The following is a 72089-nucleotide window of genomic DNA, read 5'->3' as shown; positions in this document are numbered from 1 at the left end:
CTTTGCTTTGAGTGGAAAACGCACCGCAAGATATCTCTCTCCTGACATTACAACAGTAAGCCATGTGCTTGTTGAAATGAAATATGTTATCAAACACGGTGCAAAAAAGTAGAAATATGTCATAAATAAATTAACTGGTTCAGGTAACAAGGTAAAAGCAGACACGAGTAAACAAAATAATAGATTAGATGCTGACAGGAATATTAATCCTAAATTTGACGATCTTTCCATTACTTTTCCAGACTTCCGCATATGCAATGATATGAACACAAACAAGTTCAAAGCATTTCCAAGGGAGCCGATTATAGACATTAATGGTGCGCCAACTTCCATGAAATAAAAATTAATAACTGTCTGAAGCTCATAGTATAAATCATTGTTGTTGTACGCTGCAGTTGAGTTGAGCTGAGAAATGTTAGATGATTGAAACATATCTGAAAACAAAAATATAAATCGTTATTTTATCGTTTATAAACTATAAAGAATAAGCCAGAAAAAACATTCACTCTTCCGGAGCATCAATACTTCATGTTTCTTCTGTATTTATTTTTCTTACCTGCATAAAAATATCTGATCCTTAAAATGAGTATACATGTCTGATTTTGTTTATATACATACATGTTAATAACATCTTTATTTTGTCCAATCATATTGCCATATTGATACATGTGATATTTAAGATCATGTGTCAATGACATTTTTTTTCACCCAGCCCATGTATAGGAGTGAGACAGAGAAGACGTCAATTCCAGTAAAATTGGAATTTAATTGTCAATGATTGAATAAAGTATAAGAGTAAGAATGAACATGATGACGGAAAACACATTGAACAGTTTATCTAATAAAACGTGTTTCTTATTTATAGCCTTATAAGTACCATAATTTGTAAAGACTATTAAAAAGACTAAGCAATGTAAGGGAAACAATGTAAACCAATGTTTTTGATATACATATTACCGTTTAATCAAGGTAGGATACTTAAAAATATCTGTATAAAAAGTAGATAGTTCATATAGTTCGTATTCCTCCAATTAGAAATAGCCTAAACTATTGATGAATGACGTCTTTTTTTGAAGATACTTGAAAAAGACTATGATAGACCTAGCGTTGAAGAGATTTTGATAAAATATCGAGGTAACACAAGCTTTATGACAAAAAATATATATATATGCTCGATATGCAAGTATAAACTTCTCAGAAACATCACCGATCAAAATGAGAAATTTCTTCTCAATAGGGAACGATGTATCTTTCCTTTGGTCGTAACATATCGAATGTACATGAAGTTCAAAATGAGACATTTAGATATATGAAAGGGCATCTGTTGCTGTTTATAAAATGTGCATATCTCCCCTGGTAAATTGAAGCGTTATACAAGGCAAAAATGTTATATGTCGTCAGAACCGCCATTGCTCTTCTGAATTCTGATGTATATTTCTTCAGTACCAACATTGTTCTAATTAGTTGCTTTTCTAGGTTTTGATGATCATTCATTTGGTATTCATTGCTCTTTAGGTTTCTGATGATCATTCATTTGGTACCTTCATTGCTCTTTAGGTATCTGATAATCATTCATTTGGTACCTTCATTGCTCTTTAGGTTTCTGATCTTCATTCATTTGGTACCTTCATTGCTCTTTAGGTTTCTGATAATCATTCATTTGGTACCTTCATTGCTCTTTAGGTTTCTGACGTTCATTCATTTGGTACCTTCATTGCTCTTTAGGTGTCTGATAATCATTCATTTGGTACCTTCATTGCTTTTTAGGTTTCTGATAATCATTCATTTGGTACCTTCATTGCTCTTTTGGTTTCTGACGTTCATTCATTTGGTACCTTCATTGCTCTTTAGATTTCTGATGTTCATTCATTTGGTACCTTCATTGCTCTTTAGATTTCTGATGGTCCTTCATTTGGTACCTTCATTGCTCTTTAGGTTCCTGATAATCATTCATTTGGTACCTTCATTGCTCTTTAGGTTTCTGATCTTCATTCATTTGGTACCTTCATTGCTCTTTAGGTTCCTGATAATCATTCATTTGGTACCTTCATTGCTCTTTAGGTTTCTGACGTTCATTCATTTGGTACCTTCATTGCTCTTTAGATTTCTGATGGTCCTTCATTTGGTACCTTCATTGCTCTTTAGGTTCCTGATAATCATTCATTTGGTACCTTCATTGCTCTTTAGGTTTCTGATCTTCATTCATTTGGTACCTTCATTGCTCTTTAGGTTTCTGATAATCATTCATTTGGTACCTTCATTGCTCTTTAGGTTTCTGATAATCATTCATTTGGTACCTTCATTGCTCTTTAGGTTTCTGATAATCATTCATTTGGTACCTTCATTGCTCTTTAGGTTTCTGACGTTCATTCATTTGGTACCTTCATTGCTCTTTAGATTTCTGATGTTCATTCATTTGGTACCTTCATTGCTCTTTAGATTTCTGATGGTCCTTCATTTGGTACCTTCATAGCTCTTTAGGTTCCTGATAATCATGCATTTGGTACCTTCATTGGTCTTTAGGTTTCTGACGTACATTAATTTTGTACATTCATTGCTCTTTAGGTGTCTGATAATCATTCATTTGGTACCTTCATTGCTTTTTAGGTTTCTGATAATCATTCATTTGGTACCTTCATTGCTCTTTAGGTTTCTGATCTTCATTCATTTGGTACCTTCATTGCTCTTTAGGTTTCTGATAATCATTCATTTGGTACCTTCATTGCTCTTTAGGTTTCTGACGTTCATTCATTTGGTACCTTCATTGCTCTTTAGGTGTCTGATAATCATTCATTTGGTACCTTCATTGCTTTTTAGGTTTCTGATAATCATTCATTTGGTACCTTCATTGCTCTTTTGGTTTCTGACGTTCATTCATTTGGTACCTTCATTGCTCTTTAGATTTCTGATGTTCATTCATTTGGTACCTTCATTGCTCTTTAGATTTCTGATGGTCCTTCATTTGGTACCTTCATTGCTCTTTAGGTTCCTGATAATCATTCATTTGGTACCTTCATTGCTCTTTAGGTTTCTGATCTTCATTCATTTGGTACCTTCATTGCTCTTTAGGTTCCTGATAATCATTCATTTGGTACCTTCATTGCTCTTTAGGTTTCTGACGTTCATTCATTTGGTACCTTCATTGCTCTTTAGATTTCTGATGGTCCTTCATTTGGTACCTTCATTGCTCTTTAGGTTCCTGATAATCATTCATTTGGTACCTTCATTGCTCTTTAGGTTTCTGATCTTCATTCATTTGGTACCTTCATTGCTCTTTAGGTTTCTGATAATCATTCATTTGGTACCTTCATTGCTCTTTAGGTTTCTGATAATCATTCATTTGGTACCTTCATTGCTCTTTAGGTTTCTGATAATCATTCATTTGGTACCTTCATTGCTCTTTAGGTTTCTGACGTTCATTCATTTGGTACCTTCATTGCTCTTTAGATTTCTGATGTTCATTCATTTGGTACCTTCATTGCTCTTTAGATTTCTGATGGTCCTTCATTTGGTACCTTCATAGCTCTTTAGGTTCCTGATAATCATGCATTTGGTACCTTCATTGGTCTTTAGGTTTCTGACTTACATTAATTTTGTACATTCATTGCTCTTTAGGTTTCTGATCTTCATTCATTTGGTACCTTCATTGCTCTTTAGGTTCCTGATAATTATTCATTTGGTACCTTCATTGCTCTTTAAGTTTCTGATCTTCATTCATTTGGTACCTTCATTGCTCTTTAGGTTTCTGATAATCATTCATTTGGTACCTTCATTGCTCTTTAGGTTTCTGACGTTCATTCATTTGGTACCTTCATTTCTCTGATGGGTTATGATGTTGATAAATTCTGCACAACTATTGGTCTGTTGGGTTCTGATGATCATTCTTTCGGGACCACCATTGCTCTTCTGGATTCCGATGTGCATTTATATGGTACCACCACTGCTCTTCTTGGTTCTGATGTTCACTTCGTCAGTACAACCATTACTCTTCAGGGTTCTGATGTTGATAATTTCGTTACCAGCATTGCTCTGTTTGATTCTGATGTTTATTTCTTGAGTACCACCATTGCTCCTCTGGGTTCTGATGTTGATAACTTGATATCACCATTGTTCTACTGGATTCTTATGTTCACTCCGTCGGTACCTCCATTGCTCTGCGGGTTTCTAACGTATATTTCTTCGGTACCACCATTGCTCTCCTGTGAACTGATATGCTGATTACTTCTGTGCAACCTTTGCTCTGCTGTGCACTGATGTTGATTACTTCAGTACCACCATTGCTCTCCTATGAACTGATATGCTGATAACTTCTGTGCAACCTTTGCTCTCCTGGGCACTGATGTTGATTACTTCGGTACCACCATAGTTCTGCTGTGAACTGAAATGCTGATTACTTCTGTGCAACCTTTGCTCTGCTGGGCACTGATGTTGATTACTTCGGTACCACCATAGCTCTGCTGTGAACTGAAATGCTGATTACTTCTGTGCAACCTTTGCTCTGCTGGGCACTGATGTTGATTACTTCGGTACCACCATTGCTCTCCTATGAACTGATATGCTGATTACTTCTGTGCAACCTTTGCTCTGCTGGACATTGATGTTGATTTCTTCGGTTCCGCCATTGCTCTGCTGTGATATGAAATGCTGATTACTTCTGTGCATTTTTTTTCTCTGCCGGGCACTGATGTTGATTTCTTCGGTACCGCCATTGGTCTGATGGGTTCTGATTTTGATAACTTCTGTACAACCTTTGCTCTGCTGTGTTCTGATGTTGATTTCTTCGGTACCACCATTGCTCTGCTGGGTTCTGATGTTGATTTCTTCTGTACAACCTTTGCTGTGAAGGGTTTTGATGTTGATTTCTTCTGTACAACCTTTTCTCTGAAGGGTTTTGATGAGACTGTCATCAAAGTGAGAGGGTTGGCGCTTTAAAACCAGGTTTAATCCACCATTTTCTACATTTGAAAATGCCTGTACCAAGTCAGGAATAAGACAGTTCTTGTCCATTCGTTTTTGATGCGTTTTGTTATTTGATTTTGCCATGTGATTATGGACTTTCCGAATTGATTTTCCTCTAAGTTCAGTATTGTTGTGATCTTACTTTTTGATGTTGATTTCTTCTGTACAACCTTTGCTCTGAAGGGTTCTGATGTTAACTCCTTTGGTATCACCATAGCTTTTCAGTGTTCAGATGTTCACCCCGTTGGTATTTCAATTGCTCTTCAGGGTTCTGATCCTGCTTTTGCTCTACAAAATAAAATTGACAAGATATAACTTTTGTAGTATTTTTTCGATTTGATTGTTTATAAACGTAGAGAAATCTTTAGCGGATCTGTTTGTAAAATGTGTAACAACGTAGTTAGTTTGCGTAATAGTCATATTGGTATCAGACGAACGTTTACCATAGGGTTGATCTGACCGCGCCAAGGTATCAACGCTGTGATTTAATGATACATTGTTTACTATAACTTATAAGATCATTGACATAACATGTGATAATTAATGATACCAGACCATATGATAAGCGCTGAAATAGAATCAAAACAATTAGAATGACAATCATAAATATTGCTATTGAAAATCAAAGCCGGTTTATGTTCTTTCGATGTGATAATTACAGTATAAAGGTGATTTTTCCTAGCCTTATAAAACACAAGAATACTATTGTATAGAAATAAGCACACCAATCATATATACCAGACTTAAAATGTTACACTCCTTAGAGCGACACTAGATTGAGACAAAACTCTGTTTGTTATTAGTTATCAAAGGTACCAGGATTATAAATGTCATTTCTGGAATACAGTTCTTTGTCTTCTATTTCGATCTTTGCCATGTTTTCCGTCTCGAAATTTCTTTCCCGGTAATTCCTCATTTTTATTAAAATGGAATTTCCAAATTAATTGTGCTCTACCTCCTGATAATTCGGTTTCCCAATATTTCTGATCAATGAATCAATTGAAAGTCGTAATTCTTTAAATTTGTATATCATGCATGGGACTAAACCTACCAAACGTTTCAATATCATAACTTCACATTCGTATTTCAAACTGAGATTTTGTACATACTGATACTTATATAAGAATCGTCTCCGTCTTGATCGATCGATAAATAATGATGTCCATGTCCCAGGTGTGCCGAATATATAATCAGAAAACATTACATTGCTGTTCTATTCCAGATCCAATTTCAGACCCATGTATGTGAACCTGTTATAAAGAACTGTTGTCAATATTGCTCTCTCTCTCTTTGTCTATCAACTTGTATTATTTTCACTTCATTTGAGAAAACTTCATTATCAATTATTAAAGAGTAGTTCATGACTATATTTAATAAAGGCCTTTTGTGCATCTGGAGTAAAGAGAAAAGGTTCTTTTGATAGGTCCTTTTTAACATTTTGATGTCTATGTCATACTAAACATTGTATTGAAAGATGAGGAAAAAACCGTAAAACCACGCTGTACTTTCATTTGCCGAGATAATAAAACTGGTTCAATTCTGTCTGATTTTCCAATACAAATAAAAATAAGTATATAACGCTGTTATAACTCTGTTATTTTTAAGGTACATCTTATCTATTCGAAAGTTTCATCTACGGCATATTTTTATTTTTAAAAACTATTACATCAGAATTGACAGCTTCTGATTTTCATTGGAATTGTATCAAATTAAGATAGCTTGTTGTCACTTGAACTTGATTTCATAGTTGACTCCGTATGTGCTATTTTTGGGACGAACTGCGTTGTGTACTTCTTAACGGGCTTTCCGTAATTCGCATTTCATTTAAAGCTCACTTTGTTGCAGATATTACTTCCACGAACAGAAGGATTCTAGAGGCATTGTTTATGTTTTGGTTCTATAGACTTTTCCCCTTTGTTGTCAAAATTTATTGTTTCCATATTTTGGCTTAAAAGAAGTTTCAGATCATAAAAACATTCACTCTATGTTTTAAATTGTGCATGTTGTTGCTTTGATTCAACTATAAAGTGAATTTCTCTCTAGTTTCATTTATGCAATGGTTTCTTGATACATGTTGATATCTTTTTCACATTTTCCAGTCTACGTTTAACCATTTTATTTATTTCTCATTTTTTTTTTGCTGAAATTTCGAGACAAAGGTGAACTGGTTGGAAACATTTAGAGGCTCAATTTCTAATCCATCATTTTCTACACAAGGGAATGCCTGTACCAAGTCAGGAATATGACAGTTGTTTTCCCATTCGTCTGATGTGTTTGAACTTTTGATTTTGCAATTTGTTATTGGGTTTTCCGGATGGAATTTTCCTTTTTTTTCTGATCAAGATACAACGCACAGTATTTTCTTTTCCACTCTCCTGTGTGGAAATAATCTAGCTATGATTTAGATATTTTATTATGCGTATAAAAAGTTCCTTTGTTAATTCAAATTCATTGTTGGTAATGAATTGTGTCAAATATATACGTCTCTTTATTGAGATTTATTCTACCAGTGGTGTTAACCAGATGTGGATTCTCAAAAATTCGAAAGATCTACTGCTTAATCTTCGATCACAATTTTTGCAATTTTGCAGCAACATAAAGACTTTTGATTTTTCTACTCTTTACACTACTATTGCCTATGCTCAGATGAAAGATCGACTTCACCATCTCATTAAACAGAGCCTTTTCTATAAAAATGGGAATCGCAGATACAAATTTCCTGTCTTGGGTTACAATATTCATATTTTATGAAGAACCATACTGTATGTATTTACCAGAAAATATACTGAAGATGATATTATCAAAATGCTGGATTTTTTTTTATCGACAATATATTTGTTGAGTTTGGAGAATTTATATTTCAACAGACAGTCAATATTTAATAGGTACTAATAGTTCACCCCTACTGGTCGATTTGTTTTTGTACTCGTATGAAGTATAATTCATTCAGAATCAAAAAGAAAAAGCACCTTGCTAAATTCTTTAATTTTACTTTCCGATATATTGAGGATATCATTGAGTAACCCATATTTCAGCCAATACTCACATCTCATATATCCCAGTGAACTTGAAATTAAGGATACTACTGATACTAGAAGGACTGCTTCAAACATTTATCTGCTCCTCGATATTGACACAGAGGGACGACTTCACACGAAAATCTATGATAAACGGGACGATTTCAACTTCCCAATTATCAATTTCCCATTTCTCAGCAGTAAAATACCCTCTGCCCCTTCGTATGGTGTTAACATATCTCAATTGATACGTTATGCTCGTGCATGTTCACACTATACGGACTTTATATACAGGAGTGTGCTCTTAGCGCAGAAACTGCTCCAAAAAAATTGTAAGGATGACAAATTCAAAATGACACTCCGTAAATTTTACGGACACCTTCACGAATTGGTTGATCCATACGATGTGTCTTTGTCCAAAGTAACTAAGGACATTTTTACCACATGTTAGATAGACTGTGGTTCGTTATTACGTCGTCTGATCTTTTAACTACCGAACGTGACTTATTCCCGATTGTGACTGTTTTGCTTAGTGTGAATTCGCATTGCTATAAGACGTGCCACGTTACTTTTCTATCCAAAATTCATGTATTTAGTTTTGATGTTATATTTGTTATTCTCACCGGATTTTGTCAAATGTCTCATCGTTTGAAGTTGTAAATCTTATTTTTTCTGTTGTATTCGTATGTTAAGAAACACCGACATAGCTAGATAATACAATTAATTATCTAATAACTACCACAGTTTGATATTAATTAGTATTGTAATTTGCTTTATTATAAATAAATGTTATATCAGTATTACGAATCTTATCTTGAATTCTATCCTATTTTTGGGGAAAATATTTAGAAATTCAAATGTGACGTCACTTTGTTCGTTGATGGCTTTGGCTAACTCGGCTGTGAATTTTTATGGCGGGTTTAGGTTTTTTAATTTATGTATCCGATTTTATTCTGTAGTTAATCACCACTTCGGTTTTATCATGTATATCAATTAAATAGTGATTTTATAAAAAAATAATGTTTGCAAAAGTATGAATTATTCCTACGATTATTCTAAATAGTAAGGATGTTCTTATCACAGGCAGAAAACCCTAACCGTTTTAGGCACAACTTTTTGGAACTGTTGGTCCTCAATGCTCCAACTTTGTACTTGTTTTGGCTTTCGAACTTTTTAAATATGTGCGTCACTGGTTATAGTCTTGTGTGGACGAAACGCGTCTGTCGTATTAAATTTTAAACCTGATACCCTTTGTTAGTCATGATTCGTTTGTTTCCCTGTCCCATGATCAATGTTCACCCATTTATTTGCATTGTAGTCCTGCTATGTAACATGGCCAAAAAAGCGGGAGGTTTGGCATTCAAAAAACCAGGTTCGTCCAACTTTTTTTCTTTAAATGTCCTGTACCAAGTCAGAAAAATTGCCATTGTTATATTGTTCGTTTCTGTGAGTATTACATTTCAATGTTGTGTAACTGTTATTTGTAGTTCTGTACTTATATTTGATGTTTCCCTCAGACCCGGATTTGTTTTTATCTCAATCGATTTATGAATTTCGAACAGCGGTATACTAATGATATTTGAAGTGTTAATTTTGTCGTTAATTGATGTTGCCACTGATAATATTTGAAGTGTTAAGTTTGTCGTTAATTGATGTTGCCACTACCTGATGAGTGTTACTGACAATGCGGCTAATGTTAGGTGTCTAATATGAATATTACTAATATACGTGTATACATAAGATTTCATATCTCATAATCACTTGTTTTCAACAGGTCATTCACTTGACCCATAGATCTAGGTGAGCTGAAAATATTTTTTGACGGAAACCATTCACGCATAATAATAAGAATTATTGTCTTTGGACAACACATTCAAGCGTTTGTTACCATCTTGTTTGAAAACGATAATAAGACAGAATAAAATCATGGAAAGTTTTAACATCAAAAATGATCATCAAAACGTGGACTTAAAAATGCAAAAGAATTGAGACTTTCAATCGACTCTTAAGTATCATTTTAGCATTTTTGCCTACAACCTGCCTTTTAAGTGTGTACTCGATGAATTGTCTTGCTGTTTCAGAAGAGGGGCGAACGATACCAAAGGGACAGTCAAACTCATAGATCAAAAATAAACTGATAATACCATGGCTAAAAAAAAAAAGACAAACAGACAAATAATAGAACACAAAATACAACAGAAATATAAAGACTAAGCAACAAAACCCCAGGGGAATCAGGGATCGTGATTGCTTTAATGTTGAAAGCCTCTCAAACAAAGGTTTTACTACAGGTATAACTTAATCAAAGAGCAGAATGCTCTGAGGGATACGATTGCCATATAGTTTTCATTGACACATGTATAGCAGTTCTGCCAACTTTTCATTTAGCAAATTCGTGAGATTTGGCCAAAATAGAAAAGATCAAAGAGGAAAAAAATGATCCAAGGATACTGCTGCAAAAAAGCATGAACATGTGTGAGAATCAAGCATTTTTGGCAGCCCTGGCCTTGATAGTCCAAATAATTATGTCGTCTTGAAAGGCTATTATATTTTTTTTTCTTTGAAGCCTTACTTCGACGTCGAAGTAAGGCTTCAAAGAAAAAAATTATAATAGCCTTCCAAGACGTCATAATTATTTGGACTATGGCCTTGAAGGCATAAAACTTTTGCTCAGTGCTTGGAGCACAAAAATCATGCTTGAAACAAGAAATCAAGCAATTTCATTGGTTGATTTTCGAGTACGAGTACAAAAAACTGACTCGAAAGTTTTATGACCGCAAGGCCTGGTACAGCTGGATAGTATTATTTTCAAAACTAATTCAACTGCACATGCATGTAGGTAATATAAATCTGAATAGTCACTCAACTTTAAAAATAGCTAATCCCGGTTACAAGTGTACGAGCAATGTACTTATTGTGTTTTATTTGTGTGCTATCAATTCCAAGTTTACTTTCCACAGCAGTCACTGAGAGAGAGAGAGAAGGTATTTCACTTCATAGTTCGAAATTACTCTGATGTCCGATGGCTGATTTGCCAGACAAGCTTGGACCGTGGGGGACTTTTATGCTAGTATACTTAAATTACAAACTTAAATAGTCCCAGTCCCATATATCATATCAAGTATTATTGGATGCCGAATTGACTTTTAAATAGGTGCCGATTTGACTTTTTCTATGGGTGCCGATTTGACCCCTCGGGACTATTCACTTCGTATCTTATCACCGTTAATTCTAGGAGGAACCCCATTTCCCAGTCCAATATATTATATCAAATATTATTGGATGCCGAATTGACTTTTAAATACGTGCCGATTTGACTAGATGCCGATTTAACTAGGTGCCGATTTGACTTGTACCCAGTAATCTCGGACTATTCACTTCGTATCTTATCACCGTTAATTCTAGGAGGAACCCCATTTCTAACTCTTTAATTATTAATTTCCTTTGGGTCAGTGGGCATGAATCCTTCCGTACACACTCCTCTGTTTAAATTGAGATCGTTCTTAATTTAATACGATGTTTATCGACATCTAACGAGTTAATTTTTTCTTGACGATTTTGACGGGAAATACTTCTGAAAGGGAGACAACTCGAAACGATAATATGGAAGACTCCATTTCGGCTAAAGGGGTGTTATAGGTAAAACGTCATTGATTTTAATTTAAATGATATGCATATGATTTTAAATTATGCAACAACAATATTAAACCCTCAATAGCAGGCAGACATAGAAAGAATCCAATGAGTTTCAAATTAATTAATATAAATAAGCGGGGAATCCAGAACAACCACTCAATCTGATACCCCTTGAAATCAAGAAAACTATACGCATGCGCATTAATACATAAACAAACCCGCGACTTGCGATTTGGAACAAGAACGTTTATTTAATTTGATATGATGAATCAATGAGTCTAAATTTCTTTATGAGAGTACAGTATCAGTTTCATAACGGTAAAATATAGAAAACTCCACTTCAGTTCTTATATGACAGAAATAGAATTATCGGAATTCAAAGAACTCTCGCATTTATCAAAACTGGGGAATTCCCTCTGACGTGTTTCTAAATTTATAAAAACACTAAATATAAATACTGCTTAAGTCTGATTTTCCGTGTTGTTAAAAACACGCATATAAGTCAAGGGAAAAATCACACATGAAGATTATGAGAAGAACATTACAGGAAAGTTGTTTATGTTCAATCCTTTTGCTTGTTTTTACCTTTTAAAGCAAGACAATCATAAGAATCTGAGATGTTGCTGAATGTTTAGAATAAAACGGTTGACGTGAGGGAATGAGCCCTGAGTCAACGGTAAAAGTCTACAGATTGCTTAAAAGCAATCGTATCCCAAAAAGTAAAATAGCAAAAATATCGAACTTCAAGGAAAATTCAAAATGGAAAGTCCTTTATCAATTGGTCAAATCTGACTTGGTATAAACATTTCATCATAAAGAAAATGGTCGATTGAACCAGGGTTTATAGCTAGTTAAACCTCTCAAATTGTATGACAGTCGCATATACTTCATTATTTTTAAATGTATAAATCTGAATTTAAAAAAATAAATCCAAGAGTATTGGAACATTTTTTAACCATCTCAGTATTTCTGTCTATAGCCTTAAAAACGTGTATTCGTTTCTCCTTCTTGCTGTTTCATAGACTGTGGTTGTATTTAATATAGTTAAAAGTCTCTCAAATCAATGTTCTACTATAGTGTTACACGAACTTATCATTATAAATGATTCATGAAAATCAAGTCATGGTCATATACACCTTGCTGGATGTATCTGGGAAACGGGAAAAACTAAAATAACAAGACAGTAGGCTAATAAACCACGAAAATATGGTTAAGGTCAGATGAAACCTGGAAGACGGCCATAACATCTACTAATCATTCCATATAACCATTAAAGTTGACCTATTCATTTAGTTATATTATCTGAACCAGATGCTCCGCAGGGCGCAGCTTTATATGACCGCAGAGGTTGAACCCTGAACGGTTGGGGCAAGTATGGACACAACATTCAAGCTGGATTCAGCTCTAAATTTGGATTGTGATTAAATAGTTGACACAGCATAGGTTTCTGACACAGAATGAATGTGGTCTAATGAACTTAAAATACTTTTTTTTCCTTTGAGCAATTCACTATGCTGTTGAATATTAATCCTCTCAAAAAAATGTTTGAAGAAATTTTCTTTTTATTTATGAAATCTGAAATGAGAAAAATTTAACCCCCCCCCCCCCCATTTTTTTTCACATCCCCTTTCCCTTTTTCCAAAACTGATCTCAATTCAAATTTCTAATGGAGTTTGCAACAATAACTACTCATTTAAATACATCATAAAATATTAAAATGTAACAAAAGGTGCTTGTTATCACTGAATGGTAAAGATTGTTTTAATTTATCAGTTGGTAGTAAAAGTGAATATACATTGTATATTGTATAAAACAATGATTTAAGTTGATTCAACTACTATTCTGGACAAAGAAAGATAACTCCAATCAATTGAAAATTTCTTGCTATTGCACAATATTGTGCAATTAGATATTTCTTGCTATTGTGCAATACTGTGCAATTGAAAATATTTGCTATTGCACAATATTGCGCAATTGAAAATTTCTTGCTATTGCACAATACTGTGCAATTGAAGATTTCTTGCTATTGCTGAATACTGTGCAATTGAAAATTTCTTGCTATTGCACAATACTTAATATAATAATTTTGGATCCTGATTTGAACCAACTTGAAAACTTGGCCCATAATCAAAAATCTAAGTACATGTATCAAAAAAGCTCAAGAATTCAATTTTTGTTAAAATCAAACTTAGTTTAATTTTGGACCCTTTGGACTTTAATGTAGACCAATTTGAAAACGGGACTAAAAATTAAGAATCTACATACACAGTAAGATTTGGCATATCAAAGAACCCCAATTATTCAATTTTTGATGAAATCAAACAAAGTTTAATTTGGACCCGATTCGGACCAACTTGAAAACTGGACCAATAATCAAAACTCTAAGTACATTTTTAGATTCAGCATATCAAAGAACCCCAAGGATTCAATTTTTGTCAAAATCAAACTAAGTTTAATTTTGGACCCTTTGGACCTTAATGTAGACCAATTTGAAAACGGGACCAAAAATTAAGAATCTACATACACAGTTAGATTCAGTAATCAAAGAACCCCAATTATTCCATTTTTGATGAAATCAAACTAAGTTCAATTTTGGACCCTTTGGGCCCCTTATTCCTAAACTGTTGGGACCAAAACTCCCAAAATCAAACCCATCCTTCCTTTAGTGTTCATAAACCTTGTGTTTAAATTTCATAGATTTCTATTTACTTAAACTAAAGTTATGGTGCGAAAACCAAGAATAATGCTTACTTGGGCCCCTTTTTAGCCCCTAATTCCTAAACTGTTCAGACCTCAACTCCCAAAATCAATACCAACCTTCCTTTTGTGGTCATAAACCTTGTGTTTAAATTTCAATGATTTCTATTTACTTAAACTAAAGTTATTGTGCGAAAACCAAGAATAATGCTTATTTGGGCCCTTTTTTGGCCCCTAATTCCTAAACTGTTAGAACCAAAACTCCCAAAATCAATCCCAACCTTCCTTTTGTGGTCATAAACCTTGTGTCAAAATTTCATAGATTTCTATTTACTTAAACTTAAGTTATTGTGCGAAAACCAAGAAAATGCTTATTTGGGCCCTTTTTGGCCCCTTATTCTTAAAATGTTGGAATCAAAACTCCCAAAATCAATCCCAACCTTCCTTTTGTGGTCATAAACCTTGTGTTAAAATTTCATAGATTTCTATTCACTTTTACTAAAGTTAGAGTGCGAAAACTAAAAGTATTCGGACGACGACGACGACGCCAACGTGATAGCAATATATGACAAAAAATTAAAATTTTTGCGGTCGTATAAAAACTGACTCAACAAAATAAAACTCAAATTCCATCACTGATCCATAAAATAAGGTAAAGGTTATGGGAACGCTTTCTGGATGACATGTAGACATGTAGAACTTTTAATAGTTCTATACATCAAATAAAGTTGTTCTTTCACTCACAATATTATATATAGGTAAAACTATGTTTTAAGCATTCCTTATACCATTAAAATAATGTCAAAGACATGAAACGCGCGTCTGGCGTACTAAATTATAATCCTGGTACCTTTGATAACTATATACCACACAGTAACTTCATAATATGAGGCATCTATAAACAAGATATGGGGTATTCATGTCTTTTATCCTCAGACTTATAGAGCCTTATATAAAAGAGGGACGAAAGACACCAAAGAGACAGTCAAACTCATAAATCTAATTTAAACTGACAACGCCATGGCTAAAATGAAAAAAAAAACATACTAGTTTATAGCTGAATACGTATGTGTTTGTCTCGCATTCTGTAACAATAGATGGACAGAAACTGTAAACATTGGAACCATGTTAAAAGATTAAAGAAATACATTCTCAGCTGTATTGAGTATCAACAAATGTTTCCAACTGAATACTTCTATTGTCGTATTGGAGAGTAATGCTATTGCTGTAGTAATTATCATGAACTTTTGATAGCCCACTGATCAAGTAAACTCAAAATGTAGTTCACTTTTTCCAATTTTTTAATTTTGTTGGTGGTCTTTATCTGCATGTTTTTATCATAAGTATTTTTATTTTCGATCTATGAGTTTTAATTTCCCTCTTGTATCTTTTGTCCCTCTTTAATAATACCTCTTTCAAACAAAGTGTAAAGTTCTCTGACAACAAGAGCACTGTTTATTAAAGCTACTAAATCATTAAACGCCAAAGGAAAATTTCAAAATATCCCAAGATTTAAGATGAATTATTCCTTCCATTTGACATTTACTTATACTTTATTTCCATCAGTAATTATTTGCCTGGCTTACATATATGAACATCCTGTGAAACAGATATTAGTGAAATTAGAAGAACAGCTTCAAATATTGTGGCCAGGAGCATCACTGAAGAGACATGTATTGTCCAAATGCGCATCTGGTGCAAGAAAATTGGTACCGTTAAATTTATTAAAACAAAATTTGAGAACTTAGTTTAACAAACTTGTATAATATAAAATAAAATATTATGCATGAAAAAGGTAACAGATAATAAGAATCAGTGAAACTTAAAACTTGATTTAAATCAGTATTTAACATGGTATTAATAAAATTGAACAATCGAAATAACAAGACATAAAACGTAAGGTCAGTTGTTGTGGTCAACACTCTTGATCTCTTGAGTCAATTTCTTAGTCACAAGTATGAAACATCAGTTTGTTAACAGTATATAAATGGTATTAACAAATAATATGTTTCATTTAAAGGTTACATGACATTCAATAAGGTTATAGTTAAACTTATATGTTGAAGGCCGTACATTGACCTATAATGGTTTACTTTTTTTTTAAATTGTTATTTGGATGGCACTCACACCACATCTTCCTATATCTATGTATATAATTTTTTATACATAGTTTGATTTTCATGACATTCAGTAGTACTAGTACTTACTTCACATGATATATTGTTTTCTTGACTTTTGAGATGATATAGATTTAGAATCATTTCTCAATCAGCTAGAAGTGAAGTGTATCATATATTCATACAAGAGGTCTAACTACATCAATTCGAACACAGATATAAATGTCTTGTTAATTAGTCACCTCTTGTGGCATTTGGGTTTTCTTTGTCCTTTCTAGGAACATAATCCTGAGTGCTGTTTAGCACCTCCCACTAAGGAATGTCCCATTAATAAGTTGTATACTAAATACCAATGCATGCTGCTTTTAGCATTCAGTTTATCAATGAGGGTTGAGCAGTAAAAATACTTATATTTGCTTAATAATATTTAAGGAGCTCAAGTCGAATTGGTGTGTTGTCAAACCTTAAGTATATTGTTGATACTTAGTATGTACATAGACTACTGGTTTATACATGGATGAGATAAATAACTAAAGCATCTGAGGCATAATGTCTGAGGAGATTCAGTATAACCAACAGAAAATCAAATACATGAACAATATTTCAACAAATTATAAATGAACCACTAATATATCTACAATCCAAGCATTAGAATCAGTCAAACCTTGAACACATGGATAGTTAAACATATGCAGTACCAGTTCTGAGATTTTGTATAAAAGCTGTCAAGTGAACATATGCAATATCACACCTTGTTTTTACATGCAGCAACGTTTGCATCGGATATGACTATAAACCCATAAGATTGCTGTGGGAATGTGAATGTTCCATTAACTATTTCAGGAATGTCTGTGACTTGTGACATGGTTAAATCAGGACTCACTTTTAATGTTTTCCCATTCAAGGCAACAGTCCTGAAAATAGAACAAAGATACATTTAATGATAAGGTTTATATAGTACTTTTCTGATAGACTTATGGAAAAAATATTCACATTATAACCATACAAAGTTTCACAAATTGATCATGTCAAAACATAAACCCAAGACTGTCTACAAATAGTAATTGCAAAAATCTATACTGAAAAAATAAAATAAAAAAAATAAAAGCTTCAGCCAAAAATGTGCAAATCTCTACCAAATTTTGACAAAGTATAAAAAATAATTATAGAATAACCAATCTAAGAATTCAAATAGAGAAAAATATTCAATGAGTGACCGAACAACACATTAATTCACGAATGCGCATATCAGTGTTTTTCTGTCACAAGTTTAATATTTTTCGATATTTGAATTCTTTAATTAGTTATTCTTTTTATTACATTGGCAAATAACCACGTTTATTTCCCATGTGAAATTATCAGTTTTATTTAGATTTCAAAAAAGAGTAGGCTAATGCCGCAACAAGGCAGCACTCGCACCTGCAAAGTGGAAAGGGATTAATATAAGTTGCAAAACTTGTTTCCCAATCCACTATAAATAAATATGTTTAAACTATCAGTTCTATTTAACTGGGAAATCAATGTAATTCATTCCAATATAATAAGTCCTTTTATCAGTGAATTGGAAAGTGAAAATAAACATTTTTTTTTTACTCTGGATACTATTTGGGTCATCAAGACCAAAGATCACTATTTTTTGCTTCAATACCATGAATTTCACAATGTAAAAGGAGAGTTCCAAAGTCCCCTGTGTTGCACTTATTTGAACTGTCCAAGGGTAATGTATAAATTTATTTTTTCAACTTTTCATAATTACATTATATATATGTATTATTATAATATGTTATTCTGATTGGCTACACTGCAATATCGCCTTCTTCCTTAATCAGTTACATTACACAATAAAATGTATCATTCATGATGACACGAGGTCCCAGAATAAAGTGCACAGGTAAATTAAATGAAAAATTGATAAAAATCGTGTTTTCATAATCCTACCTAAAAAATGTAATAATAAGTAGTGAATGCTTCTTTTTGAAACTCCATAGGGTTGTAAAAGCGTTGACCGTGCGCACATTTTTAGAACGAAGCGCTTCATACATAATGTACTTCGGTCAAAGCTTTTACACCCCAATAAAGTTACAAAAAGAAGCATTCAATTCTTAAATAAACATCTTGTACAAGAAAGAAAAGACATGAGATTACTTATAATGTTTTTTCTATCTATTTCTATTTCAAAGTGCACATCTCTGATAATAAACAGCTGCAGCAAGAGTAGATGCTATGCTTTAATTTTTCTTAAAGAATAAAATTAAATTTTTTAAAGGCCTTCAATTATAATCAAATAAAATGTCTTTATAGAAAATCATGCCTGAGGATAGACTGTTTGGAAACATGAACAGTTTATTATGTTCACCAATACCAATGTTGAGAAACCAACGAATTGTTACTCTATACCTGAATGTGGCTACTGCAAATATATATCTTACAACTTTTGTTTCCTTCACAATAACAATTATGTAAAGTTTCCACTTGATCATTCCATACAAACTCAAGTTATAGTACAATACAGGTAAAATTTACTAAAATTCTAAGTTTGATTTTCTCCTTTTAGTTGTTCTTACTTGACACCAAGTACCTGAATGTCCTACCAACCAGTTATAAAATTATACAATTCTGTGTCAAAAGTTGAGTATATGAAAAAGTATGTTACCAACATACCGTTATGAAAAATGACCAAAAGTATACCTTAATTAACAATTTATTCAGAGAAAACTGAAACAAAAATAATATATAACCTTTCTAGCTTCATCATTCCCATGGCTATCACACAGTTAACACTTCCCACTGTTGTTACAGTGCTTATCCAGTGACCTTTGGGGTATCACAATAGCAATGGCTAAAACAGTATACCAAATTGCAGTTTGATTTTTTCTCCCACAAACTGATCAACTGGTAAAATCTTTTAGCAGATTGCAAGTGAAATGTTGTTAGTATGAAGTGAGTGCTGTAAAATCAAAAGTAATACATACTTGCAGTCCAGATCCAGTCAGATGATATTTTTGTCATTCTTTCACCACGCAATAATGACTTACTATAGTATGAGTCACTGAATAAGAAGGTATAATTTTGACATGGAAACTTCTATCATAAATAGATTTTATAAATAAATAGTTGAAACTATTGTTTTGTAGATGTATATTTTATAGCTTTGTCTTCTAAGACAAAGTTATTGTGTAATTATGATTCGTATAATATTTTCTATACAAATTACTGATCTGCTGGCATTAAAGGGAAATAATTTTTATTGAGTTATTGTACACTAAAAAGTTAATCAATGATACCAGGCTTATGATTTTACCTACAAAATAATCATCAATACGTCTTGAATAAAAAAATTGAATTGCCAAATTAGGAGGAAGTTGAAGGGCATTTAGGACACAAATTACAAAGGTTTTGCCAAATACTGCTTATAAGTTATCTTGTGCTCCATTGTCGAGAATCCTTAGTACCAAATTGAACAATGCAAAGTTTTGCAAAACAGCTGTTAATCTATAATTTTACCATATCAATAAAAATGCATGTCAAAATAAAATTACTGACTACTGGACTGGTGATACTTTCTTAATTTACAGGGGAATTTGTATGATTTATAGAACTTTGAACATGTTCAATAATAGGTTTTTATCAGTTTTTTTTCAAAATTTTAATCATCTTAAAAATAAATTTCATTGTTCTTTTCAAAACAGAGGATAAAAGTTTAATAATCATAGAACGTATGTTACAAACAAATTAAATGAGGAAAGTTTGATATTTGTCAGACAAAAATTGTGACAAAATTTTCACTGATTTTCAGTAATGTAAATTATTTCCCTTTAATGGTAGCAGATAAGTAATTGCTTTAGAAAAAAAAATCCAAATTACAAATATGCACTAACTTGTTGTTGGAAAACGGAGCTATAAATTATAGACTTACAAAACAATGTTTTGAACTATTTATTTATAAAATCTATTTATGATAGAAGTTTCCTTGTCAATATTAGACCTTCTTATTCAGTGACTCATACTATAGTAAGTCATTATTGTGTTTGAAAAGAATTACAAAGATATCAACTAACTGTTTTTGGACGGTAAGTATTACTTTTGATTTTACAACACTCACTTCATACTAACAACATTTCACTTGCAATCTGTTAAAATATTTTACCAGTTGATCAGTTAGTTGGAGAAGAAATCTAACTGCAATTTGGTAAACTGTTTGAGCCATTGCTATTGTGAAACCCCAAAGGTCACTGGATAAGCACAGTAATAATTAATCAATATTTATTTTCTTCAATAACAAACATTAAATTTATATGTCAAATAATTTTACATTACATATATCAAATAACTAATTTTACATAATATTACTTAAAGATTTTTAAAAATAAATAAAATATATCAAATTTTAATTTTAACACATTGTAAATAACAAATGTTAAATGGACTGTATTCATTAGTCTAAGCCTTGATAGCAATATTTCCCTAAATCCTGTTTTTTCATCAGTGTACATTTATTTGCTTTCTATGTAATATTGTTATTCCCTTTAAAGATTAGTATTTAGTGGAGTAATTTGTTTCAATAGGTTGTCATGCAGCAACGTTTCCATACATAATTCAGACTGCCTAACAGAAAATTGCTTCTAAGCCAAGTGTAAATTCTGATGTTCATATGAACCTATTTCTAAGATTCAATTTGACTTCAGCAATCAAAAAATGAAATCATTGCAGAATAATTTTCCTATTTGTAAAATTGTAAAATTGAATGAGACTCAAATGACAAACCACATACCTGTGTATTAATTTAAAAGATGGGCCGAGGACAATAGGTAGATCTTGACATTCTGAACATTTTGATGATGGTTTTTAAGATGAAAGACAATACTTACATCTTATCCTTATATTCTAATTTAGCCATTGAAGCCATGATGATTTACATGCATAAGAAAACAATAGTACTTTTCTGTAGATAACAATAGCAGACTACAGTATAAACATGTTCTTCTATTTTAAAAATCAGATTAATCTGCCATGATATGCCATGATATTCTTGGCAAATTTAATTGTATCGAGACATTATATGATGACAATATAAAATAAACTGCTGTGCCATGAGAGCATGATACCCCGTCACTTTTTTAAAAAATAGGTTCAATAACTTCTCAATGTCATCAGAAATTCATGAAAAACTAATGGGAGGTTATCTTAATTGATATAAACCAGTCACCAAAGTTTCATGATAACTGCTCAAAGCATTGTTGGAATCTGTTTTTGAGTTAATGTCTGACATGTTGACTACAAACTGACAGACAGACGGAAGATTGACGGTATACCATTATACGTCCCGTAAACAGGCATATAAATAGAAGATGTGGTATGATTGCAAATGAGACAACTCTCCACAAGAGACCAAATGACACATAAATTAACATCTATAGGTTACTGTACTGCCTTCAATAATGACCAAAGCCCATACAGCATATTCAGCTATAAAAGGCCCCGAAATGACAAATGTAAAAAAATTCAAATGAGAAATCTAAGGGCCTAATTTCTGTTAAAAAAAATGAACGAAAAACAAATATGTAACACAAGTTTATTCCATTTGTTACTTACTGTGATTTCAATCCCTCTTTACCAACAGGTTCTAACATATAGAGGTAAAGTTTGATATCTGGTATAAACTGTGGGAATGTAACTGTTGTAGGTTCTGTCCTCAGGTTCATACCATATAATGTTATGCTACCAGGCTTGTAATTAGTTCTATAAAATATAGGAATTACAAAGTAGTGTACTTCAGCGTATATCATCAGAAATATGAATAAACAAGATGTGGCAAAATGACATGAATGGCCCAACTCCCCAAAAAGCACCAACTTTAAACCATTTTTTTTAACATTTTGAAAGTCAAGACAAAAATCAGCAGAGCTGGACCAATGGTAAACTTGATCTGTAACTCCTCATAGTAGATTTTCTACAAATCAGCTCAATATGTTGCGGTATTTATAAAACAAAATCTGTATAACTGGTCATGAATGACAGAAATGTGCATATGGTACCAAAATAAGTCTGCAGGGCTAATATAATTTAACCTCAGTATAAAGTGTTAGTTTTTATTATTGTTTAAGGTTGTACTTTACAGTGACCTATATTGGGTAACATCCATTTCATCTGAACTCCGGTTGATAGCTTTCTCACTGGCAATCATAACACATCTTTCCTTATTTTAAAACTTCAACTGTTTTAATAGTTTTTCTTTGAAAAAGTTGGGAGAAACTCAAACTGACTTTTGTAGCATTAGGGTGGCTAATTAAGTCTTTGTAAAAGGATTTAAAACATAAATCAGTAATGTTATAAAAACCTATTTTTGTGAATACTGACCTTTTGGTGTTAGTACAGTGGGCATACATTCTTACATTTCCAGACTTATCATCAATGGTGACATTCAATACAGATTTACCAACTAGTATTTTAAACAGGTATGATGACCATAAGTCCTGAAATATTAATTTCGTAAAATAAATAAACAATACAAATATCATTATTTTATTGACACAAAGACATTAACAATAATTGCCAATTGCCCATATTTCAGTACATTATTATAATGAATACAGCATTACACAATAAAATGACATAGTCAGGAAGTTAAAATTTCTATAATCTACCATCTAGACAATTACGTATTGACCTAGTCACTTTCAGGACTTTTAAAGAGTTGCTATTAATGCATCGTTTCTTATCTCCATGTTCTCCTGCTCCCCATATTTAAGTGATGACCTTGCCCACCCACCAGGTTTTCCTCCATTCAGAGTTCATGTTTTTTTTTTAAAAGTGTATCATTTTTGCAGTGTTCAAATTTTATGACTTCTTAGGCCAACATAAAAATAAGAAGATGTGGTTTTATTCTCAATGAGACAACTTTCTCAACCAAAAGACAAATAACATAAAATGTACACAGCAACTCATCATCAACTTACAGCAATCAACATTGAGTAAACCTATACTGCATAGCAAGCCATAAAAGGTCTGACATGACAAATAATGAAACAGCTAATGAGAAAATGAATTGCCTGATTTACAAAATATTTATATACAAACCAACAACCCAACAAAAAAAACACAAATGATATGCAGCAACAAACCACCGATTTACAAGCTTAGGACATGCAGAAGAAACTTACGGAAGAAACATACAGTAACAAGCTTTTTTGAAAGTTTTTGTATCTTTATTGTCAGTGTGTCAGTGTTTCTGATCATCTTAAAACAGAATGTTAACAGCATTATATTTAAATCATGAAATTAGCGAAAATAAACTTCTAACTAAAATTTCTCAATTAATTATGGCAAATATTTCACCTTGAGCAATAGCGAGGGGTAAAATATCGGCTTTGAGGGACATCCCGTGGTAAAATCACGATATATTCAAGCCCCCATGAATTATTTCTATTCTAAAAGGACAAATACAGCAATTATTTTGGATCGAAGAGCTCTAGGTGAAGGCATTATTTGCTGTTCCCATAAATAAACGCACTATTAAATTGACGTAAAAGAAAGGAATAAACTGAATAAGTGACATGCTTTAACTATTTACAATAGTTATTTAGATAGGTTTGGATGAATCTAAATACTTATATGTCTTATAAGTATACAACAAATGGCTTATATAACACATTTTATCATCCTTTGTTTACGTTTCCTTGTTTATGATGGTTTTCGGTTTCACAATCATGTATTTTCCCGTAAAATGCTTATATTCTGACGTCATAGATTTGACGACGAGTAGCTCATTCATAAAAAATCATTTGACGTGGGAGTACGATCGGAATAGCCCAAACAATATATTCATATTTTACCCAGGTGTGTACTCATGTTAGAATGTACATTATCCTCTCTGGTTTTACCATGGGGCATTTATAAATCTATGATATATATAGGTAACAAAGTAAAGTCTGCATTCAACATAGCAGATATGTGCACAATACAATTCACCATGTATAAATCAGAGATAGACCTTTATAGAATATCTAGCAGTGATATTAGAAAACTTGATGGCAGGGTGGCAAACTATGATATTTGTAATTGTTATTGAACATTTAAATATCAAAACTGTTAATTTAAGCACATTTTTTTTTTAAATAATGTGCAAATTAAGCTCAATATAGATCATCAAGGTTATTTCTTTTTAGAAAAGTGGCAGGTTTTTATACTTGTTCAAGGGAATACCAATATAAATTACACAAGAATTGATTTGTGTTAATGAAAGCAAACCATAGTTTAAATATATTTTCATAAATAATTTTATTGTTATTACTAATACATAGATGAATAAGAATGTATCCATAGTACAGGGATGCCCCACTCGCACTATCATTTTTTTTCAGTTGACCGTGAAATATCTCTTATTTGGCATTAAAATTAGAAAGATTATATGATAGGGAACATGTGTACTAAGTTTCAAGTTGTTCGGACTTCAACTTCATCATAAACTACCTTGACCAAAAACTTTAACCTTAAGCGGGACAGACGGACGGACAGACAGACGGAACACGAACGAACGAATGCACGCACAGACCAGAAAACATAATGCCCCTCTTCTATTGTAGGTGGTGCATAAACAAATTCTGTATGTTTTAAAAAATTCCAATATCAAAATAAGGAGATTGAGTACATTTATGAGTCACCAGATAACCAAGACAATAACACCAGTATTAACCTGTTTCAAGATGTTCAGCATGAACTCTATTCCAGTACAGTTCTGTTAGTATTGATGATAATTATTCACACCTTTTGACAGCAGCTGATGTTATATATAAATACAAAGTTTTATAAGTGTTGATGAACAAAAGAATGAAAAATAAATCAAATTGTGGTTTTGTCTCAATAATCTTGTTTTATTTCTATTTCATTAATTGGAATCACAGTTTACCTAATAAACATCACACCAACATTAAACTGAAACAATATAGCTATTTTAAATAACATCAGTGACAACATATCAAAATTGGAAGAGCACTGTTTGAACTGTTTATAAGGTATTGCAAGGAAACCACTTCTTTGAGTTGACTGCTCCTGTCCCCCACCCACTATCTATTAGCAAATTGGTTACTGTTTCAGTACAAAGCCACATAAATGGTTAAATATCGTCATATAAACTGCAGATCTGGTTTGACTACTTACAATTTCTCTGATCTAAAGTTTCTGCAAATTTTAAGAGTATATGACAATTAATGAAGGCTTTATCCTTTCTACCAGAATTCACATGAAATATTTTCTACCCATATATGTATAATCTAAAGAGGCAACCACCTGTTTAGATCCTTAAAGATATGTCACTATAATACATTGATATAAGCTACTATTAATTCAGAAATTATTGTGTGCATTTATTATTTCGATTCTGTCAATTTAGACTTAAATGTGATTTTTATCTTTGCCAAATTGAGAAAAATCTTGTTGAATTCATATAAAACAAGAGGCTGTCACAACGACAGCAAACCGGATTTATTAACATTTATTTGTGTCCTGGCAATATCACAAGAACCATAACTGATGATCGGTGAAAGTGAAAATCATCAATATCAAATTTGACCTGCATTTTGTCATCAGTATCAACATATTAAAATTTGAAAGAGCTTAGGTTGAATGGTTCATGAGTAAATGCAACAACATGAATGGAAACGCCATTTTTCAATCTTTCAAGAACCATAACTCCTGAACAGTAAAAGTCAAAATCGACATTATTAAACTTGACCTCCATTTTGTCATCAGTAACAACATATTAAAATTTGAAAAGCTTTGGTTGAACAGTTCATGAGTAAATGCACGGACATGACTGGAAACACCATTTTTCAATCTTTCAAGAACCATAACTCCTGAACGGTAAAAGTCAAAATCGTCATTCTTGAACTTGACCTCCATTTTATCATCAGTAACAACATATTAAAATTTGGGAAGCTTTGATTGAACAGTTCATTCGTAAATGCACGGACACAACTGGAAACGCCATTTTTCAATCTTTCAAGAACCATAACTCCTGAACGGTAAAAGTCAAAATCCTCATTCTTGAACTTGACCTCCATTTTGTCATCAGTATCAACATATTAAAATTTGGGAAGCTTTGGTTGAACAGTTCATGCGCAAATGCACGGACACGACTGGAAACACCATTTTTCAATCTTTCAAGAACCATAACTCCTGAACGGTAAAAGTCAAAATCGTCATTCTTGAACTTGACCTTCATTTTGTTGTCAGTAACAACATATTAAAATTTTAAAAGCTTTGGATGAACGGTTCATGAGTAAATGCACGGACAACATTTGGTTGCCGCCCGCCCGACCGACCGCCGTACATCCCCAAATCAATAACCGACATTTTTGCCACAAAAATCCGGTTAAAAATTCAAAATGCAAGTTAAAATTATTGTGATTATGTACTGTAAATTCAGAAATTATTGCGTGCATTTATTATTGCGATTTTGTTATACTTACAGGATTAGGGTCTAGTGTCTTTGAATCAATCAAACCATTGTTATACTTACAGGATTAGGGTCTAGTGTCTTTGGATCAATCAAACCATTGTTATACTTACAGGATTAGGGTCTAGTGTCTTTGAATCAATCAAACCATTGTTATACTTACAGGATTAGGGTCTAGTGTCTTTGGATCAATCAAACCATAATTATTTCCATAAAAATCTTGTCGTATAACAACTTCTATTCCTAAGGAAGCTGACACACCTAATTTATCCAACCACCTGCAGGAAAAGATTCAATAAAACTGATTCAGTAAAATATAAATAAGTACTATAAATTCAGAAATTATTTCATGCATTTATTATTGATATCTTTAAGACAAAAATAAGAGATTATTTATTGGTATTTCAGTATAGTCTGCATATATATTACAGATCAAATTTATTCATTCATTGTGGGTTAATTTGTGTTACTACGTCTTTTTATTGAGTAAAGCCATTCCAATTGATATTTTATAGTGTGTCTTTCTATGTTGTGATGTTATACTATTATTTCAGAACAGGGAGAAGGTTCGATACCATTAAAATGTTTAATCCCGCTCCAATTGTTTGCACCTGTCCTAAGTCAGGAATCTTATGTTCAGTAGTTGTCATCTATTTATATGGTTCATAAGTGTTTCAGATATCAGAATGCAAGTTCTTACTATTGCAATATATACTAACCTAATTGCACTATTCACATTGGTAAAAACATTAGATACTTTTTAATTCACATTTAATCATCATACATATCTATTGTTTTCATTTGAATTTTTCCACTTTGGGAATAAAGATCTATAAAAACATACTGTACTGTAGATTCAGTTATTTTCTTGGGTACCAATTTTTGAAGATTGATTAACGATTGATATTTTAACGAACGCAATCTTTGTATTACTGGTAAATTATTAAAAGGGATATCGTTACCATAAATTACTTAAAACCTTTACTAAATTTTTCCATAGATATAAAGATTTGGTTTTGAAGTTTGGTTGTACCTGTAGAAAACTTATTTCAAACGGGATAGCACATTCTCATTTTTACGGAAATGTTGTTAACCGTGCGGGGAAATTTAGAAATGATCCATGTAAACTTGTCGCTCCTTTAAATAAACTTATTCTAAAAAGTTACCTATTCAACACTGTAATAAGATCATTGAATATTGTTTTTATTGGTATAAATATTGATTTTGTTATCAGTAAATTAAAAGCTTACTAAATATTACTAGTATGTTATATACATATATACATTCATGGATCTACAATCTGTCGATACCTGTAACTTGGCATTGCACAAGGTCATGTTTTTCTCTGGCTGTTTATGACGTCTTTACACTAAATCCATTGGATGTTGGATGTGTACGGATTGATAGTTTAGTCTTAGATGCATGATTTTTTTATTAGTTGTTAGTGGCTTTGAACTAGCTGTCAGATAACTGCGAATACTCTCAGATCTGTTCATTGTGTCTTTTTGTGTTGGGATGTATAAGTACCCGGCCACGTCCACTTGTATTTTTGTCCATCTGATGAGCTAAGCCTTTTTCAACTTATTTTTATAGTTCGTTCTTATGTTGTACTGTTATACCACTGTCCCAGGTTAGGGGAGTGTTGGGATCCCGCTAACATGTTTAACCCCGCCACATTATTTATGTATGTGTTTGTCCCAAGTCAGGAGCCTGTAATTCAGTGGTTGACATTTGTTTATGTGTTACATATTCGTTTTTTTCGTTCATTTTTTTTTATATAAATAAGGCCGTTAGTTTTCTAGTTTGAATTGTTTTACATTGTCTTATAGGGGCCTTTTATAGCTGACTATGCGGTATGGGCTTTGCTCATTGTTGAAGGCAGTACGGTGACCTATAATTGTTAATGTCTGTGTCATTTTGGTCTCTTGTGGACAGATGTCTCATTGGCAATCATACCACATCTTATTTTTTATAACACTTGCATTTTTGTGGAAATCAACTTTTATGGGGTTGCCAAAATCTGCATACAAGCCTATAGAAAATTTCTTATTCTTTAAAATATTTTAGGTAATGGTTCATCTGTACTACATGTAAAGTCCACGAAAATTGGAATCCTACGTATAATGATCAATCCTTAATATTTGATTTGCCTTCTCAAAGGTTCTAATGTTGACCTAATTTTTCTTGACATGTACTCACATTAAATCGTCTGTCATTTTAAACAGCAAGCCATTGTCAAAAGACAACTTATTTTTTCAGTCTTCAAAACAGCAGCTCTTTTTTGCCCAAAACATAAGCTTATTGTACCAAACCAGTATCTTAATTAAAAGATTAATTTATCTTGTCACTCAAAAAAGTTAATCCTTGTCCCAAGGCTGAGCTTATTTGTCCTAACCAGAACTTACATAAAACCAGCCACATATCTGTCACTCAAACCAGCAGCTCCTCCTCCCCAGGCTGAGCTTGTTTCTCCTAACCAGACTTTGCCATACTTTGGATATGGTGCTAATCCTTGAGCCAACTTTATCTGATGTTTTAGACTGTCTAAGAGTTTAGGATCCATGAACTTAGCAACAGTCATGTCTGGACCATGTCCATAGTAACTGTTGTGAAGAGAAACAAAATATGAGGTGATGAAATTTATTATACATGTATGTAACTTCCTGTTTTTGCATAAAGAGTAGTGATGCCTTCAACCCTTACAAAGAGCTCAATTTTAATGTAATATTTCAAGATTTTATCTACTAGTACTTGTTTAAGCAAAAATCTATAATCATGTCTATAATGCTGCATGCATACCGGTATATCTAATAACTAAGATGTCAGTTCATATCAACAAAATATTGACTACAATAAAATAATTATCACATCATGAAATGCTAATTTCTGGCTGTGACGCCTTCCTGTGTTACAGGAAGCGTAACAGCAAAAATTTTAAATAGCCTTTTCAAGATGCCATAATCATTTGGACCAACTGGAAGCATGGCAGAATTATATTGGCAGGCACTATAATTCATTAGCACTGATTTATAACCCAAGGAGTGCTGTAGAAAAGAAGACTGTCTAATTAGTATACAATCATCAATTTGTGACTATCTTGATGCTGCCACATTACATTGACCAGATAAAACTCATATGAATTTGCCAATTATGACCTATGATTTGTCCTGTATCTTTTTAATTTGAGACAAAGACATATAAAATCTTATTGAATAGTTAAACCACTGTATTATATGTAATCTTGCATGGTTTCTTTTTTTTAAATAAAAAAATGATTATAAAATTGAGGAAGATATCATCTCTGTTGTAGCTGGGATCAATAGATCTGTTGAAGCCTGGAAGTATTGACTTAAAAATCCTTTGCTATTACTAAAGTCAGAACTAATTTTTGCAACTTAACCTCATTCATGAAGTCATTGTTTTTCTTTTTCAGAAGTGTTATGAGTATCTACTAATATAGGAATACACCCACACATACATACATATGTACATACATCAATATGTTTGATCCCATCTTAGGCGTACATGTAATTCTCCTATTTGAGTGTTAATTGTTAAGTGTGAAACTCAAGGAAAACATAGAACAAACAAAACTTTGAATGGTGGAAAGCAGCCATAGTACTTTTAATCAAGTACAACATACATGACATATAGCATGTAATTTATATATATTGATAAGATAGTGGATCCTTTAAGGTAACACATGAAAGTTTTAAACAACCTCGACTGGCTATATACAGCCTTTGCACGGTCGGATTTTAAGGTACATTTATGGTAAACTGCCATCTTCGATTGTACAATCGCAGTTCTTATCGGTCTAGTTATTTGCCAAAATCTGCAAATTTGGAGAAAGATTTGCAATTTAATGATTAGACTGTTAATTTATATAAAGAAAACTTGCTGATTTATTGTATTATACAAAATATTTAAACAAATATCAATTTTTGTTTGTTTTGAGAATCATTTTTTTTCAAATGAGCAATTTTAGAAGAGATAACTCTTTTAGCAAAAAATTATACTGGACTAAGAGGGAAATTTTAAATTTTTACCTGTAGCAAGAAAACAAGTTCATAAAACATATAATAAACCTATCTTCTCACAATTTATTTCAAAATTCTATTTCATAGATTTTTTTTTTATGCACACAAATGTATTTTTTCATGAACAATCTAACCATATCATGCAAATGTAGGCAATTTTCAACATCTCATAGCTTGTAAAATAGCATGGTGACCCATTACTTTTTATTATATTTAAAAAAAACCCATAGTAAAATCTTTATTTTAGCAAATTTCAAGAGAATTCTGTCTCAAAAAATATATATATACTTATGATCTACCTTAACATATTCTAAAATTGTATGAATTTAACAACGTAATTACATTTTTTAATGTTATTTTTATTGGTACACATGTATACATAATGAGTTTTTTTATCCTTAAATCAAAACCATACTAAATATAATGGTCATAAAAATATGCACATTCATGGTTCTTCACTAAATCAATATCTGTATCTTGGCATTGCTAATGACATCTTACATTTAAACCATTGGACAACAACAAATGGAAGTTTTTAACGACCTTGACTGGCTAAACAGCCCTTGCACGGTAAGTATTCATTGGATGTTGGATGTGTACTGATTAATATTAAATCTTATTTAGTTATTATTAGTTGTTATTGGTTTGAACTTGCTGTCTGTAACTGGAAGTACACTCAGATCTGTACTTAGTGTCTTTCTGTTGTCTGGTCTGTGTATTTGTTATTTGTTTTTCCGCTGTGTATCCATCTGATTGGATGGAGTTTTTCTCATTGGCACTCTTACCACATTTTCCTATATCTAAGCCCTTTTCGACTGATTTTTATAGTGTTTTTCTTATGTTGTACTATATCCCCCCTTGTTCCTAGTTAGAGGGAGGGTTTGGCGCCCACAAACATGTTTAACTCCGTCTCAATCTGTATGTGTCTGTCCCAAGTAAGAACATTGTAGTTCATCAGTGGTTGTCGTTGGTTCATGTCTGTAATCTTTGTTTTTCATAAATCATTTTGCTACAAATTAGGCCATTGATATTTTTCCTATGGTTACCTCTAATTGTTTATATTATCTTAATTTGAAGTTTGTCTCATAAATGTCTCATTGGCAACCATACCACATCTCCTGATTTTTGTCTTCTTTGTTCACTTATATGTTGTAAATAGATGAAGAGTAAATTTTTTTATAACATCAGGTAATTTTTCTTGGAATTAGAAAGTCACATGCAATTAAACAAAACTTTTATCCTTTCAAGTGCCGTATATTAAATTTTCAATATTTGTAATTCAAAGGTTATGATTTTATAAATAAAACAAAAATGTGTCCCCAGTTCACGGATGCCCCATTCGCACTATCATTTTCTATGTTCAGTGGACTGTGAAAATGGGGGAAAATCTCTAATTTGGCATTAAAATTAGAAAGATCATATCATACGGAACATGTGTACTAAATTTCAAGTTGATTGGACTTCAACTTCATCAAAAACTTTAACCTGAAGCAGGACAGACAGACGAACAGAGGGATGAACAGACGAACGAACGAATTAACAGACTGAGCCACAGACCAGAAAACATAATGCCCATAAATGGGGCATAAAAGAAACTCAATGAAAAAAGTGTGATTTTATCATTCAAGATGTCATGAGTGAAAAGTAAATCGAATGTAAACTCACTGATGGAATGTAGTGTGAGAAACAATGTCTGGTCCACCTGCATCAAGGAAACTGTAATAAAAATATTCACAAAAATTATATTATTGTTTTCTTTTGAAATAAACTATTTGCTTTTAGAGTATTGTAGACAACTCTTTATTGTTTCTTATTTGGTGAATCAATTCATATATGTTACTTAGACAATGCTCAAATGTGGATACATAACATAACATTAGGGGGATGCAGTAACTACATGACAAACACATATAAATATATATAACAAGTAAAACTGCAAACTACTGCTCACTGATGATACCCCCGTTGAAATATTTTGGTAAACAGGAAGTTGTTGAGTGATGAAAACGCATCACACAGTATATCTGACTTATATAAACCCTGAAACCAAATTTCAGAAATCCTTGTCAAGTAGTTCCTAAGAAAAATGTGACAAAAGTTTTAAACTTGGCTATCATGTGTAAAATGATACAAGTGTTTTCGGTAAACAGGAAGTTGTTGAGTCATGAATATGAAAACGCATCACACAGTATAGCTGACATATACAAACCCTAAATCAAATTTCAGAAATCCTTGTCAAGTAATGGATGGATGGACTGACTGATGAACAGATAGAGGTATAAACTATACCCCAACTTTTTAAAGCAGGGAATAACAATATGGGGATTGGGTAACTAACAGGGCATATAAACATATGAAGAATCTACAATATCTATTCACCACAAAAGGAAGGGACATAACTATATTCTAGCTTTATGAAATATTTTTCCTGTTAGTTACCCCATGCCTGATGCATGCATTTGACTTTTCTTATGTCTACTTATAATAAATACATTTGTTTAGTACCTACTCTGTTAGATACATATATGTGTATATATTAGACATCATGGTAACACTAGGTCCTATAACAAGACTGTTTCTCCATTGTGGATACTGATCCAGAGTACTGTGGAGCACTCTATAGTCAGCTGCATGCTGAGAACCATTTATATTATAACCAAGATTTCTCCAAACATCAGGCTCTGAAAAAATACATCATTAATTAAGTGACTTACTTCTTAAGATAATTGAATGAAGGCCGACTTCCTGTCGTGCTTGGTCCAATCACAGTACTGTTTTTCCATTGTGAATATTGATTAAGAATAGTGTGAAGTAGTCTATAGTCATTAGCATGCTGAGACGCAGTGATTCTATACCCAATATTAGTCCATGCATCAGGTTCTAAAAAATACATAATGCAAACTAGCCAGTATGTTTATACAGTCATGACATTACTTTGATTTTTTTTTTAAATCAGAATGATTTGTTTAAAAAAAGGTAAATTTTAGATGATATAAACATGTACATTTGTACATGTCTGGTCCTGGTTTAGAAATTCTTAATTTTTTTTGTTCTTAAAGAAATTTGGATTTCAAGTACAAATTTTGAAACACAAAAGCATATATATATATATATTCAGTAGTTGCTTCAATAACAGTTGATACATTGCAGATAGCAAAAAATTCCAGAAGTATTGGTTGTTTTGTTTTTTTAAATTATATGAGTACCATTGCCAAGTTCCCATCCAGCAATTTTATATCCTTTCTGTGATGTGTAGTCCATCAATAGTTTAGCATTATCTGGTAGCCACAGTCCATCCTGTCTTAAAAGACCATTCAAATCAAATATAAGATCCCATCCTACCACCTCTACAAAATGATTCAGCTGATCCCACTGCTTACCTAAATACAAATTAACATGCATTTAAATTATCATTTGGCACTTTGATGGCTTCTTTTTTCAACAGTTGGTTGAATTTTCTGACCAGTTGAGCAGTTTAGTTTGATGAAACAAATTGCAATTAAGTCAGAATTTTGAATGACCTGCAATTGGTGAAGAGAAACTCTTATGAACAAGACTGTACCTACATGTATTGACATACAAAAATTTATAAATGATATTTTGTTTCTTTATTTATGCCAGTCACTTTAACACCTATAGTTTCATTGCATTCCTTAAAATCAACAATATGTTCCTTCATAAAATCAGAGTAATTATGACATAGAGTTTCTGGTTATCAAATTGCATGAATTGTTATGACAGTCAACAATTGTCAATAACTTTTGTATATCTTTATTCGAACTCATGTTGCTAAATGAACTATTATGTGACTTCACTTCATTAATTACCTGACATGGTAAAATTTTTCAACTTCTGAATTTCCAATGTATCTTCAAATGGTATGTTTCTCTTTTTATATGGCCTGAATTTTAGATATTCATCTCCTGATCTTTTCATGTTTTTCTCTCTTTGAACTCCAGGATTGAATTGTAAAAAGTCGGCTGATGATCCACCAACACGGAGATAACATGGGGCTAGTCCTTCAGCTAGGCGCTGTATCTTTGGAAAACTTGAAAAAAGTTCAAAGTGCTTAATGATGTAATGACAAACCTTAAAGCAACAAACTGAAACCATTTTGTTTGTTCATAGCTTTTTCCAAGAAATATTACTAATGATTTTTTATTCTTTGTAGTTTGTACATGTATATACATGTAATCATAAAACACAGTTTGACAATGTTGTTGTGTGTATTACTGGTTTTTGATTTCTCTCAAATTTCGTGCCATAATTATGTTTTTTTATTCATTAGTGGATGTTGTCCAATTCTACCGTATTTATTGTTACATATATATGCAAACATGTCCAAATGTTAAAAGATAAACCAATTTTTCCTGCATCCATTGTCATAATACATGGTAGTAAATACCTGAAGTTTAATGTTGCCCAATTTGCCTGTATTAGTGCTGTATCTATGGTAACACTTAAGAATCTGTCTGGGATCGTCTGTATAACGTTGTCAGTATGGATAAACACTTTCGTTTTACTTCCATTAGAATAAGCAATATATAATAAATACCATAACACACACACTGGAGAATACATATCCTTTAATTTTCCTGAAACACACAATTTGACATTTTTAGTTGTTTTACCGTGTTTAATAACCATATGAAAGATCATAACATCAACCACAAATCTCTTAAGAAATTAGGTTCCATTTCACCTTTTTGACTACTACTGTATATTTTGTGTAAAAATGAAGGGAAAACAAGAATATTAAAAGTCAATTTAATTTTAAATACAGATCACTTACCCCCTTAACTAAAGAACTTAAGTGAATGACAGTTGTCAAAAAATAAAATTAAATACTACAAATATTTACTACTACATGTATATAAATGTTTGTGTAAGGAAGCACCAATGAACCTGAATATATATTTTCCTTGAATTCTACATGCACATAAATTAACACAACAGATCTAAAGGGTAGAAAAGCCTTGAACCGCCTGTTGTCAAACTGTCGATTTGGGCTACATTTACTGTCAAATTTTATCTTGTTTCAACAAAACAGGGAGTAGTACTAATATATGTGACTTTATTATGTCCTGAGTCAAATAATCCTTATCATGATTCATCAGAGGTCTAAAATAATTATCTGTTACGGTTATAATGGTTATTTTTGAAAAGGATTTAAATTGATTCGTTACATACAGTCAATGTTTATCATGTTTATACATGTCTTCATTTGGAGAACGTATCCTGTCCTCAGTGTTACTCTAGATCTTTATCATCTACATGATCTAGTCCAAATAATCATGACGTCTTGGAAGGCTTAAATTTCAAATTTTTGCTTCGATGCCTTCCTGTGATGGCATCAAAGAAAAAAAAATGTAATAGCCTTTCCAGATTCATCATCATGACTAGTCCAAATAATTATGACGTCTGGCAAGGCTATTTTAATTTTTTTCTGGGACGCCTAAATTAAAATAGCCTAGCCAGCACAGGCACTTGTTTTCTTTCCATGGGAAGATCTACTATCCCTATATATTACAAGCACTTGTTTTCTATTCATGGGAAGATCTACTATCTCTATATATTACGAGCACTTGTTTTCTATTCATGGGAAGATCTACTATCCCTATATATTACGAGCACTTGTTTTTTATTCATGGGAAGATCAACTATCCCTATATATTACGAGCACTTGTAACTTGTTTTCTATTCATTGGAATATCTACTATCCCTATATATTACAAGTTTTATTCATGGGAAGATCTACTATCCCTATATATTACGAGTTCTCGTAATATATAGGGATAGAATATCTTCCCATGAATAGAAAACAAGTTACATTTAGTGCTCTCGTAATATATAGGGATAGTAGATCTTCCCATGAATAGAAAACAAGTTACAAGTGCTCATAATATATACGAGCACTTGTAACTTCGTAATATATTGGGATAGTAGATCGTTCTCATAATATATAGGGATAGTAGATCTAGATCTTACCATGGATAGAAAACAAGTGCCAGATATCATAATTAATTGGACTACATCATGACCTGCATGCACCAACCACAAGTGCCTGTGTCTAAAGTGTACTTCGTGTTCTTAAACTGTATTTCTTTACATTATTGAGGCAAACAAAATATTTCTTTAAGACAAATTAGACTAGAAATCTCCCCTTTATTTCTAGTCCAAATAATTATGACGTCTTGAAAGGCTATTATAATTTTTTTCTTAGGCATCATAGAAAAAAATTATAATAGCCTTTCAAGACTTCATAATTATTTGGACTAGAAATAAATTGCAGATGACTAATTTATTTTATGAACATTTTCTGTGAATGTCAGCACCAAGGATGTATATGTTAGTTATACGTCCTTGTCAGCACATACAAGTTTAAAATTATATAGATTATCATCTGAATAAATTCGTCAAGTTTAACATCAAAATAGATATTTTTTGAACGATCTTTTACATACTATGAAGTATTTCAACATTGGCTAAATCAGTTCTAATTTGTTATTCCATCTCTTTCCCTCTCAGTTGTTTCGGGGACAATAACACGAGGGGAAAGAAACGAGATTTACAGCCTGAAAAAAATTGTCCTAAAAATTGACCTTCTGTGTTTAACATGTCTTCCAAGAAAGATTTATCGATAGCAGAATTCTGCTGCGAAATGCCTAAAGTTGAACTTCATGCACATATAAATGGATCAATAAGTGAAGCAACAATGAAAAAATTATTGAAAAAGAAAAATCGTGAGGGAGATAAGTTGTCATTTCAGAAAGACCAAACTGCAACTTTAGAGGACTGTTTTCATATGTTCAAATTGATACACCAAGTGTCTGATAATACAGAAGCAGCTTATACGATAACTTATGATGTCATTCATGAATTTGCAGCAGAAAATGTTAAATATCTCGAACTTAGAAGTACACCAAGAGAAGTTAAAGCAACAGGAATGACAAAGAAGGGGTATGTCGAGGCTGTGATTAAAGCTATACAAGACTGTAATGATATTGACATAATTGTGAAGTTTATATTGGCTGTGGATAGGAGGAATGGTGTAGATATAGCAAAAGAAACAGTGGAATTAGCAGCTGAATATAAAACTTTAAGTAATGGAATTGTTATCGGTGTTGATTTAAGTGGTGATCCTACCGTAGGCGACGTAAGAGACTACATTCCAGTTTTCGAGCAGGCTAAACAAGCAGGATTAAAATTAGCTCTCCATTTAGCCGAGGTTCCAAACATTGAAGAGACACTGGGCATGCTAAAATTACCACCAAATAGAATAGGTCATGGTACATGTTTGCTGCCAGAAGACGGAGGATCAGAAGAGTTGACAGACTATGTGTATACACATAAAATACCTCTAGAACTGTGTCTAACATCAAATGTTATTGGCCAAACTGTTCCCAACTTTGATAACCACCATTTTCTAAACTGGTACCAGAGGAATCATCCATGTGTGATCTGTACTGATGATAAAGGTGTATTTAATACTACTCTGTCAGAGGAATACCAGATAGCAGCTAAAACATTTGATCTTAGTGTGGATAACATTTGGAAACTTTCCTTTGAAAGCATTGAATATATTTTTGCTGCTGAGGACATAAAGGAAAAATTAAGACAGAAATTCTTACAATTTAGACAATTATAAGTTTACCTTCTAAGTCATGTTCAAGTGTAAATATGTTAAAATGTTGTAAACAGAATTATTTACTACCAGAAGCTCAGAATAATGTGTAGACAGATCAAAGTATATACATTACTCAAATAAATGAATAACAGATCTTTTTTTTAACTTTATTTCCAATAGCAAAAAAAAAGAAATCTTCAGGTCTTGCACATAAAAAAGTAGGTCTGATATTAAATCTATATCAACTGGCTTCACAGGTAGATAACATATTGTTTTAACATGTTTAACTACACTTCGATATTTGAAAGCTCCCCATATTCCTGATATTCTATATTATTGCTATTTTACGAAATTTTCCCTTGATCTTACTGACTGATAATTTCCTATCTCAGCGGAGTCCAGTGATATTAAAATTATCGCTAGAGACTAAAGGAGCATGTGGCGTTGCTAATGAAATTGACAATGTCTTCATAGGTAAAATAGCGATATACAGATTATCATTGGTCACCTCAAATCATTTTCTTTCCTCGCTTTCGCCGTACCAGCTCAAGCAAGAAAATCAATCTCGTTGAGATGATCAACGATAGTCATGATAATCTATGAATACAACAGGTGCAAAAAAAGCTTCAAACTGTCTTCATCATCAGTGCAAGCAATATTAAATGTTCCTATAATTGATTAATGCTTGTGTTAAGTCATAAAAGCATGTTAAAACAATAACATGCTAATGTGATCTATGTAATCATGAAACATGTGTTGTACTATCAAACATATATAGTCAAATGTTTAAGCTACTAGCACACAAGATAAACAGTCCACAGAAAGTCCCTGCAACATAAACACACATTACTCCTTGGAGACCATTCTTCACCTGGTAGTGGGTTTGTTCTCATCCTTTATGATATCATTGTGTATTAAATAAACTCATCATAGATTCCAGATTTAATTTTGTATTCACGCCACACACGTTTCCTCTACAAAAGACTCATCAGTGACGCTTAAATCCAAAAAAGTTAAAAAGTCATTTATTGTCAATGGGACATACATTGTCATCTTCTATGATGTCTGTCAACACCATTTATTTTAATGAATGATCCCATGTGGATAACATCTTTATCTGCTTGAATTTTAATTACATATTTTACAGTTAATTTTCGACCTATGAGTTTGAATGTCCCTTTTGTATATCTGTCACCTCTCTTTTACACCTATCATAATAACATGAGTAAGAAATCCTTATAAGGTGTGAAGGATTGTATAATTGATAGTTGAGTAATAAGTGTTCTGAATTTCCTATGAATTATGTATGAGTTAGGATTTTGGCATCACCTGTACCATAACTTGTATGTTGAGGACCTCTCCCTATGTCATTCTTTGCTCTATACCTAGTGGACCTTTCGTTACTTCTAGTTAATCTATCACTTGATTTTTCACCTAAAGGCTGTGAACCAAAGATAGAGGCAGCAAATACCATGTCTTTGAATGGACAGAACTACTGATAGAATATTTTTTATATGCCTGTATAATGAACCAGTGTTATTGACATGATGTCAAACACAAAAAAAAAAATATCATTTTAAGGAACAAGATAAGGCCAAACCTCTTTTAACCTGGTTATATGTATATCCTTGTACTAATCTCTTATCATGTTGTAAGTTTCCAGTCATATAACGTATACAAACCTTTTACAAGAATTAGAAATACAAAGAACACAATGGCATAAATAAACAAACATCAATAATTAGGATGTTTTTATTTCAAATAATAATGGGAAATATTCCCTAAAGTGATGGGTCAATAAATAATCTATAAAACATATGTTGTATAAAAATATATATTTAAGGAATGACTGTAATATTTTTTCTGTCTATGAAGAAATAACATAAAAAATGTGGTGCACACTGAATAACGCGCGTAGTGGGTTATTTAACAGTGTGCACCACATTTTTTATGTTATTTCGAATAGACAGAAAACTTAAAATTTAATTCTAAATTCTATTTAAACCGTAGAAAACCATGAAAATATGTTGATGACGTCACGGTCACATGACTGAATTATGTCTATGTGCTGATAACAAAATAACGTCAGCCAATCAGAAGACATGTTACAACCAAAATTAAATTATTTGGAAATAGCAAAAAAATGTTTCCATAAACTTTCAACCTGTAAAATATAATACTGGTTTTCATTCTCTTAAAAAGTTACTTCCCCTTGCACATTTTAACAAGACTTAAAATAGGGAGGTGATGCCATCAAGGTCTGTATACATTATGTATTTTTGTTTCTTTTACAAAGAATTTTTTTTATTGGATAGAAAATTAAATTAAAATTTAATAGCATTTAGGATTCAGAAAACAATGGAAATATTACAAACGAAACATAATACATGCTAAATGGGAGATAATTATGAAAAAACTTTTGACATGAAAAGAGATTCATTCCTATTGGAATTTTAAAAACAATGAAAATGAAAAGAGATTTTCTTAAAGGAGTAGGTTCAGTAAGACCCCTTTTTGGCCCAAAAATATAGCAGTTTTACAAAATTGTTAAAATGTAAATTTTTAGTTATTCAGTGGAAAGTAGAATGCTTCTGCTACATAAATATGGGCTGTTTGTGATAATACAATGCAAATATATTGGGTACTAGCATCATTGAGTCATGCTAAATTACTGAAATCTTCACAATTTTAGCATTTTAGTTAACTTTTAGACGGTTTACGTCTTAAATGAAAGTGGTAGCATTTGTGTTCATTCTTAATATTGAAATGTAAGTTGTATTTGATGATAATACATAACATATATATAGGTTGAGGATGAACACGGATAGCAGCCACTTTCATTTTTGACAAAAACCATCTGAAAAATGACATTTTTTGGCAAATTTAATAGATTTTCCGTATTTAAGGTAGAATCAGAGTGTTTTTAATGAGTAAATCAGTTAAAATCTTCCACATAAACTAATTAAATATACTGTAATAGACACTTAAGTATTTAAAGTGTGTCTAAAATCTTTCCTCAAATGAACTTGAAATTTGAGGCCAACATGGGCCTTACCGGACCTACTCCTTTAAATATCTCAAATGACACAGAAACTAAATTGGTCTGCACAAAAGAGTGATTTATAACCAGTTATTAAGACAAGACATTAACAACAGATCTCTGATAAAATTATTCTTTACAAAAGAAAATTATGACTAGATCCGAGTAAATAGATCATAATGGTAAAAGTAAATATCTGGATATTATGCATAGAAAAAAATATCACAATCAATGCAACACACAAAATATGCCAAACTTACTATACCATATTATATAAAATATTTTCAGGGAAAATGGTATACAATAAATCTTAATTTAATACATAATAACATGCAGTACAGAATACAGAATATGCGAAAAAACATAAACAAATAAACAAAAACAATGCTGGCAAGGTAATCAGATGTTCTCTAAATTTTACATGATAGGTATATACCTGATAGTATACACCTATTAACTGGGTGTGAGGGTAATAGCAAGTTTGTTGTCCTTGAGATACCAACTATTGCTTGATGCAAAGCCAAGAGCAATGGTTGGTGTACAAAGGAACAACAAACTAGCTATAGCCCAAAGGAACAACAAACTAGCTATAGCCCAAAAAACCAGTTTTTAATATACTGAACAACACAGTCATTAAGTGTTTTTAAATACCAAATTAACCTATTTTCTTAAAGTGTACATATATCATCTGAAAGAAAAGAAAAATGCCACACAACTTGACATGCACAAGATGGACTGTAAGTTTTTTATGCCCCACCTACGATAGTAGAGGGACATTATGTTTTCTGGTCTGTGCCTCCGTTCGTTCGTCCATTCGTTCGTTCTTCCCACTTCAGGTTAAAGTTTTTGGTCAAGGTAGTTTTTGATGAAGTTGAAGTCCAATCTACTTGAAACTTAGTACACATGTTCCCCATGATATGATCTTTCTAATTTTAATGCCAAATTATAGTTTTGACCCCAATTTCATGGTCAACTGAACATAGAAAATGAAAGTGCGAAGTTCAGGTTAAAGTTTTTGGTCAAGGTAGTTTTTGATGAAGTTAAAGTCACATCTACTTGAAACTTAGTACACATGTTCCCTATGATATGATCTTTCTAATTTTAATTCCAAATTAAAGTTTTGACCCCAATTTCACGGTCCACTGAACATGGAAAATTATAGTGCGAGTGGGGCATCCGTGTACTATGGACACATTCTTGTTTTTTTTATAGTTCGTGTTTGTATTTATAAATATATCAGTAATTGTAATAAAGGCTAGAAATACTTGTGTTAAACTTTCCATGCATTTTAGATCTTAAAAAAATGCAAGAGAGGACTTTTTCTTAATTGCTTCTTGTACGTGAAATTACAATCACATTATACAGTTTAAGATATAAGAGTTTGATGTTGCCAAGAACACAAATCCAAGCAGAATAGCTAATGACATCATTTTTGTGCAATGAAAATGAGCATGAAAAAGTACGGGAAATATGATCATTGAACTATTAACCAGGATAAAAGTCTTTGAAATTATTGACTGGCAAATAGTCTTTGCAATGAAATAGCACAACTATTTCATTATATTTTATATAGAAACAAGAATGTGTCCCAAGTACATGTATGCCCCATTCGCACTATCATTTTCTATGTTCAATGGACCTTGAAAATGGGGGGAAATCTCTAATTTGGCATTAAAATTAGAAAGATCATATCATAGGGAACATGTTAACTAAGTTTCAAGTTGATTGGACTTCAACTTTATCAAAAACTACCTTGACAAAAAACTTTAACCTGAAGTGGGAAGAACGGAGGGACAAACAGACGAACAGACCAGAAAACATAATGCCCATAAATGGGGCATAAAAATGGGGCATAAAAACATACTGAGGTATTATAAAACAAATTATTAATGTGGACAAATGGATATTAGAAATAAATATGTACTAGCTCAAATGAAAGGATTGACTGATTGGTGATATCTTTACACCACATCAGCACAAAAAGGCAGGGAGGACAAAAGAAGGGAGAATAACATCCATTGGAATGTAACAAGGAATACTATTGTAAGTGTTGCTAGTTGATAAATTAATTAACTGTAAAAATGACCTATTTATTTCAATAGTGGCAAGATGAAGACATAATTCCTAAATAATAAACAAACTAATATTGCATATTAAGTGGTTTTGTATTCAGGTGGAAGAACTTAGGGATGGATTTTGAAATCCAAAACGACTGACTTCCTATTAAGGAAGCTGGCTTGTCATGGTTTGGATTTTTTGTCAGATTTTGGGAATCCTCTGGTTTTATCCATTTGAATGCCTTGAAAAAATTTGCCCGTTGACCCCCATTTTTCTTTTTATAAATCTTTTACATGTATAATGATAAGTCATTTGTAAAAGTCTTATAAAATTTTAATTATTTTTTAATAGTTTTTGAGAACTTAACCTTGTCAATGATAAAGCTATGAAAAGTCAAGAGAGAATATGTTCCCGCCAAAATTTCAATGGCTAATATCTCTAAAACAAGCATGGTGACCTAAATATTTTTTTTGCTCTTTGGATTCCTTTATTAATCCCCTATCAATATAAACTAGTGTTTTGAAAAGTTCATTATTTTGAAACTGAGAAGCAAACTCCCTTAGTTACTATAAAAATTAAAATATCATTATAGAATATACTACAAGTTTTATTGTTTCCTTTGTGCGATTCAACATTCTGTTGTAAAGTTCAATAAAAATTGCCATTTTTAAAACATTTAAAGCATACGAAAAAAAAATTATTGGTTAAAAATGGTTTCCTATCAACAATAACAAAGAATCATGAACATAAACAAAGTAACATGTTGAGCACCACTGAAATGCAGTATTTTATTTCATTGATTTATGAAAAATGGTACCATGTACCTAAACAACTATGTTGTTTAATATGAGGCTGAAAATCATTGACAGACAAATTAATGTTTGTAATTGCAATCTCTGGAAAACTTTTCTACTGTTATCAGATGTAAGTTATAAATCTTTTTAAACATATCTAATGCGATTGGAACTTTTTTGGATCTTAACATCTGTTCTAGTTCTGTTTTTTCATCAACTGCTCACTTTACAAGTTGCAACATTAGCGTCAGGTATAACAATGAACCCAAAAGACTCTTGAGGGAATGTAAAATTAGAAGTAACAACTTCAGGATAGTCCATACTTGGTAATGAGAAATCAGGATTCAGACTTAGAGTTCGACCATTTAAAGCAACTGTTCTGTAAATAGAAAAGAAATCACTCATTACTGGTATATCTGATGGAATAAAAATTGCCAAATTGACATTAAATTTATATTCCTTTGTAAAGGTATTTACTTGTATCATAATTATTTGGTTGCACAGTAAAGAATGAAATTATGGAAAGGTTATCAATGACTTGTTGAAATATTTGGCTACAAAAACCACAAATGAAATACAAAGAGTGATACAGGATTTAGGAAGAATTTTCTGAATGCAATCAGTCTTTAAGCCAATTCTAAGTATATTTTATAGTGTGTCTTTTTATGTTATAAGTTACACTACTATTCCATGTAGGGTGAAGGTTATCCTGTTAAAACGTTTAAAACCGCTGCATTTGTATGCACCTGTTCAAAGTCAGGAGACTTGTTCAGTGGTTTTCTCTCTTGTTGACAAGATTATTTTTGTTTTTTTCCCCATGTTCTGATTTTTCAAGTTCCTTTCCACTTAATATTCAAACTTACTGAGACTTAAGGCTATCTACACCAACAGGTTCCATCAGGTATAAGTGTAGTTTTATATCAGGTTTAAACTGTGGAAATACAACTGTTGTAGGTTCTGATCTTAGGTTCATACCATATACTGTAATACTACCTGGCTTGTAACCACTTCTATAAAATAGGGTTATAATCGCAATAATTTCAACTCGCATTTATTCATTTTTTATATGAATGAAACAGGATTTTTAACAATATCGCAAAAATTAAAATCGCATTTCAGTCTAAAATGACAAAATCGCAATAATAAATGCACACAATAATTTCTGATTTTACAGTATTTAGTGCCAACCTGAAAGAAACAATCACTTAGACAAATTCCTGTTGAGGTCAAAGGTCATAAAAACAAAGGTCATCAGTAAAGAGCTAAGGAAGAAAAAAGTTTAGAAAGCAAAGATTTAGAAACTGTGATAGAATAAGATCCACTTTTTTGAAACATAAGTAATAAAAATGCTTTGTTTGAAATGTTTACGATGGTTTAAACTTGCCTCTTGCAAAGTTTTATGTATTATGGATTGTTTAAACATGGCCTCAGATAGCTTCAACCAGATGAAAAAGTTTTGAACTTTCAGAAATTATCCGGATTGGAAGAAATAGCAAAACGGTGTATTGAAATAACTAGAGGCTCTAAAGAGCCTGTGTCGCTCACCTTGGTTTATGTGCATATTAAACAAAGGACACAAATGGATTCATGACAAAATTGTATTTTGGTGATGGTGATGTGTTTGAAGTTCTTACTTTCTGAACGATTTTGCTTCTTACAATATTATCTATAATGAACTTTGCCCATTAGTAACAGAGAACTATATTTGGTAAAAATTTACATAAATTTACCAAATTAATGAAAATTGTTAAAAATTGACTATAAAGGGCAATAACTCCTTAAGGGGTCAATTGACCATTAAGGTCATGTTGACTTATTTGTAGATCTTACTTTGCTGAACATTATTGCTGTTTACAGTTTATCGCTATCTATAATAGTATTCAAGATAACCAAAAACGGCAAAATTTCTTTAAAAATTACCATTTGGAGGGCAGCAACCCAACAACCAGTTGTCCAATTCATCTGAAAAATTCAGGGCAGATAGATATTGACTTGATTAACAAATTAACTTCTTGTCAGATTTGCTCTAAATGCTTTGGTTTCATAGTTATAAGCCAAAAACTGCATTTTACCCCTATGTTTTATTTTTAGCTGTGGCGGCCATCTTAGTTGGTTGACCAAGTCATGCCACACATTTTTTAAACTAGATACCCCAAAGATGATTGTGGCCAAGTTTGGATTAGTTTGGCCCAGTAGTTTCAGAGGAGAAGATTTTTGTAAAAGATTACTTTAATTTACGAAAAATGGTTAAAAATTTACTATAAAGGGCAATAACTCCTAAACGGGTCAACTGACCATTTTCGTCATGTTGACCTTTTTGTAGATCTTACTTTGATGAACATTATTGCTGTTTACAGTTTATCTCTATCTATAATAATATTCAAGATAATAACCAAAAACAGCAAAATTTCCTCAAAATTACCAATTCAGGGGCAGCAACCCAACAACGGGTTGACTGATTCAACTGAAAATTTCAGGGCAGATAGATATTGACTTGATTAACAATTTAACTTCTTGTCAGATTTGCTCTAAATGCTTTGGTTTCATAGTTATAAGCCAAAAACTCAATTTACCCCTATGTTCTATTTTTATCTGTGGCAGCCATCTTAGTTGGTTGACCAGGTCACGCCACTCATTTTTTAAACAAGATACCCCAAAGATGATTGTGGCCAAGTTTGGATTAATTTGGCCCAGTAGTTTCAGAGGAGAAGATTTTTGTAAAAGATTACTTTAATTTACAAAAAATGGTTAAAAATTGACTATAAAGGGCAATAACTCCTACACGGGTCAACTGACCATTTTGGTCATGTTGACTTATTTGTAGATCTTACTGTGCTGAACATTATTGCTTTTTACAGTTTATCGCTATCTATAATAATATTCAAGATAATAACCAAAAACAGCAAAATTTCCTCAAAATTACCAATTCAGGGGCAGCAACCCAACAACCGATTGACCGATTCATCTGAAAATTTCAGGGCAGATAGATCTTGACCTAATAAACATTTTTATCCCATGTCAGATTTCCTCAAAATGCTTTGGTTTTTGAGTTATAAGCCAAAAACTGCATTTTACCCCTATGTTCTATTTTTAGCCGTGGCGGCCATCTTGGTTGGTTGACCAGGTCACGCCACACATTTTTTAAACTAGATACCCCAAAGATGATTGTGGCCAAGTTTGGATTAATTTGGCCCAGTAGTTTCAGAGGAGAAGATTTTTGTAAAAGATTACTTTAATTTACGAAAAATGGTTAAAAATTGACTATAAAGGGCAATAACTCCTAAACGGGTCAACTGACCATTTTGGTCATGGTGACTTATTTGTAGATCTTACTTTGCTGAACATTATTGTTGTTTACAGTTTATCTCTATCTATAATAATATTCAAGATAATAACCAAAAACAGCAAAATTTCCTCAAAATTACCAATTCAGGGGCAGTAACCCAACAACCGATTGACCGATTCATCTGAAAATTTCAGGGCAGATAGATCTTGACCTGATAAACATTTTTACCCCGTGTCAGATTTGCTCTAAATGCTTTGGTTTTTGAGTTATAAGCCAAAAACTGCATTTTACCCCTATGTTCTATTTTTAGCCGTGGCGGCCATCTTGGTTGGTTGACCGGGTCACGCCACACATTTTTTAAACTAGATACCCCAATGATGATTGTGGCCAAGTTTGGTTTGATTTGGCCCAGCAGTTTCAGAGAAGAAGATTTTTGTAAAAGTTAACGACGACGGACGACGGACGACGACGGACGACGGACGACGACGGACGCCGGACGCAAAGTGATGGGAATAGCTCACTTGGCCCTTCGGGCCAGGTGAGCTAATAATAAAAAAAAAACCTTTGACTCTATTTAATTTTCATGAATGTGTAAGTTTTGATTGAAATCTTTACTACAAAAAATCCTGATGCAACAGGGAAACATTCAAAAATATGGTCCGAGACCACAATTGTCGTCCCTTGATTTTCGTTGTTCACGAATATAGTCCCTAGTGTTAACAGTGGGTTACTTGCCAATAATTTTTATACCCCTTCCAAATTTATTTCTCCGAGTTTAATGCCTCAAATTGTAAGTAGGGGGGTGAAATTACACTGTAAAAAAATTTGGGTCCAGAATTTTACAGGAAAGTAGTGATTTGGTCCAGCTGAAAAAGGTTAAAAATTAGCACTTCGGAAGCTGTCAAAAGATTTCAAGACACCCTAAACACAAAATTGTCCATATTTTGAGTTAGAGGCGATGAAGTTTTCTATAATTTTGATATAATTTGTCCCAAAAGTAGTACAACACACTGTAAAAGTTTCATTGGGAAAGCGCAGGTGGGATTTTTTTTATTTTCATTTATGTTCTAAAAGAAATGCACTACGAATTAATTGTGTTCTCGGACCATATGATTTATGTGAAATTCATCAACTGAACAGTAAACTAATAAAGTGTTGAATATAAACTATAAAATATAATAGACAGTCTAAGTGTCGTGAGGTAACAAATGATCCTCTATCCCCATAAAATCTTTCAGAACCATTCCATAGTGTTGGATAATCGGTTGAAATTAACAACCGATTATCTATTACAATCGTTTGACAGCAACCAACCGACTATCGGTTATAATCGCATCAGAATACTTTGCCCTTTTTTTAAATGAAATCATGCATTTTAGTCTCATTGGTCATGTCTAATGCGTATATTCCATTTCATTGCAGAGTTTTATATGTTAATATTTGATCTTCTGTTTCCTTTTCATATTTTATTTAGCAATTATAAAAATGAATTAATTAGAATCCAGATTCAGATTGAACATATTTTATCTCATAATTACAACATTAATTACCAAGAGTGACACTAACTTTTCTAAAGTTCAATGGTGTAACTCACATTATATCTATTTCTTTGCGTTCCGTTATATCATTAAGGGGGTTTTCCCTTACTGTGTATATTTTCCCGGGTTAAGTGTTTGCACGGACGGTTTCGGTTGAGGGTATATAAGGAATGTGTGTGGGTCTGTTTGATTAATGCGACGTTTGTTACAAAGTTAGAAAGGACGTGTTATTATATATTCCAGATTGCGTTAGTTTTTTAGTTTAAAAGCGTTTGGTTATTGAAATGTCCGATTCAGGCGAAGAAATAACCGTTGATAATCACACAAATGTGCAGAAGCCAAAAGATACCAATGAGTTTAGTGCAGTAGACGCAGTAAGTTTGTTTAATACAAAGATTGACATTGCGTTAGACAAGCAACGTTCCTCTATCGTCTCAGAACTACAAGAAAAGCTGCAGGTAAACACTGATATTAAAGGGGAAGGGATAAAAATCCAATTTTCGTTTAACCAAGAAAGACTTAGTAATCTTGACCGCTTTAAAAACTATTTGTCTAGGGGAAGTGTAGAAGAAGTTTTCGAATTAATTGATTCAGAAAAGAAGGCACTTACTCATCGTAATAAATTACTTAGGATAGCAGACCGACATGGTTGGGGGACGGTTAAGGAATATTCCGATAATGATCTTACTGACAATAGTGAGGATGCCTCAAAGTTACGGGCAGCCATCTTCAGAGCCTCCAAGAAGAGGCAGACTCCCTATGCCAGAAATCAACCCACACAACCATCTTATCAGCGTACTAGACCAGGAGTTTTCGACGGCATGTCTAATAACAAGCTTTTTCTTGGCTCTCAAAACTACGGTCAGCGCCAAATCTTCAATCCAAGACCACAATTTCAAAACTACAGACAAAACTTCACTCCAGGAGCAAACCTTACCTGCCACTACTGTAACCTGCCAGGGCATTTCGCCAAGTTCTGCCCCTACACAGCCCAATTACAACGTAGACAACCAGCGGCCGCTACAGTCACCAACCCAGAACCTTTCAACAAACAGCAGTAAAGTTGAGTATTCTAATTTTATACTTTTAGATGAACAATCTGAGTTTGACAATAATGTATGTTTTAAGTCGAAAACTGTTAAAAATAGTCTTAAGAATTGTTTAGAATTTTGGAGAGATACTTTAAAACCGTCAGACTTTATTTTAAACGTGATTGAGTATGGTTACAGGTTGGAATTTGTTTCTTTGCCGCAAAAAACATTTCTTAGAAATAATAAGTCAGCTTTCGATCATTCAGACTTTACAGAAAGCGCCATTAAGGAACTTCTGAAAAAAGATCTTGTCAGCGAGGTTTTCGTGCCTCCATACTGTGTGAATCCTTTGTCGGTGTCTGTACAACAGAATAAAAAATCCAGACTTATTCTAGACCTAAGACATGTCAATGCTTGTATTGTAAATAGAAAGATTAAGTTTGAAGGTTCATTAGAGGGCCTTTTTTATGCTAAAAAGGGTAATTTCATGCTAAAATTTGATTTAACTAGCGGATATCATCACATTAGTATCCACCCTGATTTTCATACTTATTTAGGCTTTTCTTGGAAATTTAATGATAAGACACGATTTTTCGTATTTTCAGTTTTGCCTTTCGGTCTTTGCAGTGCTGCTCATATTTTTACTAAAACATTAAGGCCCTTAGTCTCCTTTTGGAGGTCTCAGGGTATTAAAATTATCATGTATCTTGACGACGGGTGGATTTGTGATGATTTTCAGAGTTGTAATTCGGCTAGTGTTCATTTACAAAATGACCTTAAACACGCAGGTTTTCATGTGAATGAGGAGAAAAGTCAGTGGCACCCGGTTCAAAGTTTGGAGTGGTTGGGCTTTACCTGGAATCTTTTAGAGGGGGCCATTGATATACCTGTTCAAAAACTTGAAAATCTCCGCGTTAAGGTGCATAACCTTAGATTTAAGTATTTTGCTACGGCTAGGGAACTTGCATCTGTGGTCGGTTCGATTATTTCTATGAGATTTGCCTACGGACCTATTTGCCAGATTTTTACTAGACAGTTGTCTATGCTTATTGCTAGTAAGGTTTTTTGGGACGCAAAAATTAGCCTTTCGGCTGAAGCTATAGATGAGCTTCATTTCTGGTCTCAAAATATTGATAGTTTATCACCTAGAGTTATTTCCCCTTGGTTCAGGTTACCAGAGCGGATTATTTACACAGATGCAAGCGACCACGCTGGAGCCGGTATTTTGCTAGACGAGTCTAGCGAAACTTTTCACTGTATGTGGGTCGATTTTAATAAAGCACAAAGCTCAACATTTAGAGAGCTAAAAGCTGTAGAATTGTTATTAAAAACCATGGGTTCAAAACTCGAGAACAAATTTGTAAAACTATCTTCAGACAATCAGAATGTAATTAGAATTGTGCAAGTGGGCAGTATGAAGTCACCGCTTCAGTGTCTGGCGTTCTCTATTTTTAACACCTGTCTTCTTTTTAATATTGATTTATCAGTTGCATGGGTGCCCAGACTTCAAAATTGTACAGCTGATTTTGTAAGCAAGTTTTTCGACTTCGACGATTGGGGCATACATCAGCGTATATTCAGATATTTTGATAAATTATGGGGTCCCTTTACCTGCGATCTTTTTGCTAGTAGCAACAATTACAAAGTTGCAAAATATTATTCTTTATTCTGGACGCCAGGCACTAGCGGGGTTGACGCTTTCGCCCATAATTGGGCACTTGAGAACAGCTGGATAGTTCCACCTGTACATTTGATCAATAGGACACTTAGATATCTAATTTTCTGTACAGCTAAAGGTGTACTCATTGTGCCTAAATGGATATCAGCCTCTTATTGGCCATCGATTGTTGATATGAATGGAAAATATTTATCTTGTATTGTAGATTATGTAGAATACAAATATCCTACGAACTTTTTTACACCAGGTTCAGATAAATCTAGCATTTTTGCTACCCAGACTTTTCAAAGTAGTGTTTTAGTTTTACGTTTTGACGCTAGTAGTATGTGAATATTTTTCATGTTAATCAAACGCACTTATTGTGGTTTAGAGTTATGTATATTAATAAAAGAGGACTGCATCCTATATTATTGCCAAAACTAACAACGCACGTATATTGACATGAAATATGAGTTATTTGTGGAGATCCGTGCTCCCTATAAGAGAAGAATGCACTCTCTATTTTTGCTGAACACTATAATTGCATGTATATTGACACGAAACATGAAATATCTGCGGAGAACTGTGCTCCCTATGAGAAAAAACTGCACTCCCTATTTTTGCCAAACACTAGTAATGCATGTATTTTAATACGAACGATGAAATATTTGTGGAGAATTGTGCTCCCTATATAAGAGAGGACTGCACTCTCTATTTTGCCATACACTAGTAATGCATGTTTGTTGACACGAAATATTTACTTTTTGTGGAGAACTGTGCTCCCTATATATATAAGAGAGGACTGCGCTCTCTATTGTTTTTTGTAATTAACGGAATGTTACAGGAGAGCTTTACTCCTATTGAGCTTTGCACTCTTATATAGTTACAATTTATGCACAATTTCACATTTTTGCTTTGAGCTATCTTGTTTATACTTTGTTGTTCTTTTGTATAATTACGAATACATGTACATATTTATATCATATTCCCTTATGGTTAACTTTCATATGCCCGTATCATTTATTATGCTGATAATTTTTTACAGATTCTACACGCTTGGTTAGCCACTGGAAAGACCTGGAAAAATACAAGTTTCATCCTTATTTGTCTGGATCCGTACACGCTCTTCCTGCCATAGTTAAAAACGCTAGAGCTACCGCAACGAACAAAAAGTATGACTTATATTTTGAAAAATTCCGAAAATGGTGTATTCAGAACTATTTTTCTTATTTACCAGCATCGGTGTCTTCAGTTGCATTGTTTTTAGGAGGACTTATACAACAAAAAGTTTCCGTTTCAGTTTTGGAAGCCTATTTTTACTCTATTAACTGGCAGCATAAGATTTCCCTCAACATTAATCCTTGTTTAGATGATTTTCTCACACTTATTCTGGAAGGCGGAAAACGGACGTTGGGCAAACCTTTGAACAAAAAGGAGCCTATTACCAAAGATATTTTGTTAAAATTAGTTCGACACTATACGGTAGATAAGCATAATTTATTATTTTTGCGCACTTGTGTCTTGTGTCTTCTAGGGTTTTCTGGTTTTTTAAGATTTAGTGAACTAGCAAATATTCGGATGTGTGATCTGGATTTTCAATCAAATTTTTTGGAGATTAAAATTCCAAAAAGTAAAACAGATTTATACAGGAGAGGTAATTCAGTTGTTATTGCGAAAACACGCAACGAGCTTTGTCCCGTTTTCTGGTTAAGAAAATATATTGCGTTAGCAGGTATTATAGAAAAATCCGACGAGTTTCTCTTTACTGCCATTAACTTTATGAAAATATCTGGCGAGTACAAAGCTACTAATAAGTCTAAGTCCCTTTCTTATACCAGATGTAGGGAGATTTTACGGTCAGCACTTAAAGACATAGGTTTGGATAGTTCTCTTTACGCCCTTCACAGTCTTAGAAGTGGCGGAGTTTCGGCAGCTGCTAATAACAAGGTTCCTGATCGCCTCCTCAAAGTTCATGGGCGTTGGGCTACGGACAGAGCTAAGGACGGCTATATCAAAGATAGCATTGAACAAAAGCTTTTGGTATCCTTAAATTTGGGTTTATAATTTTCCCCTTTTTCTTATAACCCCCTTTGCTATGCGATCTTTGTAACGAACGCACAACCTTATTTCTTGTTTGTTGTTTATTTTAGTTAGATCAGAAAATATTTATTTTAGTACGAATGAAATGAGGTAGAAAATAAATCTATTTCTTTGCGTTCCGTTATATCATTAAGGGGGTTTTCCCTTACTGTGTATATTTTCCCGGGTTAAGTGTTTGCACGGACGGTTTCGGTTGAGGGTATATAAGGAATGTGTGTGGGTCTGTTTGATTAATGCGACGTTTGTTACAAAGTTAGAAAGGACGTGTTATTATATATTCCAGATTGCGTTAGTTTTCCCTCCCACCCCCTCCATCTAGAAATAGCTTTGTACATTTGGTGCTTATGTAATGATATAACATGGTGACATTTATACATATGTTTGATCTGTATTGTTATTTTGTTTGACTCGTTGATTATATAAAATTTATGCGATCTTTGTAACGAACGCACAACCTTATTTCTTGTTTGTTGTTTATTTTAGTTAGATCAGAAAATATTTATTTTAGTACGAATGAAATGAGGTAGAAAATAAAATTTCAATAACTTAGCAGTATAAACATCTGAATGTTTCACATTAAGAAAAGATATATAAAAAGTATTTTACTTTAAGAAATTTAAGATTAACAGAAAAAAATAATACAACGCATTTGCATTGAAATATATACAGTAAACAAAGAGGATCCAGCCAATGTCTGCTAATTCGTGTAGAATGCTTTTTTTCACTTTTATGATCATCATTTTTCTGTCAATTGTGTCATTCGAGCGTCTGAACTTATAATTGCAAGAATGCGGAATTATTACATAGTTGAACCGTATCCGATCCGTGATGCTAATGTATTTCAATGGCGGACAAATTTCAGAAAATTTACAAAAATAAACGATGTTTTTTTGGGAAGGAATATGACGCTTTTGACGCTACTAATGGATAAAACACTAATAAAAGGCAATTTGCGACACGCTCTAATGAAGTAAAGAATTTTTTTTGTCTTAAATCTGAATGATTTCATGTATGCTCTCAAGTAACAAGTATCCGGTATTGAGAGAGTATTTCATACAAAGTTATTTATTTTAAAGATCAATCTGTATATATATAGTCAATACTTTTGTCACGCTTTAAAGGGGGAAAAATGGTTTTGTCTTTAATTATAGGATGTTTGACATTGTTATTGTCATCGACTGACATTTTTCTTACAATTTGTTTGACTGAGCAAATAAAATGCAGACCGCAAACGGACCGGAAGTTGATACGCAAAAAGTCTGGAAACTATAACGACAATCGATTGAACAAAATCCCAATCGATTATCGACATCGTGAGGCCCAACCAACTGATTTCCGACTTATTCCGATCATCGGAACAACACTACCATTCCACTACCATATAACTAACCTTTGAGTATTAGTACAGTGAGTATACATTCTAACATATCCTGTTTTATTCTCCATTGTTACATTAAACACAGACCTCCCTACTAACTTCTTGTACAGGAGAGACAACCAAAAATCCTGCAAAATCAAGTTTATTTAATTATAGTGTACTGAAAGTAAACAATGGGCTGTGTATCTTTCTTACTTTAATGAACATTTAATTTGATTAGTGATTAATTTATTGAGTGAATCAATTTAAAACTACAATCAATTTCAATATTGCATATGAGCAACTAAAGTAATATTCAATCAAATTAAAATAATTTTCATTTGAAATCAACCAAAAAAGCATTTATATTTTATTCAAGTGAGCACTGAAGAGTAAAAATTGCATTCATTTTGCAGTGGAAACTTAACATTAAACATTGCAATGTATTCAGCATTGGAAGTTAATACTATGAATTGACGATCTAACTGTAGATAAAATCCCATTATGTATAAAGGTAGATAACTCCAATTCTAAATGTTACTTTCACAATGACACTATTGATAATTAAGAACGGATACTAGATTTGTACAATGTGCACAATTAATTGAATTTCTTTTCAAGTACAGTTATACATGAACATAACAAACATTATTTTGAAACTTGCATATGTGAGTATATATACATATATTGAATTAAAAATTCATAAAATTTTCATCAGTAGGATGTATAGAATGCAAATGTTTTGTGTATTATAATAAAAATGATAAAATCTGTAAACTTTTAAGCCAGCCACATACGAATTTTGATTGCATGATTATGAATGTAATCTCTACCCCCAAAAATAGCAAAAACTGATCTCTCAAGTTGTTTGTTATGAACATTTAATTGCAGGTCATCAGAAATGTGTCCTTGCATGATTATACTGTATATGTTTATACCAGAGCAATTGCAAAGTACTTCAACCTGAACTTAAATAGAGAAACAGATTTTTCTTTATTTTTTAATTCCAAGGTTAAATTTTCATAGATCTTTATAGAACAATTATTAACTCTTTTTTTGCGTTACTTCTTCAAAACATGTTAAAACACTTACAGGATTAGGGTTTGAAGTCTTTGTATCAATCAAACCATAATTTCCACCATAGAATGTCTGTCTTACTACCACATCTACTCCTAATGAGGCTGATATACCTAATTTATCTAACCACCTGTACAAAACACAATACAAATAACGGATATTTTAAAATTTAGACCTATTTCCAATAGTAGTAAAAACAGACAAATTGTTGACATTCTGTTTATTATAATAATAGGGCATTCAATAAGCTTATTCTTTTCTAAGACTGTCGATGATCTGTCAGCTAAACCTGTTGGATGTGTATCAATATCAATATTTTATTTGGGTAAACATGATGGATGTTTAATGGGTTTTGAAATAGCTTGCAATGATAAGATCAAAACTGTGTCTTTTGCCTTTTTGTTAGTTATTTATACTGGTTTTTTTTCCCTATCTGATACAGGCTCTTTCCAACTGGATTGTTAACTTTGTTCTTTTATTGTGCTGTTATATAACAGTCGGATTAAGCCCCCTCATAAACATGTTAAAGTCAGTCATATTCTGTAGGTTACTGTCCCTTGTCGTGAGCCTGTAGTGCAGTGCTCTGGGCAATATTTGTTTTTCTTTAAATGTTTAAGCCTTATTCAGGTTGTTGGTTTTCTCAATTGAATTGTTTCATTTTGTAATGACACAATTTTTAAAGGTTTCTTTCTGGTATGACATTTGCTTATTGTTGAAGGCCTTGACATCTAAGGGCTATCTTTATTTCTCGTATTTAACCATACAGAACACTTCAAGCCATGAATCTGTTACTTAATACCGGCGTCCCACATCAGCATATAGATCCGACGTACGCTGGGCATGTTAAATCAAAGTGATGGAAATCACTCATGGAAAGATTAGAAGAGTAGTTTGAATTATTTCATAATAAGGTATGGTGGGAAAAATGAACATTTATAAAGCACTATTGCTGAACATTGCAATTACAGCAGGTCTTTAGAAGGAAACTTGCTTTTCCAGTATGAGGATAAAATGAGCTCAAATTAAATATGGGTCTCTTAATTTGCACTATTTTATTTAAACTGCAGTTTATATCTTATCGAAATTATGTTTCTGGTTCTGAACATGTTTCAAAAAAACAAAAAAATGCAAAAATTCTTCTAGTAAATGTTACCAACTATCCTTGTAAGACACAAGTCTGGACCAACAGCTTAAAACTTTAAAGTGTCAACAAAAAAAAATGAAAAATGTTGTTTTGGGGCATTTTGTAAGTTAAAACAGAGGTTATATGGCATTGAAGATTAAAAGTTTTAGAGTGCCTTTTGATCAATTATAAAATTATTTTTCAACACAGGGCATTGAAAATGTACTTTTTCAACATAAACCAATTAAAAAACCTATCTTATCGAAATGTGGATTATTTCTTGATTGCAAAAATATATATTCACTTCTAATAAAAATTCAAATGACTAAAATAGACATAATGATTGATGGGAAATAAACTAATAAACAATGGTTTGTTATAATTAAAAGTTTTAAAATTTTTAAACTGTTTCAAGCCAATTCCTGATAAAAAAAAGTGTAATACATTTAATTGTTTATTAATTATAGATGATTATTGGAAATTTATCAAGTAAACTATAGGCTTTACTTGAATACCTTTTATTTATTCATATTTACATTCATATTTCATTTTTTTAAGATCTTGTTAATCCATATCATTTATCTTTCAGATATAATTTACAGAATCACTTTATGTAATGTAGATCAAAAGTAATTGGCAATAAATAAATCTAGCATCCTTATAAATATCATATGTGTATTCAATTATGAGGTCAAATACTTGTGTATTAAGAATTATATGTATAATGAGTGGTCTGTATAATTATGTAAGACTGAGGTTGATAGGTAATGTGGTCAATTTGATTGGCAGTTTAAGAGGTGGGGCATTGTAATTAAAGGTCCACCTTGTCTCTGATTGTTTAGTGATAATAACAGTTGTCAATCAAACTAGTTGAATCAATACCCAGTTACCTAATCAAAATGTTTTTTAAAAAGCCTGCACATCAACACACCTTAATGAAGTATACATTCTTGAATGAACTGCTCCAATAATATACCCATTTTTTCAGTTTATATGTGTATTATGTGCACATACATGAGAACCATAGGGAACTATATTTCAGTGTGAATACATTTAGTAACAGTAGCTAACCTGTTCTGTTGTTAGGGAGGCCAGTGCCTAAGTAAAGATTTAGAACAAGTTCTAATCTTTCCAAAAAAATCATGTATGCTGCCAATACACTAGTAATTTTGGATGCATTCAACCTGTCAATCATATCTGTAACGTGTGCACATCGAGCTTTAAGCGTTAATCGGGCATTCAAGAAATGTATGGTTGTGTATGCCTGGCATTTGTTTAACGTAGATAGAATGCAGGCTACGAAGGAAAAAAGTTTCTTGAACGTATTTGAGATGCATCCTGGTCTTATCTTGGTTGTTCTATTATGGGGTGTTTGTTACAAACACATCTGCATACGTTTTAGTTAAAGTCAATCTTGAAGTGTATACAAAGTGCCCTAAACATGTCTCAAAGATATCTGTAGCGCGTTAAAAGCGCTTGTAGCGTATGTATAACATGCATGTAGCGTACAGCTGGACAAAAACTTTTATGCTGCATAAAAATTTCCTCAAGTTGTAGCGTTCACCAAGCTTATAACTTTGTATTTCAACATACTTCAAACTTATGCAACGTGCATTTAACATTGGCTTAGCGTTCCTCTGCCGTGCAACTAACGTATACAGACTTTGTCAAATTCTCTATACGTTTGGTGTATAGCCAATGTGTGACGCCGGCATAAACTAGCACATCATTTATGAATCTCCCCAACTTACATAAATCCTGCAACGTATCTGTCAGTTAATCCTGCAGCTCCTCCTCCCCAGGCTGAGCTTGTTTCACCTAACCAGAATTTGCCATATAAAGGAGATGGAGCTATCTTCTTTGCAACATTTATCTGCCAAGGGAGATTACTCAGAATGTCTGGTGACATAAACTTTGGGACAGTCATTGATGGACCATGGGCATAATAGCTAGAAAAAAATATATATACAGTACATGTATGATCTTTCTAATTAGATAAGTAAGGGAAGAATTGTGTTAATTTTTCATTCATAAAAAATAAAATTTATATAAAACATGAAACTGATCAATTTTTGATGTCCTTAATAATTTTAAATAAGGCATATATACGATATGCTTAACACATCCCATTACCTGCTATACAAAATCTTACACAATGTAAATGTAGTGAAGATTTTTTGGTTGAATGCAGGACTGGTAACACCTCCCATGTTGTGATGAGTTAAAACTTATTGGACTTATATGACAATAATTTTGATCAGTGCTTGTTTTTTAATAAGTAATATAAAATTTAGAAATCCTAATATTCCTCAGAGAAATCCACTGCTGCTGTGTCAAGCTCTGCCAATTTCATATGCTTCGAATTTAAGTCTTAAACAAATGGTGATCGCCTATAAATAACCCACTTTGGCTTTGGCCACATCACTACTTTTACACATTTAACTTATATGGATGTAATTTAATATAACTAGAGCCTTTAGTTCATTTTTTAAAGAAAATAGTAAAATATTTATACAGCAGAATGATACTCCAATATAATATGTGGCAACGTCATGGCAGATCAATAATAAAGGGGACAAATTATGTGTGTATCCCACCTGATAGACTGTAGGATTGGTTACTTTCTTTCCTATAAAGGACAAATTATCTCCCTTAATATGAACATAATTTTTGTGTACTACTATACTTACTGGTGGAATGTAGGATTTGTTACTATATCAGGTCCTCCTGCATCAACAAAACTGAAATGAAACAAAAACTACAGAAATGTTTCTTTCCATACATTGAAGATGACATAATCTTTGACATTGATTTAGAATTAACTGCACTGCAGCATAGGAAAATTTTCTAGTTGTCAGCAACCAAGCAGTGACTTAATTTTTAAAAGGTTGTTTTAATAGATTACTTTAGCTGTATTTGGCAAAAATTTTAGGAATTTGGTCCTCAATGCTCTTCAACTCCATACTTCAATTAGCCTTTTTAACTTTTTTGAATTCAGCGTCACTGATGAGTCTTTTGCAGAGAAAACGCGCATCTTGAGTAAATACTAAATTGAATCCTGGTATCTATGATGAGTTTATTTTTAAGTGTTGTATTATTACTGGTTACACATGTATAATGATAAAAATATTCATTGTCGTGTCAGAAATTTCAATTTTAAAAAATGTCTTTATAAAAATCTAAAGGATTATTGTTAACTTAATTGTATGTACTACAAAATGTAATGTTGTTATACAAAAGCTTTTTATATATACAGTGTCTGATTTTACAGCATAAGACAATATAGTATACATATTTCAATTTTAACAGATTCAGTTTTTTTACATTGTCTTCATACATTATTATTAAGCTGTATTATTATTTTGTTGTGTATAGTATTCTGAAGTACTGTTGCCATCATGCATGTAGTGTTAATGTATTTGAATTAAGAACCTTTCTTGTTTTTCTTTTTATTACTGGTAGTTACTTCCATTGTGAACCAAATAATAAGAAATAGTTTAGTTCCCAAGAAACAAGTTTAACCTAGCCACATTTTAATGTGTATGTCATAAATCAGAAATCTAAACATTGATTGTCATACTCACTCCCTGAGTTATTTGTATTTCAAGGCTTATGGAAGCAAGCAAAAATACATGCAAACTTCCATAAAGGAAAGAGACAGATCCAGATCACATTTGATTCAAACTGACCAAGTTGATAGTTGTATCATTGGTAATCATGGTCATACTACATCTCCTTATTTTCCTATCAGAATAGAAAACTTTTCAAACTTCAATGGTCAAATAAACAGATACATAACATGTAATATATACACAAATAGTTAACAGCTTCAAACGGACCCTTTAGACAAGGTAGACTAAAAGTTAATGTTGATGTCACTTACTCTTGTAAATACTTCCTACTTATTTGCTTCACCAACATTGTAACACTGGGACCTATAACAACACTATCTCTCCATTGTGGGTAGTGGTTTAGAAGGCTGTGTAGTATATTGTAGTCCTTGGCTCTCTGGCTTCCTGTTATGTTAATACCTACATCTTTATAAACATCAGGTTCTAAAATATACAAAATATACACAGATTTTTACATGGCATTTTCTATATCTGCTAAGTTTTGTTTGGTGAATAGAAGTATAACATCCAGCAGATAATTTAGAATAAGACCATGATGAATCAGGATGAAAAGATTTTGATTCAAGATGAAACCATGATTCAGGGTGAAATTATGTTGATTAAAGATGAGACCATATTGATTTAAAATGAGACCATATTGATTTTAAGATGAGACCATGATTAGGGTGAAGATATATTGATTTAAGATGAGACCATATTGATTTAAGATGAGACCATGATTCAGGGTAGAGATATGTTAATTAAAGATGAGACCATATTGATTAAAGATGGGCCATATTGATTTAAGATGAGACCATATTGATTTTAAGATGAGACCATGATTCAGGGTAGAGATATGTTGATTTTAGATGAGACCATGATTCAGGGTGAAGATATGTTGATTAAAGATGAGACCATATTGATTAAAGATGAGACCATATTGATTTAAGATGAGACCATGATTCAGGGAGAAGATATGTTGATTAAAGATGAGACCTTATTGATTTAAGAAGAGACCATGATTCAGGGTGAAGATATGTTGATTAAAGATGAGACCATATTGATTTAAGATGAGAACATGATTCAGGGTAGAGATATGTTGATTAAAGATATTGTATGATTCAGGATGAAGATTGATTAAAGATTAGACCATCTGCTTTTGGAAATAAAGGTGTTTAATCTCCGATAGAAATGGGCTAATGTCAAAATACAGAGATTTTTTAATATCTGTATATTATCCTTGCACATTATCTTTTTACACCAATGTGAACTTAAATCTTTAAAAGGCTCTTGATAGTAAATTTTACCTTAAGATTTGATTATTTAAGTCCTTTGTCTTCTACAAACATGAAATGCTTTTAAAATAACATGATTAATATTATCTTTTCTGGTAAAGTTTGTAGAGTTTTTCTGGGAAGAAGGGTATGGTGTGAAATAAAGGCATGTATATTTTGTAAAAGACAAATTAACAATAAAGTCCTACAAATTTATATGAATCCCTGTAATAATATTTATAATAATTAAATTCAGTACCATTGCCAAGTTCCCATCCAGCAATTTTATATTCTTTCTGTGATGTGTAGTCCATTAGTTGTTTAGCATTAGCTGGTGACCATTGTCCGTTCTGTCTAAGAAGTGAGTTGAGGTCAAATATAAGATCCCAGCCAACCTCTTCTACAAAATTATTCAGTTCATCCCACTGTCTTGCTAAAATGGAACAAGAATAGAACCAATATAAATCATTATGGTAATAGTCACATAAATACATTTATAAGCAAAAATACCTATGTTTGCATATAAAAAAAAGTTAAGTTGGCAAACAGGCAGAAGTTTCTATGAAAATCATATTAAAAACACAAAAAGTTATGTTGATTGCTAGATGTCTTTTTTTCTGTTGTTGAATTTCTGTCTAAATAAGAAAAAAAAATCCTTCAAATCATGATCATTATTTCCTATCAAGTCATTAAAATGACTAAATGTACAAAATATCAATATAAAATTCTCTAAAAAAATTTGCTTTGCTTTTTTTGTAAAATTTTTTCATATTATGCTACTTGAGTGATATGAGTTTTTCTCAGTCGTTAAAAAGAGAATGTTTGTAGTCACAGTCTACTTCATTGATATTGCATAAGAAAACAGTGATAATTAGATTATCAATGTCTTTTTTTTAAACTCTAGGATATTTATCAGCTACATCTTGTACACCATCCTTACCATGATGTCATTTAATAAATTACTAACTTATAGTGTATCCTTACGTATCATAGTAAAATTAGTCAGTTTATTGTTTATATGGTCTGTTAACATGAATTCTTCAGACACTTTTGGGTATCTTTCACTCTCAGACGATTGATTAAACTGAAGATAATCTGCTGAGCTTCCTCCAACACGTAAATAACATGGTGATAATGCTTTGGCTAATACCTGTACCTTTGGAGAACTAAAAAAGAAAAAAATATGTATTGTGAATTGTACCTGGTAAAGAATCTCTTTAACTAGATAATCATTGGTTAATTAATAAGGGGCAATAAATCTCTGTATCTGAATTGAAGTACATGTATAACTCCATGTGCATCATAATTGTTTTCCTTGCTTTTTTCTCAAGAAATTTTTCTTGTAATGGGTCATTTTTAAAGTTAACAGTTGCCCTATTTTGCCTGATACTGAAGTTAACTATTGTCCAATTTGTCAGCCGTTAATCTCTTTATCAATTGATTATCAGTTTTACTGTTGCCATACTTGCCTAATAATGCATCTCTTATCTTGTACTTTTTTGTAATTGAGTATACGGTATTGTCCAATTTATTTGATGCCAGATGATGAATCTCTTTACCTGAGGTTGAGTGTTGCCCAAATTGCATAATATGGAATCTATTTACTTGAGGTTGAGTGTTGCCCAAATATATAGCATAATACAGAATTCCTTTACCTGAGGTTGAGTGTTGCCCAATTAGCCTGTATAGTTGATGTATCTAATGTAACACTTATAAATCTATCTGGTATTGTTTCTAAAACTGTATCTGTATCAATCTTTACACTAGTTGTTCCATACTCTGAGTAAGTCATCTTCATCATAGACAGCACAAACAGAAGTAATGTTTTATAAAGCATCTTCTTGTCCTTTTATTTCACTTTGAGTCTTTAAATAAAAATAATAAAAAATATACATGTTAAACAAGAATGTGTCCATAGTACACGGATGCCCCACTCCCACTATCATTTTCTATGTTCAGTGGACCGTGAAATTGGGGTCAAATCTTTAATTTGGAATTAAAATTAGAAAGATCATATCATAGGGAACATGTGTACTAAGTTTCAAGTTGATGTAACTTTAACTTCATCAAAAACTACCTTGACCAAAAACTTTAACCTGAACTTTGCACTATCATTTTCTATGTTCAGTGGACCATGAAATTGGTGTCAAAACTATAATTTGGCATTAAAATTAGAAAGATCATATCATGGGGAACATGTGTATTAAGTTTCAAGTTGATTGGACAGTACTTCAGCTTCATCAAAAACTACCTCGACCAAAAACTTTAAACGGACGGACGAACGGAGGCACAGACAGACGGACGGACAGACGAACGAACGGAGGCACAGACCAGAAAACATAATGCCCTTCTACTATCGTAGGTGGGGCATAAAAACCTATCTTACATCATGTCAGTTGATCACTGCTTTAATACCTTCCAATTCTTACTTGAGTAAACTGTAAATTAGATATTTTGAAAATGTTGACCAAATGATCAAAAGTGTGAGACTAATTAATTTGTGATTCGTGAAACAGGAAATGGTGCAAACAAAATTTAAATGCAAGTTTTCATCATGTTTACTTTTGCATAAACTTTACTTTTTACCATGGAAATTTTTGCAATAATAAACATACAAAAAATGTCTTATTTTTGTTGGAATATCTTCAATCATTGTCATTGATTCAGGAAAATAATTTTTACTTCAGTTAGAGTTTTCTTTTTGTCAGGCTCATTTTTGGATATCAATTTGACAAAAACCTTTATGGTAAAATTGAGAATAGAAATGGGAAACGGTCAAAGAGACAAGAACCTGACCAGAGGGCAGAAAACAGCTGAATGCCATGTACATTTATTATTATGTTATTTCAGGGCCTTTTATAGCTGACTATACGGTAAGGGTTTTGCTCATAGTTGAAGGCCGTACATGTGACCTATAGTTGTTTATTTCTGTGTCAATTGGTCTCTTGTTGCCTCATTGGCAACCACACCACACCTTTTTTATATTGAATTCAAAAGTTGTCTATTTAAGGAATGACTGTAATTTTTTTTTTTTTTTTTGTCTATGAAGAAATAACATCAAAAATGTGGCACTAACAGTAGCCTACAATGACTGTTTTGCAGCTGACATCACTACTCTCTTGAATAACATGCTACATGTATGCATGTAGTTTTAGAGTAGGCACCACATTTTTTATGTTATTTTAAATAGACCGAAAAATTTTACAGTCATTCCTTATTATAATCAATTCTAAATTCCATTTCAAACCGGAGTAAATTATGAAAAAAACGTTGATGACGTCACACTCACATCACAAAATTATGTCTATGAGTTGATACATTTGTAGATGAAACATTGTCAGCTAATCAGAAGACCAATACATCCAAAGTTAAATTATTAATTACTGTTCAAGTCCAAATAATGGCTTGCAGCGCCCTGCATAACGACAGGTGGCACAAGTGTACCATCAGTTACAGAAAATCCAATTTGGCGATGTTTATGTTCTGTGGCCCATACGGTACCAAAGCTAAAAAATGAGCTTACACATCGTCATACCACTACAACCCGCTCTTCTTTTAATAGCCACTCTAAATCTAAGTTGCAATTCTCTTTCTTCTGGAAACTTGTGACCACCAGAATTCCGACACCAAGGAACACTACAATACTGTGGCATCTTCTTTAATCTTTAAAACTCCTGGTGTTTACGTTGACAACAATATGGCACTTTTTCGATGAGTCACAAGGAGTTCCGAAAGTATAACTGATGGAACAATATGCCACCTATTAGCAAAAAATGTAGGTGCAAGCCATTATGACTTCTTGAAAGGCTGCCGTATGAAGGCCTCACCGAAAAATTAAATAAGCCTTTCAAGCCATCATAATATTAGGACTAGCTAGGACTAGTACATGTAGTATGCTTATTATAAAAGTCCCAGGGACCACAAGCACTTGTTTCTATCCATGGGGAGGTCCACTATCCAAATAAATTCTATAGTTAGTGGGCCTCATTGGGGTCTAAGCATGACGATGGATTGCCAATTTTTTGTAAGCGTGACATGTGAAAGTCAAATTATTGTGTCGTGAAAACGGGAAATGATATCAGGAACATATACTGTTCCCAGATGACATGTAGCGGGACACAGGAAATTGAAAAAAGTGAGAATTGCTTACATATCCTACCGTAGTCTAAAATCGTTCATCTTGTCAGTTCGTTAGGTATTTGTGTTTGAACTTAACACACGGGGAAACTCCGCACTGACGTCACTACGCTACTTCCGGCGTAGAAAAACAGAGGAGAATACGTTTTTTCTGCACTTTTGAATAAAAATACATTTCTGAAGGTAAGTTTTCATTGTTGTTCTCAATTATTGCTAAAAAATGCCAATTTTCTAATGCCCGTTTCAATCCCGACTTCCGAATGTCTAAAAACATTCTAGAACTTCACAAAATCCCACTTCCGGCCTCCATCGCTTTGTGTACATTCCATTCAGCGTCATCAATCTTGTGGCAGGCAATACAGGTTAAGCTAATCGTATTTTTAGGAATTTTAAAATGACATGCTCCTTACGTCTTTTGCGATTTTCCCGCGAAAAAAGCCAAACCAAAATGAAAGGAAAACTAATTGAAAAAACGATGCCCATGCCATAATTTTGTACAGGAATATAGAGTAGGTTAATAAAAAACAATTTACATTTATTTTTCATACAATTTTCTTTTTATTCATTATAAAAAGATCGATATTCTGACCATCATGACTGTAGGTAAATATTCATACAGAATTCCATTGATGTTAAAAGGGATGGCAAAAAAATAGTTTTCCTGTTGTATAAAACCCAAAATTATTGCAAACTATTTTGAAGCAATATCCCACAAAGAAATAACGTAATTGCCGTAGACTGAAAAATCCCCTAATTGACAGTAGAGCAATTTGATTGGGTAGAACGAATTGTCATCACGTGATTTTGACGCCATTGAAATTTAAATGTAAACAAACAAGGTCAGAAGGTTCAGTATGGGACAGCATCGTACATTTAGTTACTGACAAATAATTATGAGTTACCAAGCTTGACAATGCATGGTAATAAAAAATGAAAGCTAAGTCTACAGAAAAAATAAGAAAAAAATAGCCTTAGGATAACGACTTATCAACACACCTGGATACATAGTATAAGCTGTCCAATACGGGATTCTAACAAAACAGTAAGCGTGATACGGGAATTTAACAAAACAGTAAGCGGGATACGGGAATGTAACAAAACAGTAAGCTGGTAAGCGGGATCCGGGATCAGAAGCCCCCAATGAGACCCCGACTATAGTTAGTGTTTGGCTGTGGACTGTTTATGGAACTTTTTGTCTGCTATTCGTCCAAGGAGACACAAAGGTGTTAATTCATAGAATTAATTATTTTCAAAGACAAATTAATAACCATGAACAATATAATCTGTAAATACTACATTATTGTAGATCTAGATGCATTTTTGCGCTGAATGGGGAGGTAACTCTATTTGATAACGCTAAATACCACCACACCTAAGATAAACAAGGCTGGCCGGTAATTCCGTGCAACTTGTTTAATTAGTTGTTATCAAGGTAATAGGTAACAGGTAACAGGTATCAAAAAGTAAAATCACAAAAATACTGAACTCAGAGGAAAATCAATTCGGAAAGTCCATAATCACATGGCAAAATCAAATAACAAAACGCATCAAAAACGAATTGACAAGAACTGTCATATTCCTGACTTGGTACAGGCATTTTCAAATGTAGAAAATGGTGGATTGAACCTGGTTTTATAGCTAGCTAAACCTCTCACTTGTATGACAGTCGCATCAAATTCCATTATATAGTCACCGATGCGTGAACAAAACAAACAGACATAATAGGTAAAAATGTCAAAAATAGGGGTACAGCAGTCAACATTGTGTTATCATCTTAATCACTATAAAAACAACAAATGTAACGAAGAAGCACAAAAAGGCATACATCAAATTAACATCCTCATTTTGATTATATTATACGATTATATTTGTCTATGTAAAATGCACCCATCAAGGAAGGAGGGTATGGGTACTGGTGTAAAATTGCGCGTTTGAAATTCGCACAGGTAGACATGAAATAAATTTGTCGTTCAAAGTATGACGGGATGCATAAATACAGTCACGCAAAATAGATATAACAAACACTGACTTAGCATTTAAAGTAATAATAATAAATAAAATAATAGTGTGGTTCAAAGTATGACGTGATACATAAGTACAGAGTCACGTAAAATGTATATCACAAAAAAAGTTGGTTAACAGTAAAAGTAATATTAATGAATAAAATAATTTTGTCATTCAAAGTATCACAAGATACATAGGTACAGAGTCACATCATAAAATAATTTTGTCATTCAAAGTATGACAAGATACATAGGTACAGAGTCACATCATAAAATAATTTTGTCGTTCAAAGTATGATGGGATACATAAGCACAGAGTTACGTCAAAAGGATATCTCTAAAAACAGACAACAGTAAAAGTAATATTAATAAAGACAAATAAAAGAATAATATAACACGTAATTAAGATGATAAACAACGTCAGTACGCAAAATCTATACTTCAAGACCATCGTGTATTATTTGTGAAGTTGATACGGAATATTTATCAACAAGTTCTGGGTACCTTCCGATGAACTTTTTTAGAAAAAGGACGAGACGTTCTTTGACATACCCCTGGTTCATCAACTTTCTGCTCAGACACTGGTGACGTTTTACAAAGTCTGAGTAGGAGCTGCAAGCTCTTGAATACCGAATAAGTTGGGAAATGTATATTCCATATGCAGGTGAAGTTGGTATGTTGCTACTAAGGTGGGGGAAATTGATAATTTCAAAATCAAAATCGTCTCGTTTGTCATAGATTCTGGTACTAAGATGACTGTGTATGTCAAATTCGAGGTATAAGTCTAAAAATGAGGCGGATGAAGCCGTGTCTGTTGTCTCTTTAATTTCTAGTTCTGGTGGATATATTAATGGAACCCAATCAGAAAAGTTTGGATTGTTAATGGAAAGAACATCATCAATATATCTGAAAGTGAAATTAAATAACCTGGCTTCTTTGATCTTCTTGTTTTTGACAAGTGTCTGAAGGAACTCCGATTCATATGAAAACAAGAAGAGGTCAGCAAGGAGAGGCGCGCAGTTCGTTCCCATAGGAATGCCGACAGTTTGTTGAAAAAGTCTACCTCCAAACTCAACAAATATGTTGTCGATAAGAAACTCCAGCATACTGACCACTTGTTCTTTTGTGTAGCAGGTTTTACCTTTTTGTTTGTCACTATTAACGAAATATGCCTTATGAAATCCCAAAGTAATAAATTTATAGCGTATGCTACCATTTTTATGTTGAAAGGCATTGTGGATTATTTCTTTTAGGCGATTTTTCAATTTCACATGGGGAATGGTGGTATACAGGGTTGAAAAATCAAAAGTTTTGATAGAACTAATTTCAGAAATAGACCGAGATTTAAAATTGTCTAGAAGTTCTTTAGAATTTTTAAGAATCCACATATGGTTAATACCACTACGCGAGTAAACAGTTTCACAGTATTTCTGAAGACCCTCTTTCACTGCGGATAAAATTTTAGTCAATCTAATGGACAATTCTTTAGTGGAACATGAAGATGAGCCAGCAATATACCGTTGTTTGTACGGAATTTTATGAAGCTTTGGTATCCAATACAAACAAGGTAAGTCCTCCGATTTGGTGTTCAATGTAATGTTTATGGAAGCCATGAAGGACTTATGATTTGCTAAAATCTCATCCTTGTCAAATGATATGTCTTTGTATGTGGGATTACCTGAGTGCTCCTTTATACCCAATTCTTTTACAAGACATTCGTAGTAATACGATTTACATACAAAGACAATATTATTTGAAGCTTTGTCCGCAGGAACAACAACATACGTATCATGAAGAGATGATAGACATTTCATGGCCTCTTTGTCTCTGAAAATGGACTTTGGTCGATCGTTAACACAGTTTTTCAACTTGTGAATGCGACGTTTTATCAGAGACCTGATAGTTTTAACCCATTCTGACAAAGTGTCCAGTTCAACTTCTTCTCGTTTAGCCCATGCTCTGGCGTAGTCCTCAATGGAATCCATAATTATTTTGAAGTTATGGTTCCAATTGATGTGTTGGGGTTCTCTAAACTTAGGACCATGAGAAATCACCTTTCGGAGATTTTCATGTTGAATTATGTTTAGATCTCCAGTATAACATGACCAGAGGGGCTGTAATTATAAGGCGAGTGGGAACAGTCACATGTCGGAGGGCTTTTTAAGTATTGTTCTAAGTCAAGGTCCTGCAATGCTTGTTTATAGTTAAATATTTTAGGTGCAATGGTTTTGGTGTAACTGTAGGATACAATAGGAACAGATTGATTTTGAAAATAAGTAAGTTGAAATTTGTCGTCTCGGAAGAAACCCATTCATAATATTCAAAAATGCATACGCTTTCGTGTATTTTTTTACTATTTATTCCAACTTTAAGACATCCGCTAGTCAAAGATCGTTTCTTATACCGTATAGTTTATGAGATATATTTTATTGTTAATGAGATATCCTATATAGTTTATATGATATCTTATATGGTCGTCTCAAGAGAACTTGGAATGGCCCCATTCAAAAGATATCTCTTATAGTTTTAATATATATGACAAAACAAATATAAGATACCCGGTTTAGTATGAGATAGGCTGATAAACTATATAAGATATCTCATAAACTATATAAGATATCTCATAAACTATATATGATATCTTATAAAGTTTCTTAGATATCTTGAAGTTGGAATGAATAGTAATAAATACATGCCATGGCAACCAAGTAAATAAGATTTCCCGTACATTTTGAGGAACTGTTTAGCATCTAAAAAACAACTACTTTGCAGTCATTCGGAATCAAAACCAAGCTATATTTATCAATATTTGATAAAAATAAGATCAGAAACTTGATACTCAACTAACAAAACAGTAATTTCATAAATAAAAAAAAAATTTTGCTGAATATTGTCACAACCGCAGAGGCAGAGGTCATTTTTCATAGTATCTAAGTAGACAAATTATACACATTTTGAATGCACAAAATATACATGTTTGCATCCACCTTGACATCAAAAGATCGATGTAGGATAAAAAAAAACTTAAATCAAATAGTTTGGGGGTGGGAGTTGGGGGGGGTTGGGGGGTCAACATTGCTGCAAATTTTGTTAATCTAAAGTCGATTTTACATATATTCCTATTGGTCAATCAATTTTTCCTAAATTAAGTTAAGAGAGGGGGGGGGGGGGGGGGTCGGTGAAAAAACTATGTGAATTAAGTTTTTTTATCCTTCATTGAACTTTTGATGTCGTCCCTTAATTTACACAGGCAAATTTCACGTGAATTTCAATTTCATGTGAATGTTACGCGAATTTTACCTCAAATGAGATTATACGTAAAACTCACACGAAATCAGTTTATGTGAGTTTCACGTGAATTTGACATGGAAATCACATAATTTTTTTTTTTTACGTGAAGTTCACATGAATTTTTAAGATAAAGTAATTCCAATAACAAATTGAAATAAAATCCTGA

The 72089-nt window shown here is 32.6% G+C and overlaps 4 protein-coding genes across 9 annotated transcripts; 2 read left to right on the top strand and 2 right to left on the bottom strand.

Moving 5' to 3' along the window:
* Positions 1-17009: 17009 nt before the first annotated feature.
* Positions 17010-37482, bottom strand: LOC143073596 (heparanase-like). 2 transcript variants are annotated; one of them, XM_076249256.1, is made up of 11 exons: positions 37384-37482; positions 35325-35514; positions 34747-34967; positions 34126-34299; positions 33634-33799; positions 32585-32635; positions 29285-29482; positions 27043-27157; positions 22784-22899; positions 22019-22165; positions 17010-17340 (listed from the first exon to the last, which is right to left on the bottom strand). In XM_076249256.1, exons 2-11 carry the CDS (start codon positions 35498-35500, stop codon positions 17172-17174), a joined length of 1533 nt encoding a protein of 510 aa, XP_076105371.1. In that variant the 5' UTR covers positions 35501-35514; positions 37384-37482; the 3' UTR covers positions 17010-17171. The 2 variants fall into 2 exon arrangements, with proteins under 2 accessions (XP_076105371.1, XP_076105370.1); XM_076249255.1 differs by lacking the exon at positions 33634-33799 and adding an exon at positions 33429-33600.
* Positions 37483-37493: 11 nt separating this feature from the next.
* LOC143073598 (N6-Methyl-AMP deaminase-like) lies at positions 37494-38701 on the top strand. Its single transcript, XM_076249260.1, has one exon. The coding sequence runs from the start codon at positions 37536-37538 to the stop codon at positions 38565-38567; it is 1032 nt and encodes a 343-aa protein (XP_076105375.1). The 5' UTR covers positions 37494-37535; the 3' UTR covers positions 38568-38701.
* A 1581-nt stretch (positions 38702-40282) lies between these two features.
* LOC143073595 (heparanase-like) lies at positions 40283-67980 on the bottom strand. Of its 5 annotated transcripts, none has more exons than XM_076249252.1 (11): positions 67923-67980; positions 64148-64357; positions 63477-63658; positions 62752-62925; positions 61491-61662; positions 60298-60348; positions 59359-59556; positions 56500-56614; positions 55441-55556; positions 45302-45448; positions 40283-44817 (listed from the first exon to the last, which is right to left on the bottom strand). In XM_076249252.1, the coding sequence occupies exons 2-11, from the start codon at positions 64327-64329 to the stop codon at positions 44652-44654; spliced, it is 1503 nt and encodes a 500-aa protein (XP_076105367.1). In that variant the 5' UTR covers positions 64330-64357; positions 67923-67980; the 3' UTR covers positions 40283-44651. The 5 variants fall into 5 exon arrangements, with proteins under 5 accessions (XP_076105367.1, XP_076105365.1, XP_076105368.1 ...); XM_076249250.1 differs by having other exon boundaries at positions 67898-67977; XM_076249253.1 differs by having other exon boundaries at positions 67926-67973.
* Positions 52986-54509, top strand: LOC143070944 (integrase/recombinase xerD homolog; the record flags this gene model as incomplete). Its single annotated transcript, XM_076245046.1, has 1 exon — positions 52986-54509. A coding segment is annotated over one exon (1029 nt), but the record flags the coding sequence as incomplete, so codon positions are not given.
* Positions 67981-72089: the final 4109 nt, after the last annotated feature.

The sequence above is a fragment of the Mytilus galloprovincialis genome, chromosome 4 (genome assembly GCF_965363235.1).
Source record: "Mytilus galloprovincialis chromosome 4, xbMytGall1.hap1.1, whole genome shotgun sequence".
In the NCBI taxonomy this organism is placed as follows: domain Eukaryota; kingdom Metazoa; phylum Mollusca; class Bivalvia; order Mytilida; family Mytilidae; genus Mytilus; species Mytilus galloprovincialis.
Note: the sequence above shows the minus strand (reverse complement) of the source record. Positions and strands in the feature narration are given on the sequence as shown.

Excerpts from the sequence above, each read along its gene's own strand:
- LOC143073596 (XM_076249255.1), bottom strand. The coding sequence starts at position 35,500 with ATGTATTCTCCAGTGTGTGTGTTATGGTATTTATTATATATTGCTTAT. Across the intron at positions 22,900-27,042 it reads AGACACTAGACCCTAATCCT|GACTTATGGTCATCATACCT; the intron begins GTAAGTATAACA and ends TTAATATTTCAG. Across the intron at positions 17,341-22,018 it reads AAAGAGGGATTGAAATCACA|GACTGTTGCCTTGAATGGGA; the intron begins GTAAGTAACAAA and ends TTCTATTTTCAG.
- LOC143073598 (XM_076249260.1), top strand. The coding sequence starts at position 37,536 with ATGTCTTCCAAGAAAGATTTATCGATAGCAGAATTCTGCTGCGAAATG.
- LOC143073595 (XM_076249252.1), bottom strand. The coding sequence starts at position 64,329 with ATGCTTTATAAAACATTACTTCTGTTTGTGCTGTCTATGATGAAGATG. Across the intron at positions 63,659-64,147 it reads TGGGCAACACTCAACCTCAG|TTCTCCAAAGGTACAGGTAT; the intron begins GTAAAGGAATTC and ends TTTCTTTTTTAG. Across the intron at positions 55,557-56,499 it reads AGACTTCAAACCCTAATCCT|GATTTTTGGTTGTCTCTCCT; the intron begins GTAAGTGTTTTA and ends TTGATTTTGCAG.